The sequence below is a fragment of the Salvelinus namaycush genome, chromosome 12 (assembly GCF_016432855.1).
Source record: "Salvelinus namaycush isolate Seneca chromosome 12, SaNama_1.0, whole genome shotgun sequence".
Classification (NCBI taxonomy): Eukaryota; Metazoa; Chordata; class Actinopteri; order Salmoniformes; family Salmonidae; genus Salvelinus; species Salvelinus namaycush.
This window is the reverse complement of record NC_052318.1, coordinates 16820780-16882696: the sequence shown is the minus strand read 5'-3', so window position 1 is coordinate 16882696 and position 61917 is coordinate 16820780. Positions and strand designations below refer to the sequence as shown.

The 61917-nt window shown below is 41.7% G+C and overlaps 2 protein-coding genes across 3 annotated transcripts; one reads left to right on the top strand and one right to left on the bottom strand.

The window, feature by feature from the left end:
- The first annotated feature begins 8136 nt into the window (after nucleotides 1–8136).
- LOC120056959 (protein c-ets-1-B-like) lies at nucleotides 8137–29479 on the top strand. Of its 2 annotated transcripts, XM_039005270.1 has the most exons (8): nucleotides 8137–8441; nucleotides 15899–16018; nucleotides 21084–21284; nucleotides 24938–25012; nucleotides 25160–25390; nucleotides 26779–27039; nucleotides 27188–27306; nucleotides 27540–29479. In XM_039005270.1, the coding sequence occupies exons 1-8, from the start codon at nucleotides 8381–8383 to the stop codon at nucleotides 27750–27752; spliced, it is 1281 nt and encodes a 426-aa protein (XP_038861198.1). In that variant the 5' UTR covers nucleotides 8137–8380; the 3' UTR covers nucleotides 27753–29479. The 2 variants fall into 2 exon arrangements, with proteins under 2 accessions (XP_038861198.1, XP_038861199.1); XM_039005271.1 differs by lacking the exon at nucleotides 24938–25012.
- Nucleotides 29480–53361: 23882 nt separating this feature from the next.
- On the bottom strand, nucleotides 53362–56036 carry LOC120056470 (somatolactin-like). Its single transcript, XM_039004639.1, has 5 exons — nucleotides 55982–56036; nucleotides 55479–55657; nucleotides 54652–54765; nucleotides 54290–54469; nucleotides 53362–54080 (listed from the first exon to the last, which is right to left on the bottom strand). Exons 1-5 carry the CDS (start codon nucleotides 55995–55997, stop codon nucleotides 53880–53882), a joined length of 690 nt encoding a protein of 229 aa, XP_038860567.1. The 5' UTR covers nucleotides 55998–56036; the 3' UTR covers nucleotides 53362–53879.
- Nucleotides 56037–61917: the final 5881 nt, after the last annotated feature.

The following is a 61917-nucleotide window of genomic DNA, read 5'->3' as shown; positions in this document are numbered from 1 at the left end:
GAGGGTGTGAGGGGCATCGACACACAATTTGATACGATGTAGGAGGAACGCTTGGATGATCAAGGGAGGCTGCGTTGAGAGCTGAGTAGAGTGCGCTCCTGTTCGTCCTTACAAATGGCTTTCAATAACTAGGTGAATCCAGTTATTTCTAATGTTAACAGCATGCTGGGACATATGATATGTTCACATGGGTAGACACCAGTTAGGAGGTATTCACCCGTGCTTGGACACAGTTCCTAATAGCAGAGCCTTTCCTATTTTTGTCAGGTGTGTGTGTGTTTGAAAGTTTGGATGAGGCATTGATTTTCAGTGCCTGTACATATTCAGAGAAACTTCTGTTTCTCTCTGCTGCTCTGAAGACTCCAGCAGCAGCACAAACAGAGAAGGCTGAGGCTCGCCTGGCCTGCTTCACATGGCCCCCTGCGTTTAATAAAGTGAATGCCTTAATCACTTCTAAGGCAGTCTTCACGCGGCGCCGACACACATTACTAAAAACCCACTTTCAACATCACCCCTTATCCCCGCACTGATTACATCACATTCCAAACGTCTTAAACATAAGGTTCTCATTCCAGTATGAATCGTGGGAGAAGCTAAAAACAAAAATACTAGCCCACTACTTGTAAATGTGCCCCAAAAACACTAGCAACCAACATCAGAGATGAAGAAAGAGAGAAAGAGAGAGGTATACCCAATAACTACCGTGGGATATGCATCAACAGCACCTTGGGAAAATACTCTGCATTATCATTACACAGCAGACTTGTATGATTTCTCCAGTGAAAACAATGTACTGACAAATGTCAAATTGGCTTTTTTACAAATTGCTATATGATAGAGAAGTATTCACCCTGTACACCATAATGACAAACAAACAAAACAAAACAAACCAAAACAAAGGCTAAGTCTTCTCATGCTTGTCGATTTCAAAAAAAGCTTTTGACTCAATTTGGCATGAGGTCGGCAATACAAATTGATGGAAAGTGGTGTTGGGACACAAACATACGACATTATAAAATCCATGTACACAAACACAAGTGTGCGGTTTAAAATTGGCAAAAACACACACGCAGAAACTGGCCCAAGCCCCCCCTCTTCTCCTTCGCGCCAAATCCAGACAGCTGATGTTCTGATAGAGCTGCAAATCCGATCCCTACAAATCAGCTGGGCTAGACAATCTGGACCCTCTCTTCCTAAAATTATCCGCCGCCATTGTTGCAACCCCTATTAAGTCCGTTGTCAACCTCTCTTTCGTATCGTCTGAGATTCCTAAAGATTGGAAAGCTGCTGCGGTCATCCCCCTCTTCAAAGGGGACACACTCTAGACCCAAACTGTTACAGACCTATATCAATCCTGCCCTGCCTTTCTAAAGTCTTCGAAAGCCAAGTGAACAAACAGATCACCGAACATTTCGAATCCCACCGTACCTTCTCCACTATGCAATCTGGTTTCCGAGCTGGTCATGGTGCACCTCAGCCACGCTCAGGTCCTAAACGATATCATAACCGCCATCAATAAAAGACAGTCCTGTGCAGCCGTATTCATCGACCTGGCCAAGGCTTTCGACTCTGTCAATCACCGTATTCTTATCGGCAGACTCAACAGCCTTGGTTTTCTCTAATGACCTCGCCTGGTTCACTAACTACTTCTCAGATAGAGTCAGTGTGTCAAAGGAGGGCCTGTTGTCCGACCTCTGGCAGTCTCTATGGGGGTGCCACAGGGTTCAATTCTCGGGCCGACTCTCTTCTCTGTATACATCAATGATGTCGCTCTTGCTACGGGGGATTCTTGGTACCATTTGAAAGGAAACACTTTGAAGTTTGTGGACATGTGAATCGAATGTAGGAGAATATATACATAGATCTGGTAGAAGAAAATACAAGAATACCTTTTTGAAATGCAACAAAGGTCCCACTTCTAACCATCAACTCTGGTGTTAATTCCGATGGTGTCCACAAGATGGCGGCAGTGTATGTGCAAAGTTTCAGACGGATAACTTGAAGTATGAGCGAACTACATGACATTTATTGTGAAATCAGCCAGGTACATTTAGGCAAATCGAGAGGAGACATTTGCATTTATATACAATTTTCTGCAAGAATATTGTCAAATCTGTATACTTGGACTTTGATTTAGCTTTTCCAGTATTAGTAGCCATATTATAAGCTCAACATTTGCAAAACAAACCAGTTTTCATAACCTCATAACTCTGATATTCTTATAATTTTTGTCCAAAAGGAAAAGGCATGCTGTTGCACAAGGTTAGCAGCTACATTTGCGACAGATACAGGGTTTCCGTAAATACTCCAGTAAAGCCCAGCTCATTGGCTATCTAGCTAGCTTTGTTTGACCCGATTGGTGCTATTTGACAAATTTAGTGTCGATCAAGTGAAGACTTGCCCACGTCATCGGTGTGCCATGAAGGCATTGCTGTCTGACCAAATTTGGTGTCCTATCGATATACTACACCCCTAATGATATAGTGAAGTCTGGTTACGTTCTGGGATCACTGAGGTAAACTACGAACATGATTTGACTGGTTGAAACACGTTTAGGGTAGATTTTTCACAGATTCCTTTCTTTGCAAATTGAACGAGTGGAAATACAAATCGATCGTGCATGCTATATGGACCTCTTTAGGATATGAAGGATTTTATCTAACAAAACGACAACTTCATGTTATCTCTGGGATCCTTTGGATGATAAATCAGAGCAAGATTTCAGAATGTATGTACAAATTTCACCTTCAGACGTGAATTAACAAACTTATCGAGGTGAAAAAGTGTTTTGTTGTTAGGGAGCTCTCCTCAAACAATAGCATGGCATTTTTTTCACAGTAATATGCTACTGTAAATTGGAGAGTGCAGTCATATTAACAAGAATTTAAGCTTTCAGCCGATATAAGACACTTATATGTACCAACATTGTTTGTTCCTCTAAAATCTGCGATGGTGACAGAAGGCACTGCATGATTTACAACTGTCCCGTTGACGGACGCCTATCCCTGCATCTCCAATTCAAAATTAAATCTAGAATCGGCTTCCTATTTCGCAACAAAGCCTCCTTCACTCATGCTGCCAAACATACCCTCGTAAAACTGACTATCCTACCGATCCTTGACTTTGGCGATGTCATTTACAAAATAGCCTAAACACTCTCAAAATAGCCTCAAACACCTGTATGCTCTCGTAGGCTGGTCCTCGCTTCATATTTGTTGCTAGGTAAAGCTCTGCCTTATCTCAGCTCACTGGTCACCATAGCAACACCCACCTGTAGCACACGCTCCAGTAGGATATTTCACTGGTCATCCCAAAGCCAACACCTCCTTTGGCCGCCTTTCCTTCCAGTTCTCTGTTGCCAATACTGGAACGAATTGCAAAAATCACGGAAGTTGGAGAATTATATCTCCCTCACTAACTTTAAGCGTCAGCTGTCAGAGCAGCTTACCGATCGCTGCAGCTGTACACAAGCCCATCTGTAATAGCCATCAACCACTACCTACCTATCCCATATTGTTTTTGTTTCTGCTCTTTGCACACCAGTATTTCTATTGCACATCCTCATCTGCACATCTGTCACTCCAGTGTTAATTGCTAAATTGTAATTACTTCGCCACTATGGCCTATTTATTGCCTTACCTCCTTACTTCATTTGCACACACTGTATACAGATTTTTTATTGTTATTGACTGGACGTTTGTTTATCCCATGTGTAACTCTGTGTGTTGTTTTTGTCGCACTGCTTTGCTTATATTGGCCAGGTCGCAGTTGTAAATGACAACTTGTTCTCACTGGCCTACCTGGTTAAATAAAGGTAAATAAAATAAAATAGAAATGTCTTTCCACAGGGCCGTGGGTGAGACAAGGATGCAGCTTAAGCCCCACCCTCTTCCACATATATATCAACGAATTGGCGAGGGCACTAGAAAGAGCGCCAGCCCCCGGCTTCAACCTACTAGAATCTGAAGTCAAATGTCTACTGTTTGCTGATGATCTGGTGCGTCTGTCCCCAACAAGGAGGGCCTACAGAAGCACCTAGATCTTCTGCACAGATTCTGTCAGACCTGGACCCTGACAGGAAATCTCAGTAAGAAAAAATAATGGTCCAGTTGCCAGGACAACAAATACAAATTCCATCTAGAACATGTTGCCCTAGAGACACACAAAAAACTATACATACCTCGGCCTAAACATCGGCGCCAAGTTAACTTCCACAAAGCTGTGAGAAATCAGAGAGATAAGGCCAGAAGGGCTTCTATGCCATCAAAGAACATAGAATTCGACATACCAATTAAGATCTGGCTAAAAATACTTGAATCAGTTATAGAACCCATTGCCCTTTATGGTTGTGAGGTCTGGGTCCGCTCACCAACAAGAATTCACAAAATGGGACAGACACCAAATTGAGACTCTGCATGCAGAATTCTGCAAAAAACCTCTGTGCAAAAACCTCTGTGTACATCCTCTGTGTACAAGGATAAACACCAATAAATGCATGCAGAACAGAATTAGGCCGATACCCACTAATTATCAAAATCCAGAAAAGAGCAGTTAAATTCTACAACCACCTAAAAGGAAGCGATTCCCAACCTTCCTTAACAAAGCCATCACCTACAGAGTCCCCTAAGGAAGCTGGTTCTGGGGCTCTGTTCAAAACACAAACGACCCCACAGAGCCCCAGGACAGCAACACAATTAGACCCAACCAAAATCATGAGAAAAACATAAAGATAATTACTTGACACATTGAAAGAAATGAACAAAAAACTGCGCAAACTAGAATGCTATTCAGTAGGGAGAAAACAGTAGGGAGAAAAAAGGGTGGAGAAAACAGCAGGGAGAAAAAAGGGTGGAGAAAACAGCAGGGAGAAAATAGGGTGGAGAAAATAGCAGGGAGAAAAAAGGGTGGAGAAAACAGTAGGGAGAAAACAGCAGGGAGAAACAGCAGGGAGAAAACAGGGTGGAGAAAACAGCAGGGAGGAAAAAGGGTGGAGATAACAGCAGGGAGGAAACAGCAGGGAGTAAAAAGGGTGGAGAAAACAGTAGGGAGAAAACTGCAGGGAGAAAAAAGGGTGGAGAAAACAGTAGGGAGAAAACAGCGGGGAGAAAAAAGGGTGGAGAAAACAGCAGGGAGAAAAAGGGTGGAGAAAACAGTAGGGAGAAAACAGCAGGGAGAAAAAAGGGTGGAGAAAACAGTAGGGAGAAACAGCAGGGAGAAAAAGGGTGGAAAAACAGCAGGGAGAAACAGCAGGGAGAAAAACGGTGGAGAAAACAGCAGGGAGGAAAAAGGGTGGAGAAAACAGCAGGGAGAAAACAGCAGGGAGAAAAAAGGGTGGAGAAAACAGTAGTGGAGTGAAACTGGGAGCTACTTCTTAAACCTGTCCAATAAGAACACTAAATGTCCAAGGATGTTGCAAAGCGTTTAACTAATATGTGCTCTACGCAACACATCCCAGGCCTAGTGTGAGAGGATGTCAGAAGGACACTTTGTGGATTGGGTGTGGGGTACAGCCATGTTTCCTTTGCTCTTCTATGTAAACAGATGTGAACAAGGTGGGGCATTGGGAAAAGAGGAAACTAATCAGCTTCATAACACATTTATTCCTGTCATAAACCACTGAGATAGAAGACCTCACTCTCTCAATTAGCCAAGTTAACATTGGCAAAGCGCCATCTCTTCCATTTAATCTGAATGCATCATAAATGTGTATGTTGTATTGAGCCCAAAGACTTGCTAACTTAGGGGTGAATCCTAACTTCCACTTAAATGGAATGTTCCCTTAGTAATGCATTGATGTCAATGTAATGCATTGATGTCAATAAGTGAACATTTTACTAAAGTGGATGTTAGGATTCACCCCTTAACGGGAAAGGGGGATACCTAGTCAGTTGTACAACTGAACGCATTCAACTGAAATGTGTCTTCCGCATTTAACCCAACCCCTCTGAATCAGTAAAATACATAGGGAATAGGGTGCCATTTGGGATGCAACCTATGTGATTGAGTGGGGGAGACAATGTTATTAAGAGAGGCCCTATGAGCCCTGGTCAAAAGTAGTGCACTATATAGGGAATAAGTTGCCATTTGGTACGCACTATACCATATGTGATTGAGTTGGGGAGACAGCGCTAAGAGAGGCTGGGGGGAGAGATAATGGACTTACGACCACTATGATTTGATGGAGGGCACATGATGGCAGTAACGGGATGAGCTGACTCTTTGACTGAGCTAATTGGTCGGAATGAGCCAAGGCTTTGTTCCCTCTGACCCCTTGTCTGTCCCTCCTTCCCCACAGGAAGACCCTGTGATCTCTGCTGGACCCTTGCCCCACAGACCACACTACACTGTCCCCTCTGCCTCTCCAAAGAGTCCCCACAGACCACACTACACTGTCTCCTCTGCCTCTCCACAGAGTCCCCACAGACCACACTACACTGTCTCCTCTGCCTCTCCACCGTCCCCACAGACCACACTACACCGTCTCCTCTGCCTCTCCACAGAGTCCCAACAGACCACACTGTCTCCTCTGCCTCTCCACAGAGTCCCCACAGACCACACTACACTGTCCCCTCTGCCTCTCCACAGAGTCCCCACAGACCACACTGTCTCCTCTGCCTCTCCACAGAGTCCCCACAGACCACACTACACTGTCTCTTCTGCCTCTCCACAGAGTCCCCACAGACCACACTACACTGTCTCCTCTGCCTCTCCACAGAGTCCCCACAGACCACACTACACTGTCCCCTCTGCCTCTCCACAGAGTCCCCACAGACCACACTACACTGTCTCCTCTGCCTCTCCACAGAGTCCCCACAGACCACACTACACTGTCTCCTCTGTCTCTCCACAGAGTCCCCACAGACCACACTACACTGTCTCCTCTGCCTCTCCACAGAGTCCCCACAGACCACACTACACTGTCTCCTCTGCCTCTCCACAGAGTCCCCACAGACCACACTACACTGTCTTCTCTGCCTCTCCAGAGTCCCCACAGACCACACTACACTGTCTCCTCTGCCTCTCCAGAGTCCCCACAGACCACACTACACTGTCTCCTCTGCCTCTCCACAGTCCCCACAGACCACACTACACTGTCTCCTCTGCCTCTCCAGAGTCCCCACAGACCACACTACACTGTCCACTCTGCCTCTCCACAGAGTCCCCACAGCCTCTCCACAGAGTCCCCACAGACCACAAGGAGAGGAGACTGGGATAGGCAAAGTACTGAGGACACAAGATGCATTGTGTGTGACAGGGTGTGTGTCTGTCTGTCTGCGTGCGTGTGAGTGTGTGCGAACGAGCAGGCATGTGTGCGTCCTTGAGTGAATGAGTGAGTCAATGAGCAAGCGAGTGACAAGGTGTATGTGTGTGTTTGTGCTTTGTGGTTAGAATCAGTCACCAAAGGAAACATTCCAATCAATGTGACTTGGTGTCTCTCCACTGACTGGAAATGCTAACTGGGTCTCATTAATATGGAACAATCAATCAGGCTTCAGAGTTAAGTTTCCCCTAGGTACAGATGTAGGACCAGCTTCCTTTCCCCCAATCCTATTACTTAACCATTAGTGGGGAAAATGCAAAACTGACCCAATATCAGAGCTTAGGGGCACATTCAAGCTACTCATAGAAGGATGCCATTAACAGCAAAAAAAAAAAAAATTCTACACACGTTGCCTCATTCCTTGACTGGATGATGGACAAGTTGAATTTGACTGACTCCCAGAATAAATGAATTATTAGATCATCTGTCTGCCTTCATTCAGGCTATGGAACCCACATTGAAGTTTTCACACGGGGATATTCCATCTATTTCATGTTATCAATCAGTCATAAACCAAACCAACTACTATGAAGTTCAACTAATGTGTCCTTCTTTTTCAAGCTTGAGAAGGGAAATTAAAATTCATGTAATGCTATTTGTAGAACACATATAGTTATTGATGCATGACTCACCTTGGCATGGACTCACACTCGTTGTAAATCATTTAACGGTTTTATTTACCTAAAATTGCTCTGTTTATGATTAGTAATCTGACAGGCATCTGTAGAGTTTGTGGCCTCGCCTCTAATACGCGTCATGTGTCAAATCCTGCCTCTTTCAGCGAAGAGCGTACAACTAAATCATTATGAGTGTTTGTTGTAGCTTTCAGTGGCGTACACGTCGTTTCAGAGGGACTTATTACACACTTTTATGTCTAGAAATGTTTTAAGAAAAATAATGGGGAATAATACCATTCGAAGTTGACAATAAAGGGATCGCAATCAAGATTCGCCCAGAGCTCGAATAGCCTACAAATCAATCAATTGAATAACTCATCAATCGGCAGCGGCTGGTACTCAAAAGTGATATTTGGATCAACGTTGTGAAGAAGCTGCCGAGATGACGGCCGTTCTTGATATCAAACCAGCGTTAACTTTGATGAAGTCCGAAAAATTCGATTGTAAGTAGCTTTTTCTATTATTTGTATTATTGATATGACATCTAGGCATACTTTGAGTTCACACAGTCAGACAACCACCAATATTAACCCTATTGCAGACTATTTATGTTGAGTGCCATAAATATGTGTAGCATCAAAATGCCGTTTCATTTGATAGCTTTTATTCCATTTAGCCTAAGTCTATGTAAATTATGGAGAACACGACTTTGTGTTATCATACATGCATAAAAAAATTTTAAACCCAAAATTGTATTTTCGCTATGCAGATAAGTGATGATTTCGGTGCGCATCAGTAATTGTGTACACCTTTTGTCAACATTGTGAGAAAAAAATACATTAATTACTGGCAGCATTCGATTAAGATTGATCGGTGCACCGGTCTATCCCTGTGACAGTGACCTTCTCAAATCGAACAGTATAATCTGCGCTGTTCGGTCAGGTTGTCAACAAGGCATCATGGTGCATCGTTCAGAAATATAACTATTTTCCATAAAATGTTTTCAAATTAGTTTTAATTGGGAATGCAGATAAAGCGTTTTTATCAAAAGCAATCATTTTTGCATGTGAAAACACAGAATCCTACTCATTACTCCACGTGCTTAACCTATGTCACTTTTGTTTTGAGCCGACTGTGCTGTCGGCCAGAGCTCACCTTGCTCACGCGCGGGAGGCAGCCCGGTTCCAAAACGGATGCTATCACTTGTCAGACGACATAAACTCCTTCCACCGGGGCAACTCGGGTTGGATAATCGAATCCCCTCACTAGCTAAAATCGACGGATTGGCTTGCCTATTGGCTCAGATACCCTTTTTTAGCATAGGTTACTGACTAGTCTACACGTTCTTACCTGTTTTTAGATGTTCTTGTTAGTTTTGTCTCATCAGTGTTATGATCTCTCACATTGCCATAGTTGCCCTATTTATCACCCATAGACTCAGTTGTCAGTAGGTTGCCAATGCTTAAATATCAGATTATGTAGCTTGCTCCCTTTTTATATTTTTCATATTCTACTTTCATTGATATGATTCAAACTATATGATTTCTCAGATGTTTTTGCTCAAGACTGTTGCTCTGTCAATGCAGACGACATAAAACGTCATGGCAACTAGGCTATTCACACATTCGTCAACCACATTAAATTAAGATCCAAGTGCGAAAACAGAGTACCACACACACACACACACACACACACACACACACACACACACACACACACACACACACACACACACACACACACACACACACACACACACAATGTTCATGTGATCAGCAGAGCGTGAAAGTGCTGATAGTTGCAGCATTGTCTGCACAAGCTTGCACCATCCTGCCAACTCTCCCAACAACCAGCCTCTTCACTCAAGGGGGAGAGCTCCCACACTGAGTAACACAACCATGATACTTTGGTCGTACACTTGTTTTATTACACTTGTGCTCAGTGACAATGGTATTGTAAAAAAGCGCAATAAAATAAGCTGGGAGAAATGAGTTGGAGGTTGAATGTTATGTCTATAAGCCCTAAATGTCTAATGACGTTTGTTGTGATGGGTTTAGTCTGTCACATCTTTCAAATACGTGTCGGGCTGGTGAGGTTCTGGCAGGTGTTGGACATCTAGAGAGCAGCCTTTTCCACCATTTGGCATTGAAGTGACACACGTTACCTCTCCGGTCCTGGAGATGTCTCACTTAGGATATGTACACTAGTCACTGATAGGAATCTGTGTCCCCGTCTGATCACTGCCCGTGATCACTAGACTTCTGGAGAAGTCTTTGCTTGAAGTAAGCCGATCAGCCAGGTACATGATGACTGAAACATTAGCTGTCAAAATAAAGCCAGCTACTGTGGATAGGTGCCAGGCCACACCTGCGGAGGCCGTGTTTACCTTACAGATACTTTTTTGGGCAGGATGCCCCTGAATCAACATGCATAAATGATTAGAATGTTATGTTACAATTGTTTAAATAAGGGGTTCATGCTGAGACCAAGGTCTCTTTCACAGATGACCCTGTATACACATCAATATACACTATACTAATCAACATACACCATTATTCACATCAATACATGAAAAGAAAAACAAAATAACAGAAAAACAAACACATTCTTCTCCAGAAAGTTCCTTAATCAGCCTTTTGAATTGCCCTAGAGGCACCAGTTAATTCAACGTTAGAGAGCCTTTGATATCATTCCACAAGTAAGGTACAGAAAAACTAAAAGCAGATTTACCTAACTCGGTGCAGATCGAAGGGCTAACTCGGTGCAGATCGAAGGGATCTACAAAGTTAGCCATCCCTGAGACTGGGTCTGGAATCTTGTACATCTGTAAGTAAACAATTAAGTAAGTTACAGCGGAAGTTTATGCAGGAGGGCTTTATAGACAAAAATAATGCAATGCGTCGATCTACGAGACTTCAGAGAACCAGCCTACTTTTCAAAACAGTGGCAGCTGCATTCATATAGATAATATTGCCATAGTTTACAGCTCTAGGATCTTAATTTGATCACTTTTGTTGCTGAGAATTTGTGCAGGAAATCCAAACTTGTATTTTATTCAAGCTTTAAAAAGGATTCTACATTTTATTTCCACTTTAAAATGTTAGACTTGATTTGAACTAATGAAAAATGTATCAACCCCTACAAAAAAATGTCCATTAATTATAATTCACATTTCCTGTTGCTGCAAGATTATCTTCCTGCTGTAGTAAACTAGCTCAAATTAAGATACTACATCTGTATAACGCTTATGAATGTTGACTGAATATTTTTGTTTCTGCTATTTAATGAAAGGTATGACTTATTCCTGTAAAAGAAGCCCCTTTTAATTAGGGCTGGGACAACAAGGTGCTGTAGGTAGCCTAGTGGTTAGAGCGTTGGGCCAGTAACCGAAAGGTTGCTGGATCGAACCCCCGAGCTGACAAGGTAAAAATGTCGTCCTGCCCTCCTAACCCCCCTTCCCCGGTAGGCCGTCATTGTAAATAAGAATTTGTTCTTAACTGACTTGCCTAGTTAAGTAAATAAAAATACCAGTATCGCAATATTTGTTTCCATGGCAAAAATGAAAACACTTGGTCCTTTTAAAATCTTGCTGTATGTAAAATATTATTTACTATATCTTGGAAAATAAATAAATGTGACTTTGGATGACAACATAATGTTTGTTTCCAACATTAGGGATATTTTCCTAAGGAAGTTAAATCTGCTTCGTGTTTTGTTTCCTTGCCACGATACTAATGAGTATCGCGATACTGGTATCGGCCCTAATGACATTTTCTTAAGTAACTCATCAACATGCTTTTTGTCAATCCAAATAACCGGATATTTATAAGCGGGGACACGATCAATGAGGGCACCATCCAATGTACATATGGATAAATGATCAGATACTTTTTTACATGATTTGGAAACTGTTTAATTCAAAGTCAAACACAGATTTTCTTGAGTGATATTATTGCAAGATGATTTGAATTGAAGTGAGCTATTTAAGGTTGTTTTTAGGCTTTCCTAAGTGCGTTCCATGTATTGTTTACTTCATGGGGCTTTCCGTAGTGCTTGTATAGCAATTCTAGGACAGCCGCGTAACTCCTCTTGTGGTAAGAACACGTAAGGCGTCTGTTATACTGTGAAAGGTGGCAGTTAAATATGAAATGGCCATGCCTCTACAGCTTTGGGTATCGTAATGAATGACAGAGTCAAAAGGTTTGGGGGGGCTGGCAATGTTTTTTTATTTTGATATTTTTAGGACTTCGTCATGTGACCTAGTTAATTATACTGATAAAGTGACTTGATTTAAAAAAAAAAATAACTTCACACTTTGATGTGGAGTTCCAGGAGAGGAGGTAGAGGCATTGTCCGGCAAGGGTGGCTAGGTGAGCCATTCACGTGTCATGCGTGGAAGAGCGGGGCCGCATTCCATTCCTGCTTGCTTGGCCCTCTTACACCCTGGCCTTGGTGTACTCTCTCTAAACAGTTTAGCTCTCTTGGCATGCCAGTGGACTGACTGGGACTGCCTCATCCCGCCTTGTAACGCTTAGTCATAAAACACAGGGTGCGTCCCAAATTGGCACCCAAATCTCTATAAAGTGCACTACTTTTGACTGAAGCCCTATGGGTTCTTTGCAATGTATAGGGTACCATTTGGGATGTAGCCACACTCCTAATCTGAGATATATTATCAGCTCTGAATGACAGCCATGCTATAGAATAATAAGGGTTTAGAATGATCACAGAAACCCAAGCTGACTGGTAACTGGCATAATGGTTCTGTGTGATCTTTTAACCAGACCACCGGGGTAACATGGCTGTGTGCGTGGTGGAGGGTGTCTCCTCAAGCAATACTCTCAATGGGAGATCATTGCTCAGCCCATATATTGTGTGAGGGTGTGTTCTCGTTTCCCTCTCCCAGCACATGACACACGCGTGAGTCATGCTTAGTGGTCCACAAAATCCAGCAATGTCATAGAGGGGGTCAAACTAATTCAGTGATTTTTCCATCTCCATAACCACTTATTCATGCTCTTTTGGATCTGTTTCATTTGAGTTTTTCCCCCCAGAACGTTCTGAGGAAAAGGTGGATATCTTTAGAAACTAGATTTTGACCCCAAGTAATGTTATTATATGAAAGGTTGAATCAAAATGTGTTGCCTATGTTGATTGATGCCCCTGACTCAAAAAAATCTGTGACTCTTATGTCTTCATCAGTATCCAAACAGACATCGGTATTTTTAAACAGAAATGATGTTTCTCGGCTAAATAATCTAAAACTGGCGATATCGCCCAACTTCTTTGACACATACAAAGAGAACAAAAGTCACAAGCTTTAGGCTAGTTGGCAATTCAAATTAACAGCATGTTTGAATGTGTCAGTAGTGAGACAAACTTATATAAACTAGGGCTGTGACAATGCCAGTATCCCAATTATTTTGTCAATAAAAAAAAGAAATATACAATTTAGGGCAAAAAAGAAAACACGAAGCAGACCTAACTCTTTGGTCCTTTAAAAACCTGTATGTAAAATATTGTGTGCAATAGCTTGGTAAATAAATGTGACTCTGGATGACAATATAATGAAGTTTGTTTCCAACATGAAGGCTGTTTTCTAAAGAAGTTAAATCTGCTTCTTGATTTGTCTCCTTGCCACGATACTAACTAGTGTCATGATACTGGTATGGTCCCGCGCCCTAATATGAACCTACATGTTTTTAGCAGTAACCATCTCTGGTAGCATTCAAAATGAAAAGTACACACTAACTAAATGAAGTTAGCAACTTTTTTGGTAATTTAAACTATCTGCTTATTAGGTCATTGTTAATGATTTCCGGGCTAGTGCAGACAGTGCAGTGGGAATGTTCCAACAACTCTGACCTGGACTGTGTTGTACACCATGACTTGAGATTCCCACTTGGGCCCTTGTGACTTCCTGTGTCGCTGTTGGCAGACAGGGGCAGCCAGACTATCCCAGAGACATCATAGCAGGATATCCAACATGTGGTTCCCATTCCCTTGCCACAGATTCCAGGAAATTTCCACAACTCTCTGAAAGAATATCGTAGGCTAGATTAGAGTGTTTGCCAGTGACATGTCTGGCTTTGTGATGGCTGCCCTTTTTTAAAATCATGTTGTAGAACAGGAAGTTATTAAGGGAAGGATTGGATGGTGGGTGTTTTAGCAGTATGCGCTTTGATTGATATTTTCTGTATCAGGCAGGACAATAAAGTGTGCTGAGAGTACGATGAAACAAATCAACCTCATCACAAACTTGATACTGAGGGGAAAAAACAGAAGTTCTCAGTGTAATTCTTCTCCTCTCCTCAACCCTACCCCCTCAGGAACCAACCATGTGCTCTTCTGTTGGCAAGCTTCAGATTTCACACCCCCTGACCCCTGGTATGTTCAAAATGGAAACTGTTAATTATGTTCATGTTTTCTCTTGATGACTCTAGATAGACTGGCCATAGCCAGTGAGTCTGACACTCATCAGTCTGACTGGTTTTAAGGAGGGTCTCTGGTGCATTTCTATCTTTACTGACATTAGTTTCAATGGCACCGGAGGAGATGGCTGCTGTTTTACGGGCTCCTAACCAATTGTGCTATTGTGTTTTTTTTCGCATTATTTGTAACTTATTTTGTATGTGGTATTTCTGCCACCATCTCTTATGACCGAAAATAGCTTCTGGATATCAGGACAGTAATTACTCACCTCGTACTGGGCAAAAATACTTTTTTATTTATTTATTCGGACGCAAAGGATTTACTTCAGACACCGGACAAGGTCCAAATCCCCGTCATTCGCATGAAGAAGAGACAGAGATATCGCGGAAGTAGGTCGGGGTGCCTTGTAAGGATCCGATGGCGAGTGGGTAATCCGCCTCTACCATCAGTCCTATTAGCCAACGTGCAATCATTGGATAATAAACTGGATGACCTCCAATCAAGACTCCTAACGGGACATTAAAAACTGATATCTTATATTTCAGAGTTGTTGCTGAACAACGATATGGATAACCTACAGCTGGGTGGGTTTTCCGTGCATCGGCAAGATAGAACAGCTGCCTCTGGTAAGACAAGGAGTGGCGGTCTGTCTATAACAGCTGGTCCTCGAAATCTAATATTAAGGAACTCTCTAGGTTTTGCTTGCCTGAGGTAGAGTATCTCATGATAAGCTGTAGACCACACTATTTACCAAGAGTTTATCTATATTTTTCGTAGCTGTCTACTTACCACCACAAACCGATGTTGGCACTAAGACCGTACTCAACGAGCTGTATAAGGCCGTAAGCAAACAAGAAAATGCTCATCCAGAGGTGCGCTCCTAGTGGCTGGGGACTTGAATGCAGGGAAACTTAAATCAGTTTTACCTAATTTCTACCAGCATGTTACATGTGCAACCAGAGTATTAAAAAAAAAACTTTCCTCCACACACTGACGTGTACAAAGCTCTCCCTCGTCCTCCATTTGGCTAATCTGACCATAACTCTATCCTCCTGATTCCTGCTTGCTACTCTGTTTATTGTCTATGCATAGTCACTTTACCTACATGTACATATTACCTTAATTACCTCAACATTAAATATATCCAAGATGGTGCCTCTGTCTATCTGGTTTCGGGGGGGGGACGTCGACAGGCACAGTGCTTCTGTCTCTCTGGTTTGGGGGGGGGACGACGACGACAGGCGCAGTGGTGCTCTCAAGCATCAGGGCAAGGCCCCTTTTCATGCTGTTTGTGGTATAAACCACTGTGTTTGGGCCACGACAAGTCGCTGGAGCGGACAGGAGACTCGGGAAGTTGTGTGACATACTAAACAAGTAGAACCGTCAATGCATATTTTTAACAATGTTTTGTTATTGTCTACTCTACTACTAATGTTGCCTGGAACCCAGTTTACAGTATAGTATCAGATTGGTGTACTAGCATTGAGGCTGTGTGGGGCTGAGCTGTCTTTTTTGTTCGTATTGGCAGATGTGGACTTCAGCGACGTGCCCCTGCTCACCCCGGGGAGCAGGGAGATGATGTCACAGGCCCTGAGGGCCACGTTTAGCGGCTTCACCAAGGAGCAACAGAGACTGGGCATGCCCAGAGGTAAGTCCACCCACCTGCACAGCATTCAGAAACACACTGCCTGTGGCAACCCAAAAAACAGGGCCCTGTTTAGGAGAGCACTACAATGTTAAATATTCAGGGCCCAAATTCAAAAAGCATCTGTTAGATTGCTTATCTAGGATCAATTTGCATCTAAAATCACTGCTATTCTGAGAAGCTTTATGAATATGGGCCCAGATAAAAATGTATTGTGTAGAATAGATGTCTGTACATGAAGTACAGTGCCTTTGGAAAGTATTCAGACCCCTTGACCTTTTCCACATTTTGTTACAGCCTTATTCTAAAGTTGATTATGTTGTTTTTTTCCTCATCATTCTACACACAATACTCCATAATGCCAAAGCAAAAACAGGTTTATAAATGTTTGCTATTTTATTACAAATAAAAAACGGAAACATCACATTTACATAAGTATTCAGGCCCTTTACTCAGTACTTTGGCAGTGATTATAGCATCGAGTCTTCTTGGGTATGACACTACAAGCTTGGCACACCTGCATTTGGGGAGTTTCTCCCATTCTTTGCAGATCCTCAAGCTCTGTCAGGTTGGATGGGGAGCGTCGCTGCACAGCTATTTTCAAGTCTCTCCAGAGATGTTCGATCACTCCTGCGTTGTCTTGGTTATGTGGCTTAGGGTCGTTGTCCTGTTGGATGGTGGAACTTTGCCCCAGTCTGAGGTTCTGGGCACTTTGGAGCAGGTTTTCATCAATGATCTCTCCTTGATCTGTTCATCTTTGCCTCGATCCTGACTAGTCTCCCAGTACCTGCTGCTGAAAAACATCCCCAACGCATGATACTGCCACCATGCTTCACTGTAGGGATGGTATCAGGTTTCCTCCAGACGTGACGCTTTGCATTCAGGACAAAGTTCAATCTTGGTTTCATCAGACCAGAGAATCTTGTTTCTCATGGTCTGCGAGCAAACTCCAAGTGGGCTGTCATGTGCCTTTTACTGAGGAGTGGCTTTCGTCTGGCCACTACCGTAAAGGCCTGATTGGTGGAGTGCTGCAGAGATGGTTGTCCTTCTGGAAGGTTCTCCCATCTCCACAGAGGGACTCTAGCGCTCTGTCAGTGACCATCTGGTACTTGGTCACCTCCCTGACCAAGGCCCTTCACCCACGATTGCTCAGTTTGGCCGGGCGGCCAGCTCTAGGATGAGTCTTGGTGGTTCCACACTTCTTCCATTTAAGATTGATAGAGACCACTGTGTTCTTGGGGACCTTCAATGCTGCAGACACTTTTTGGTACCCTTCCTCAGATCTGTGCCTCCACACAATCCTGTTTCGGAGCTCTACGGACAATTCCTCTGACCTCATGGCTTTGTTTTTGCTCTGACATACACTGTCAACTGTGGGACCTTATATAGATTGGTGTGTGCGGTTCCAAATCATGTCCAACCAATTGAATTTACCCCAGGTGGACTCCAAGTTGTAGAAACATCTCAAGGATGATCAATGGAAACAGGATGCACCTGTGCTCAATTTCGAATCTCATAGCAAAGGGTCTAAATACCAATGTAAATAAGGTATTTCTGTTATTTATTTTGTATAAATTTGCAGACATTTCTAAATGTGTTTTCTTTGTCATTATGGGGTATTCTGTGTAGATTGAGTTTTTGAATAATAAAAAAAAAATCATGTTTAGAGTAAGGTTAACGTAACAAAATGTGGAAAGTCAAGGAGTCTGAATACTTTCTGAAGGGACTGTATATGAATCGTAGAAATGATAACATTTACATCTGAAATGTTTTGCACATTTTACACACACACACACAGGTCAATCCACGTTTTGGATTGATGAAACAGAGCAATACCTGCCATTTTCTTTTCTCTGAGGCAAATTCTTTGACTCAGCAGGAATGTGCTGCCTCAACAGTGTTTACAACATGCCGGTGGGAGCTGTCTGTCAAAGCAAAGTTGGTTGCAGTGGTGTAAAGTACTTAAGTAAAAATACACTGCTCAAAAAAATAAAGGGAACACTAAAATAACACATCCTAGATCTGAATGAATGAAATATTCTTATTAAATACTTTTTTCTTTACATAGTTGAATGTGCTGACAACAAAATCACCCAAGAATTATCAATGGAAATCAAATTTATCAACCCATGGAGGTCTGGATTTGGAGTCACACTCAAAATTAAAGTGGAAAACCACACTACAGGCTGATCCAACTTTGATGTAATGTCCTTAAAACAAGTCAAAATGAGGCTCAGTAGTGTGTGTGGCCTCCACGTGCCTGTATGACCTCCCTACAACGCCTGGGCATGCTCCTGATGAGGTGGCGGATGGTCTCCTGAGGGATCTCCTCCCAGACCTGGACTAAAGCATCCGCCAACTCCTGGACAGTCTGTGGTGCAACGTGGGGTTGGTGGATGGAGCGAGACATGATGTCCCAGATGTGCTCAATTGGAATCAGGTCTGGAGAACGGGCGGGCCAGTCCATAGCATCAATGCCTTCCTCTTGCAGGAACTGCTGACACACTCCAGCCACATGAGGTCTAGCATTGTCTTGCATTAGGAGGAACCCAGGGCCAACCGCACCAGCATATGGTCTCACAAGGGGTCTGAGGATCTCATCTCGGTACCTAATGGCAGTCAGGCTACCTCTGGCAAGCACATGGAGGGCTGTGCAGCCCCCCAAAGAAATGCCACCCCACACCATGACTGACCCACCGCCAAACCGGTCATGCTGGAGGATGTTGCAGGCAGCAGAACGTTCTCCACGGAGTCTCCAGACTCTGTCACGTCTGTCACATGTGCTCAGTGTGAACCTGCTTTCATCTGTGAAGAGCACAGGGCGCCAGTGGCGAATTTGCCAATCTTGGTGTTCTCTGGCAAATGCCAAACGTCCTGCACGGTGTTGGGCTGTAAGCACAACCCCCACCTGTGGACGTCGGGCCCTCATACCACCCTCATGGAGTCTGTTTCTGACCGTTTGAGCAGACACATGCACATTTGTGGCCTGCTGGAGGTCATTTTGCAGGGCTCTGGCAGTGCTCCTCCTGCTCCTCCTTGCACAAAGGCGGAGGTAGCGGTCCTGCTGCTGGGTTGTTGCCCTCCTACGGCCTCCTCCACGTCTCCTGATGTACTGGCCTGTCTCCTGGTAGCGCCTCCATGCTCTGGACACTACGCTGACAGACACAGCAAACCTTCTTGCCACAGCTCGCATTGATGTGCCATCCTGGATGAGCTGCACTACCTGAGCCACTTGTGTGGGTTGTAGTCTCCGTCTCATGCTACCACTAGAGTGAAAGCACCGCCAGCATTCAAAAGTGACCTAAACATCAGCCAGGAAGCATAGGAATTGAGAAGTGGTCTGTGGTCACCACCTGCAGAACCACTCCTTTATTGGGGGTGTCTTGCTAATTGCCTATCATTTCCACCTGTTGTCTATTCCATTTGCACAACAGCATGTGAAATTTATTGTCAATCAGTGTTGCTTCCTAAGTGGACAGTTTGATTTCACAGAAGTGTGATTGACTTGGAGTTACATTGTGTTGTTTAAGTGTTCCCTTTATTTTTTTGAGCAGTGTACTTTCAAGTACTACTTAAGTTTTTTTGCTGTCTGTACTTTACTATTTATTTTTGACAACTTTTACTTCACTACATTCCTAAAGAAAATGATCTACTTTTTATTCCATACATTTTCCCTGACACCCAAAAGTTACATTTTGAATGCTTAGCAGGACAGGAAAATTGTCTAATTAACAAACTTATCAAGAGAACATCCCTGGTCATCCCTACTGCCTCTGATCTGGTGGACTCACTAAACACATGTTTCATTTATAAAGGATGTCTTAGTATTGGATTTAAAATAAACTAGAAAATGTCTGTCTGCATTGCTTAATGTAAGGAATTTTAAATTATTTATACTTGTATATTTTAGCAATTACATTTACTTTTGATACTTCAGTATATTTAAAACCAAGACTTTTACTCAAGTAGTATTTTACTGGGTGACTCATGTTTACTTGAGTCATTTTCTATTAAGGTATCTTTACTTTTACTCAAGTAGGACAATTGGGTACTTTTTCCACCACTGGTTGGTTGTTAAACCAACTTGCAATATACCTCGACATGACAACCCATTCACTCCCTTCAGAGTAGGCATGAGACCATGTGACCTGGTGGGAGAGTTGGAGGAGCAGCCTGTTAAGAGTAAACAAACGTGTGTGGCGTGGATAGACAGTGAGTCACTCCGTCTAGGGGGTGTCTGTTAATAAGCGCCTATGAGTCTCGGCAGTTGCTGAGGAATTTTGGTGCAGGGAGTTTGAACTTTATCTGCCAAAAAGTCTAAGGATTGGGATTCGGTGCGAGAGGGTTATAACATCTGCTAAACACCACACTATACACAAGTGTATATGATGCTCCTCAAACAGTTTTGAGAATACATTTTATTTTTGGATAAGGTCCCACTGACTTAAAGCCGGAATCCGTATTTGTGAAACGGCTACATGCGTTTTAGGATATTACAGCAACAAAGTTAGTTCAAACAAAACAGTTTTTTCCCCATTGGACAGCATTGCACACGCGCTAGAACAGCAGAGTATTTTAATTTAACCTTTATTTAACCAGGTATGTACTGCGAATAGTTTTTTCCACAATGCTGGATGCCTGTTTTGCCAACAAAAACATGTGCTGGCACTGTTTCACTTATGCGGATTTCAGATTAAGGTTGACCTGCTCCCGGTGTCAAACCGTTGCTGTCAGTGTTTTGTGGTGTTCTGTACAAAAAAATTGTTATTTCAAGTCTAAAGCTGGATGTACAGTATTGCTCCACAGATAATGCATTGTCATGAATGATGCACAATTTATCATGAATAATAGCAAAATACATTATCTTATTTTGTGACTCCCAGCCTCTTGCTCTGTTTTGGCACTTGGCAGAAATACTGTATTGATCCAACACTGTAGAGGGTCACTGTTAAGTAATCAACGTATCTGCATACACAGCGACATATGATCCAGATAGTCAGTGAACTCACAGGGATCACACTAAGGAAGACCATTTTTGATGTTACACCCCTTCCTCCTCTGTGTCCAGACCCCAGGCACTGGTCAGAGAGCCAGGTGGGCCAGTGGCTGGTGTGGACAGTGAACGAGTTCAGCCTGAAGAGCGTGGACCTGCACTGCTTCCGTATGGCCGGGGTAAGTCTCTGTGCCCTGGGGAAGGAGTGCTTCTTGGACCTGGCGCCTGACTTTGTGGGGGACATCCTGTGGGAACACCTGGAGATGATGCAGAGAGGTAGGTAGCACCTGTGTCATCGCTAGGATAACAACAATGGCTTTTTACGTTTCTATTAGCATCATTACTAGGCCAGCAACATATAGTAGCCTATGGCTATTCACATCATGGCTAGGCCAGCAACATTTAGTTAGGCTATTAGCATAATTGCTAGGCCAGCAGCATACAGTAGTAGCTGTACAGTAGTAGCCTATGGCTTTTAGTATCAATGTTAGGCCAACAACGTCCATTAAGGCTATTCACTTCATTGCTAACCCAGCAACTTCTAGTAAGGCTATTAAAGAGGCTATTAAAGAGAAGAGGACTGGCCACCCCTCATAGCCTGGTTCCTCTCTAGGTTTCTTCCTAGGTTTTGGCCTTTCTAGGGAGTTTTTCCTAGCCACCGTGCTTCTACACCTGCATTGCTTGCTGTTTGGGGTTTTAGGCTGGGTTTCTGTACAGCACTTCGAGATATTAGCTGATGTACGAAGGGCTATATAAAATAAAATAAACTTGATATTAGCATCATTGCTGGAGTTATTCGCATCACTGCTAACCCAGCAACATCTAGTAAGGTTATGGGCACCATTACTATTTATTAAGGGTCAAAAACTGAAGAACATATGCACATCCAGGTACTTCCCGCAGGTGCTGGAGCAAACTCATGGAAAACACCTGCTGCTCCACGCCGCACACTGCTGCTCCATGCCTAATGAAGACCTAAGGGTTGAAATGTTATAAATAAATATCACCGGAGCAGCAGCTTAACTTCCTGGTGTCCAGCAACATTAGGGTGGCTAAATACAATTTAAAATATTAGATGACATTCATCGCCATTTACCCATTGTTGTCTTAGCTCTCCCGATCAACACCTGTGATTGCTTTATGCCTATAATGTCAATATGCCTTGTCTACTGCTGTCTCGGCTTGTTCTTATTGTTTTATTTCACTGTGGAGCCCTCAGTCCCGCTCAACATGTCTTAGATAGCTCTTTTGTCCCACCCCACACACATGCGGAGACCTCACCTGGCTTAACTGGTGCCTCCAGAGACGAAACCTCTCATCGCCACTGTACTCAAATCCTACCATACCATTGTCTGTACATTATGCCCTGAATCTATTCTACCACGCCCAAAAATCTGCTCCTTTTATTCTCTGTTCCCAACGCACTAGACGACCAGTTCTTACAGCCTTTAGCCGTACCCTTATCCTACTCCTCCTCTGTTCCTCTGGTGATGTAGAGGTTAACCCAGGCCCTGTAGCCCCCCAGTTCCATTCCCATTCCCCAGGTGCTATCATTTGTTGACTTCTGTAACCGTAAAAGCCTTGGTTTCATGCATGTTAACATCAGAAGCCTCCTCCCTAAGTTTGTTTTATTCACTGCTTTAGCACACTCCGCCAACCCTGATGTCCTAGCCGTGTCTGAATCCTGGCTTAGGAAGGCCACCAAAAATTCTGAAATTTCCATCCCCAAGTACAACATTTTCCACCAGGATAGAACTGCCAAAGGGGGTGGAGTTAGTCTGCAGAGTTCTGTCATGCTATCCAGGTCTGTGCCCAAACAGTTTGAGCTTCTACTTTTAAAAATCCACCTTTCCAGAAATAAGTCTCTCACTGTTGCCGCGTGTTATAGACCCCCCTCAGCCGTGAATTAATTGTTCCCCACTTATCTTCAGAGTTTGTACTGTCAGGTGACCTAAACTGGGATATGCTTCTTACCCTGGCCATCCTACAATCTAAGCTAGATGCCTTCAATCTCACACAAATTATCAAGGAACCTACCAGATACAACCCTAAATCTGTAAATACAGGCACCCTCCTAGATATCATCCTGACCAACCTGCCCTCTAAAATACACCTCTGCTGTCCTCATCGACTTCGGCGATGTCATTTACAAAATAGCCTCCAACACTCTACTCAGCAAATTGGATGCTAGGTCTATGCTAGGTAAAGCCCCGCCTTATCTCAGCTCACTGGTCACCATAGCAACACCCACCCGTAGCACGCACTCCAGCAGGTATATTTCACTGGTCACCCCCAAAGCCAACCCTTCCTTTGGCCGCCTTTGCTTCCAGTTCTCTGCTGCCAATGACTGGAACGAATTGCAAAAATCTATGAAGCTGGAGTCTTATCTCCCTCTAACTTTAAGCATCAGCTGTCAGAGCAGCTTACCGATCACTGTACCTGTACACAGCCAATCTTTAAATAGCCCACCCAACTACCTCATCCCAATGTTATTTATTTTTGCTCTTTTGCACCCCAGTATCTCTACTTGCACATCTCACTCCAGTGTTAATGCTAAACTGTAATTATTTCACCACTATGGCCTATTATGGCCTTACCTCCCTAATCTTACTACATTTGCACACACTGTATATAGATTTTTTTTCTATTGTGGTGACTTTGTTTGTTTATCCCATGTGTAGCTCTGTTGTTTTTGTCGCACTGCTTTGGTTTATCTTGGCCACAGTTGTAAATGAGAACTTGTTCTCAACTGGCCTACCTGGTGAAATAATAAAATATAATAAACATTACATTTCAGTGCACTTTTCACAACCCATTGCGTTCCCTCAGGCCACTACTCTATTACTGCATGTCTACAATACAAAATCTGTGTGTCTTGTCATGTGTATATGTGTGTGCCTGTGTCTTCACAGTCCCCGCTGTTCCATAAGGTGTATTTTTATCAGTTTCTTTTTGTTAAATATGATTCTACTGCTTGCATCAGTTACCTGATGTGGTACTGTGCACCTCTATAGCCTGTTCTGGACTTCGGGATTGTGAAGAGACCTCTGGTGACATGTCTTGTGGGGTATGCATGGGTGTCCGAGCTGTGTGCTAGTAGGTTAACCTGACAGCTTGGTGCATTCAGCATGTCAATACCTCTTACAAAAACAAGTAGTGATGAAGCCAATCTCTCTACTTTGAGCCATGAGAGATTGACATGCATATTATTCATGTTATCTCTTTGTGTATATTTAAGGGCCAGCTGTGCTGCCCTGTTCTGAGCCAATTCAAATTTTCCTAAGTCCCTCTTTCTGGCACCTGACCACACAACTGGACAGTAGCCCAGGTGCGATAAAACTAGGGCCTGTAGGACCTGCCTTGTTGATAGTGTTAAGGCAGAGCAGCACTTTATTATGAACAGACTCCTAGCTACTGTTGCATCAACATGTTTTGACATGACAGTTTGCAATCCAGGGTTACTGCAAGCAGTTTAGTCTCCTCAATTTACTAAATTTCCACATTATTCATTACAATATTTGTCCCAAATACAATTCTTTTACCTTTAGAAATATTTAGGACTAACTTATTTCATGCCACCCATTCTGAAACTGACTGCAGCTCTTAAGTGTTGCTGTGATTTCACTCACTGTAGTAGCTGACGTTTAACTACTACGGCAGCAGCAACATTTATCGCCTACTTTGTCTATATTAATAATGGCTAGCTATATTAGCATAATTGCTAGGCTATCGAGAGACTACGGCTATTATCAGCGCAAAATAGTTTAACAGACATCAAAACCTATTGTTTAAAACGTGTTAGCATCCGATCCCACAAACATTGATATTTTACTGTGGCATTGTTTAGTTGGTATATATATTTTTGTGTTAAAGCAGAGATGGGGGGGAAAAAGGGTACCATCATAACTAACATGTCTTTCTTGGTAAAGATGTGAGGCATTTCCCCGTCAATGGCTTGATGCCCACATTCCAGGAGTCCCGGTTCACTTATGACTACTTTGCCAGTGAGTATAGCTTCTCTGCCTCTGCTCAAAACACAAGAGACAACTATTGTCCGAATCATACTGTCCATTTAATAATGGAGAGAAATATCATTATTCCCTTTTTTGGGAGAGAGATGTAATGTCTCTCCCCCCAATTCTTCTCCATAGACTATGGTACTGAACGTGCCCAGTGCATCCTTCCATCGGACAACTCGGAGCCAGGCTTCATCACAGAGTCCTATCAGACACTTCTACCAACCACCTGTGAGGACCTGCTGTCAATCAAGATTGAGAACGGACATTCTACTGGCCCACTGGGTCCTAAGCAGGGGGACTACCTCACCATCAAACAGGAAGTGGTCTCCCATGACAACATGTGCATGGGGCATGTCATTCGAGGTAAGACCACAGTCATGTAATATAATAACATATGCCATTTAGCAGATGCTTTTGTCCAAAGATATTTATGTGCGTACATACATTATTTTTTTATTTCACCTTTATTTAACCAGGTAGGCTAGTTGAGAACAAGTTCTCATTTGCAACTGCGATCTGACCAAGATAAAGCAAAGCAGTTCGACACATACAACAACACAGAGTTACACATGGAATAAACAAACATACACTCAATAATACAGTAGAAGAATCTATATACAGCTTGTGCAAATGAGGTAGGATAAGAGAGGAAAGGCAATAAAATGATCCATGGTGACGAAGTAATTACAATATAGCAATTAAACACTGGAATGGTAGAATATGAATGTGCAAGTAGAGATACTGGGGAGCAAAGCAGCACGGTAAATAAATAAATACAGTATGGGGATGAGGTAGATTGGATGGGCTATTTACAGATGGTTTATGTGCAGTGATCTGTGAGCTGCTCTGACAACTGGTGCTTAAAGCTAGTGAGGGAGGTAAGAGTCTCCAGCTTTAGTGATTTTTGCAGTTCGTTCCAGTCATTGGCAGCAGAGAACTGGAAGGAGAGGCGGCCAAAGGAAGAATTGGCTTTGGGGGTGACCAGTGAGATATACCTGCTGGAGCGCGTGCTACGGGTTGATGCTGCTATGGTGACCAGTGAGCTGAGATAAGGCGGGGCTTTACCTAGCAGAGACTTGTAGATGACCTGGAGCCAGTGGGTTTGGCGACGAGTATGCAGCGAGGGCCAGCCAGCGAGAGCGTACAGGTCGCTGTGGTGGGTAGTATATGGGGCTTTGGTGAAAAAACGGATGGCACTGTGATAGACTGCATCCAATTTGTTGAGTAGAGTGTTGGAGGCTATTTTGTAAATAACATCGCCGAAGTCGAGGATTGGTAGGATGGTCAGTTTTACGAAAGTTATACATGCATACATACATATTTTATCTTTTTGACCTCAATCAACCCACGACCCTGATGTTGCAAATGCCGTGTTCTACCAATACATTCTCCTCCACCTTAAATGCTATAGAAGACATCATGGGAGAATGTTTGTGTGCTATATATAATATTCTCCCGTGCATTGAATGTATGACATTTTAGCCTGGTAGAATCAGATTTAGCAAGGAGATCATTAAGGAGCTCATTAAGGACATTGTGTGGATGGATATTCTTCACTGTGATGCAAATGAACATATTTAGTTTTATGATCCTCATTATAAATACCTGGTTGGTGTTCAGTATTGCACACGGTAGCAAATATTTTGCAGCAGAATATTTTCTTAAATTATTGGTTCCTCCATGCTTCACTTTGTTTCAAAATGTTTTCCCCCAAATTAACATGGCTGTGGTTTTCCACTCTTTCATCCCAGGTAAAATTGGGGGCCAAGAATCCTTTGAGAGTGTGGAGAGCCTAGAGGCTTGTGAGCGTCTCACCCAGTCCTGGGGCAGCCACTCCCACTTCTGCAGCCTGCAGCGTGTGGCCTCATACGACAGCTTTGACTCTGACGACTACCCGGCCACGCTGCGTGGCCACCCAGCCAAAGGCACCTTCAAAGACTATGTGAAGGAGCGCATGGACCTGACCAAAGACAAGTCTGTCATACCGGCAGCGGCTCTTGCGGGATACACAGGTGTGTGTGTGTTTATGTAACCCAAGAATGCAAAACAATTTCTGACTACCTGGTAGCAAAAGGTGACTATGGTATTTAATTGAATCTCAAAGAAACAAACAAGTAATTTAAGTAATAAACTGTATATTCCTTGGTTGTGCTTCCACAGGAAGTGGTCCGATCCAGCTGTGGCAATTTCTGTTGGAGCTCCTGACCGACACTTCCTGTCAGTCGGTCATCAGCTGGACGGGAGATGGCTGGGAATTCAAATTGACCAATCCCGATGAGGTGAGAACATCCCTTCCACTTAGGCAACCAGGGAAATGTCAAGCAACACTTGATTTGATCATCACTTCATTCTATATCCAGCTACTAATTCACATTGACAATACCTAATGGAATAGACAAAGTTAAAAGTATGTTTGCTTGATCTTGCCATAGGAGATTGGGGATGAGGTGGATCAAGATAATTGACCCTCTCCCGCTCTCTCCCACCTTTCATCCTCACTCCTCCCCTCCAGGTGGCTAGGCGCTGGGGCCAGAGGAAGAACAAGCCCAAGATGAACTATGAAAAGCTGAGCCGCGGCCTGCGATACTACTACGACAAGAACATAATCCACAAGACGTCTGGCAAGCGATATGTCTACCGCTTTGTCTGCGACCTGAACGGCCTTCTGGGATACAGCGCAGAGGAGATTCACGCCATGCTTGACATTACGCCGGACACAGAGTGATATGGGTGTGGTCTGGCACCACCAGGTAACATTCATACTTGTGTAGGACAGGGGTTGCCAACAGGTTGCTCGTGGGCCAAAACCAGCCCTCGAGTGTTTTTTTTTGGGGGGGGGGGGCTCCCCAAATTTGTTTTTAGAGGGATTTTAGTTTTTGGTCAAAAAGACAAATCACCAGGAATTCAGCAAAAAAGTCGACTTTAGGAAATCTGTTCCCAAGAATTCCATTTAAAAAAAGATGTGATTGTGTCTCAATGTAATCAAAGTAGGAAATTATTGTTATTTTCAATTACTCTTTTTATTATAATTATGTTCTGGCAAAAATCATCCCAAGGCTGAATCTAGTTGCCTACCTCTGTTGTAGGAGATCATGATGAAAGCAATTACAATCACAAAAAAAACAAGACATAATGCAAATACAATCAGACTCCTGTCAAGTTGCTGAAGACAATGGAAGCGAGTTACTTGGAAATGGACATGACCATCACCCAAGGAGGTTAGAGAATTTTATTCAAATGGAGCACATGGTAAAAAAATGTATGCTTTGGGACCACAGACTGGTGTTTTTCTGTGTTCAGTATTGTTCTCTGGAAACCACATTGACAATCCATAGCCATTTTAGCAGCCAAGCATTGGGCTTTTTGTGTCAGTCTCAAAGCAATGACTCTACTCTTACACAAGGGGCTACTGAAGTCCTTTTGAATGAATGATTTGTTTGAGGACTGCTACAGACATCCAGGGTATGAAGGGCAACACTAGTGCTCTATATATCTATCAAAGCCACCACTGTCATGTTTCCACCTGCCAAAAATATGTCCAATTTGTCATATTTCCCTGACCAAAGACATGTCTTTTTTTTATACTGCACAAGCCATAATTCACTGTCTCAACATGCTTTGTCGTGAGTTCCCCTAAATGTGTCAAGAGCTTTCACATTTCTATTGTTACCCTGGGTTGTATTCACTAGAAAATAAATTGAAGATAACAGACCAAAATGGGAGGGACTAGCTGAACTTGTCCAATAAGAAACTCATTTGTGTTGCAAAACTTTTTGCTACAGGTTGTTGCGGTGTGCCCTATTGAATACGAATATGGTTAGAAAGGTGTGAAGTACTCTCATATTTGAGGGAACCAAACCCTACAACCAAATGCTATCGCAAGGTCTAGATATAGAAGTTCAGAATTATTTTACAGCATTTGTGTATCTTTTTTTTAATGTAACTGCAAGTTTTATTTAACCTTTTTTTAAAGTTATATTTGATAAACTATGATTTTTTTTTTAAATGACAAAGATAGCTGGTCCTATGCGTGGGTCTGTATTCATAAAGCGTCCCAGAGTAGGAGTGCTGATCTAGGATCAGTTTTTCCCTTTTTTTAAAGTTATTATGAAGATTACATTGAAAGAGGGGCTGGCTGGCTGATCCTATATCAACACTCTTAGTCTGAGACACTTTGTGATTATAGGATAAAAAAAAGGCGGCAGTATCCTCTTTCTTGCTTTATACAAACACAAGATTTCTTGGCCTATCGCTGAACATTAAGAGCAGAGCTTTTATTATGATTGTACATAAGAATGTTGTATACCAAACAGTATAAACAAAACTAACTGTTGTGTGGGTCTCCTATTTTTACTCCTCGCTTACACACAAATGCCCATGCAACACACACACACACACAGAGCTATAAATAGCAATAGTTGAGTAGCGGCTAGACAGACATCACTGCCAAACGTGGAGCTGCTGGACAGGAAATTCCACCTGATCCATGTGTTTAACTTAGCTGTGAATGTTGTGAATAAAGAAGTGATGTATTGTCCATTGTTTTGCTCCTGTCCCTCTGGATTACATGCTTAGGCCTAGTATGTCACATGGGCTAAAACTAAGGTATAAAATTCTCCCAGGGTCAGCTCGATGACTTGAAACAGGAGAAAGGCAAGATGACAGCAATCTAAGTCATTGAGAGAGGACATCAGTTCTGTGTGTGAATCCATGATAACAATGACAGATAAATCTCGAGGGACAATCAAGGCGGAACATGGTTGTGGACGGAATTGCGGAATTTCCACCTGAGACCTGGACGGCATCTGAAGACAAAGTGAGGGAAATGGTCTCTGAGATGGACCACAGGAAGATCGAGGTGGAGCGCGCCCACAGGACTGGAAAACCCACCCCCGGCCCAGGGGATAGGCTGATAGTGGTCAAGTTTCTGAGGTTCATGGACAAGGTAGCTGTTCTGGAAAGAGCCAAGAACTTGAGAGAAACATATCTTCCTCAACGAGGACTATCCTGAAGCTGTGCACCAGAAGAGGAAAGAACTGATCCCAGCCATGAAAGCTGCCAGAGCCTGTGGGGACATTGCTTACATCTGCTATGACAGGCTCATTGTCCACCCTCCCTCCCAGAAGCCTGGAACGGATGAGAGAGCCAAGCCTATGGGTTTGTAGCTTCACACACACACCAATTGATTAATGGACTGCTGAATGTATATTTTATTTTCTTGCTTTGTTTGCTGTTTTCAGTATTATGTCTATCTCTGATAAGCTACCCAGAAAAGGTCTGAAAATAGCACATATTAATATATGTAGCCTTAGAAATAAAGTTAATGAAATCAACTTGCCAAAATCAGATAACATTCATATATTAGCCATTTCTGAGACTCACTTTGTTTTCAAGGTGTATCTGTACCCATTGTATGCAGTGATCACAATATAGTGGCTATATCCAGGAAAGCCAAAGTTCTAACAGCTGGACCTAAAATAGTGTATAAGAGATCATACAAAGGATTTTTCTGTGACTAATGTGGATGATGTTAAAAATATTTTTTGGTCTGACGCTGCACTTGAATTTATGAAATTACTTCTTCCAATTATTGATAAACATGCACCTGTTAAGAAACTGACTGTTAGAACTGTTAGCCCTCCATGGCTTGATGAGGAATTGAATAACTGGTTGAAAGCGATGGGGCAAAAGGAGTGGCTAATAAGTCTGGCTGCACATCTGAATAGCTTACTTACTGCAAATTGAGAAATGATGTGACTAAACTCAACAAAAAGAAGAAGAAACTGTTATGAAGCCTTAAATGAAACTTTAAATGAAATTATGGGGAGAAAGACAAATACTCCATCTTTCATCGAATCAGATGGCTTATCACAAAACCATTTGATGTTGCCAATTATTTTACTGATTATTTCATTGGCAAAGTGGGCAAACTTAGGCAGCAAATGCCAACAACGAACAGTGAGCAGTTGTATTCATGCATAAAAAAACATATAATGAAAGGAAAGCATTGCAGGTTTGAATTTTGTAAAGTTCGTGTGGGAGAGGTGGAAAAATTATCAATCAATAATGACAAACCTCCTGGCATTGACAACTTAGATGGAAAGCTACTGAGGATGGTAGCTGACTCCATAGCCACTCCTATCTGTCTTATTTTTAATCTGAGCCTAGAGGAAAGTCTTTGTCCTCAGGCCTGGAGGGAAGCCAAAGTCTTTCCGCTATCCAAGAGTGGTAAAGCGGCCTTTACTGGTTCTAACAGCATACCTATAAGCTTGCTGCCAGCTCCTAGCAAACTGATGGAAAAAATGTTGTTTGACCAAATAGAATGCTAGTTCTCTATAAACAAATTAACAAAAGACTTTCAGCATGCTTATAGAGAAGGGCACTCAACATGTACTGCACTGACGATTGGTTGAAATAAATTATTAATAAGAAGATTGTGGGAGCTATACTCTTTGATTTCAGTGCAGCCTTTGATATTGACCATAACTTTTCAACCTCCGCTCTGAATCTATGATATGGCAATCTTTCTAATAAAATTCAAGAGTTTTCTTTAATGGTAGCTTCTCTAATGTCAAACATGTAAATTGTGGTGGATCGCAGGGTCCATGTATGCTGATTATTCAACCATATACGAATCAGCATCCACAGCTAATAAAGAGTTGCAGTCAGTTTTGGAATAGGTGGCCAGTAATAAACTGGTCCTGAACATCTCTAAAACTAAGACCATTGTATTTGGTACATATCATTGCCTAAGTTCTAGACCTCAGCTGAATCTGGTAATGAATGGTGTGGCTGTTGAACAAGTTGAGGAGACTAAATTAGGTTGTGTTACCTTTTATTGTTATCTGTCATGGTCAAAACATAGATTCAATGGTTGTAAATATGGAGAGAGGTCTGGCTGAAATAAAGAGATGCTCTGCTTTTTTTTCACCACACTGCACAAGCAAGTCCTGCAGGCTCTAGTTTGATATTTTCTTGATTATTGTACAGTCGTATTGTCAAGTGCTGCAAAGAAAGACAGTGCTGCAATGCAAGTGCTGCAAAGAAAGAAAAAGTTAAGCTGCAGCTGGTCCAGAACAGAGTGGCACGTATTGCTCTTCATTGTAATCAGAGGGCTAATATTAATACTATGCACGCCAGTCTCTCTTGGCTAAGTGTTGAGGAGAGACTCAGGATGTCAAATCTTGTTTTTATAAGAAACAATGTGTTGGAAATTTCAAATTGTTCACATAGTCAACTTACACACAACACTGACACACACTTACCCCACCAGAAATGCCACCAGGGGTCTTTTCAGTCCCCAGATCCAGAACAAATTCAAGGAAACTTAGTATTATACAGAGCCATGAGTGCATTGAATTCCCTTCCATCTTACATAACTCAAAGTGAACAGCAAACCTGGTTTCAAAATCAAAACCTAAAACACAAGGCCAAATCTAAACCGGAGTTGCTTACCAAGAAGATAGTTTTTTTTTATTCACGAGTACAATGGCAATGAGTATTCATCATTGTTGGCATTTCCTGCCTAAGTTTGCCCACTTTGCCAATAAAGTAATCATAATTGGCAACATAAAATGGTTCTGATTCGATGAAAGGAGTTGAATTGATCTTTCTGTCCATAATTTAATTTAAAGTACTCATTCTTTATATCATTGATCTTGGCAGTTTCTTCTTCTTTTTGTTGAGTTAGTCACATCATTTCTCAATTTGCAGATGTGCAGCCAGACTTACTGCCATTCCTTTTGCCCCTTCTCTTTCAACCATACAGTTTTTCAATTCCTGGATGTGGAGGTCCTGGGCTTGCATGGTTACATGTTTTCTGCGGTTGTGAGACAGGTTGGAAGTACTGCCAAATTCTCTAAAATGACGTTGGGGGCAGGTTATGGTAGAGAAATTAACTTTCAATTATCTGGCAACAGCTCTGGTGGACATTCCTGCAGTCAGCATGCAAATTGCACACTCCCTCAAAACTAAAGACATCTTTGGCATTGTGTTGTGTGACAAAACTGCGCATTTTAAAGTGGCCTTTTATTGTCCCAAGCACAAGGTGCACCTGTGTAATGATCAAGCTGTTTAATCAGCTTCTTGATATGCCACACTTTTTAGGTGGATGGATTATCTTGGCTAAGGAGAAATGTTCACTAACAGGAATTGAAACACATTTGTGCACATCATTTGAGAGAAATAAATATTTTTTGTGCATATAGAAAATTTTGAGAGATGTTTTATTTCAGCTCATGAAACATAGGACCAACACTTTACATGTTGCGTTTATATTTTTGTGTACAAAAGACAAAAAAGAGCCAATTCGAAATCAATTGATTTCTTCCACATGGATACTAACACAGAAAGCCCTTACGCTGTGACAACTTTTTCTCAGCTCTGCGCTTACTCATCAAACTAAAATGATGATAATTGCTTCCACTTTGCGTACTCCCTTTCCAGTAACCTTCGCATTGTTTGGGCTTGTTGCTAGGCAAGCGAAGGGTATGTGGTAAAATGCTGTCAGTATTACACCTTACTCTGAGGTAGTAGGTAGGTGGATGTTCTGCAATCACATGGCTTTTGATAAGTAAAAAATATACTATACTTTGAACCTCTCCTTTGTTTATACATACCAATGTCAATTAGATAATGGTAGGAGTTACAGCAGAATATCACAGTGGTGTCATAGGGTCATTGAGTTAATTAATTTCATATAACCTGCTAAAGGCACTTTTCTTTTCAAATAATCCCCAATGCTTCTGATGTACAGCTCCCCTGACATCTGGGGAGAAATCTGAGAGGCTGTTAAAACAAGATGTTTGAGTCTGATAAATATACATGGAGATTAGCGGCAGTTTTAGTTTCAATACTCCGCTTTAATAGATACAGATGGGTCAGTTACTTGGCTCTCTGTTACTGGGTCTGTCCTAATATGTACTATAACAGTGGCACACCTCCACATGGTGTGTTTCCTCCATACTCATTGTTTGGCTTGACAAGGACAGCAATGGAGTTAGCAAGAGCACAACAAGATCTGGGACCAGGCAAGGTCAGACCAGAAAGTATGATCTGTGCATATAAATGGTAACCTCGGATGCATTGGGCAGTAAGGATTAACTAAAATAATTGGTTGCATCAAATCATTATGACACCAAAAAACTATTTTATTTTTCTGTTCCACTCCACACCACAGTAAACAGCAATATAAAATGTATTATAAAAACTGAGGTTGTCCTAATATGGACACCATGCAGATGTCTGTTTTCCAAATGAGTGTGCGACACCACTATGTTAAATTATATACGATTGGCCAGTATTGTAGTACTCGAGACTGGTCTCGAGTCCGGTCTCAAGACCACATATTGAGTTTCTTAGTCTTCTCTCAGTTCTCAACTGGTTTTGCCATGGAACAGCTCACAGAAGAATGACATTGGTAGCCGATAAGGTATGAGAGACGTATCAACGTATGATATGTCATAAATGCTAACTAAGGCAACAATAGGTATGCAAACCAGCTATTGAAAGAGTTTGGTATGAAGTGTTGGTTAGTAAGCTATTTGTGAAGGGCAATTGTCGTCACACGCTGTTTGCATCAGGGGGGTAGACATGGAGGGGCCTGAGTGGATAGAGGCCCACCCACTGGGGAGCAAGGCCCTGATAGGCCCACCCACTGGGGAGCAAGGCCCTGATAGGCCCACCCACTGGGGAGCAAGGCCCTGATAGGCCCACCCAATCATATCGATAGGGTTTAAACATTGTTGTGGAATTAGACCATCACACAGGGTGCCTTTCCTTCGCTGGGCAGGCCGTTTGGGAACTTTTGGGAAAAATTATGACTTCCCATTCCAAAAAACATTTAATGTTTATTAGCACACAAAGTAACTGGTGACCTAAAGTTTAAAGTGGAACTGACAGAATTTTCACTACTTTGCAGATATGAAACAAACAGATAATCATAATATCAGTTAAAAATATCAAATTCCCAGTTCATGCTACAAAACCAACTTTACAAGAGGTTTTAAAAATAGATTCTATTTGACTCAACATTCCATGACATACACTAAATCATTGTTGGCAGAATATATGGATTCAGTTCAATGCATGATTAATATAATTCATCAATACATTTCTTGGTAGTCCAAAAAATATTGGGTGAGTGACTGACTTTTTCCCCTCATATCATTTTTTTCTTTGATTATACACAGCTAAGATGCAAGTGTCATTCGGTTAGCTAGCAAGAACTAGAACGACTGTTATACAGTTAGCATATCTCTTGGATTCACCTGATTAATTTACGAATGCGCAACACCTGCTGAATAAGACCGATGTCATTAAACTTAGGCAAAAAAATTCATAGTTAGTCAAGAACGCTCTAGATAATACGTAAACAGCCTAACCAGCTCTGCTACGGTGAGTAAAATGGTCAGAGTGAGGTTCTCTCATTTGTGTAGCTGAACTCAGCAAAAAAGAAACGTCCTCTCACTGTCAACTGCGTTTATTTTCAGCAAACTTAGCATGTGTAAATATTTGTATGAGCATAACAAGATTCAACAACTGAGACATAAACTGAACAAGTTCCACAGACATGTGACTAACAGAAAATTAATAATGTGTCCCTGAACAAAGGGGGTGGGGTCAAAATCAAAAGTAACAGTCAGTATCTGGTGTGGCCACCAGCTGCATTAAGCACTGCAGTGCATCTCCTCCTTCTGGACTGTACCAGATTTGCCAGTTCTTGCTATGAGATGTTACCCCACTCTTCCACCAAGGCACCTGCAAGTTCCTGAACATTTCTGGAGGGAATAGCCCTCACCCTCCGATCCAACAGGTCCCAGACGTGCTCAATGGGATTGAGATCCGGGCTCTTCGCTGGCCATGGCAGAACACTGACATTCCTGTCTTGCAGGAAATCACGCACAGAACGAGCAGTATGACATGTGGTCTGCCACTGCGAGGACGATCAGCTGTCCGTCCTGTCTCCCTGTAGCACTGTCTTAGGCGTTTCACAGTACGGACATTGCAATTTATTGCTCTGGCCACATCTGCAGTCCTCATGCCTATTTGCAGCATGCCTAAGGCACGTTCATGCAGATGAGCAGGGACCCTAGTTAAATAAAGGTTACTTCTTTTTTTTTGCATAACTGAGGTATAGAGAGCCTGGTTTTCCATGGTTGTTTGATCAATAAGACTGTAAAGTTCCCAAACGTAAGAGGACTCCTGTGGTGTTTACATATTTGCAGAAATTCATTCAGGTGTCTTTTGGCGAATGCGTTCTAATGATCTAAAGTCATGCTGTTGCAACTGCCTTTGAACTGGACTGTGTGTTTAAAGTCAATGATGGCAGGCCCGTGTGGCAAATGGCTTGTTTGTATAAAGGTCTACTGTAGCTCTGATTTGGCTATAGCATTCCGGTCTTTGTAGACTCCGGTCCTGGACAAGACAAATGTCTTTATTTGGTTTTATTTACTGCAGTGTCTATTAATTGTCCAAACGCATGGCCAATTTCCCACACTATATTGCTATAGTGTTTTCACAAATGCCTTAGTATAAATAATTCCCAAACATTCTAAGAATTTATGAAAAAGTGAAAATGACCAAGTGGTAGCTTGTCAGATTTTATATATTTTTTTTAAAGGGTCATTCTTCCTGGGTTGTATAGATACAGTTTTTAATAAGATTTAATGTTGCTAAAATGTTGTCAAATCCATTGTAAATAGAACAATGTTTTACAACAAAAGTTATTTTGAAAGAGATGGCTAAATAACACAATTGTATTTTATCTACGGCAATTTGAATGCACAGGGATACCGTGATTAGATCCTAAGGCCCATTGTCGTGCCATTTATCCGCCGCCATCACCTCATGTTTCATTATGATGATGCATGGCCCCATTTCGCAAGAATCTGTACACAATTCCTGGAAGCTGAAAATGTCACAGTTCTTCCATGGCCTGCATACTCACCAGACATGCCACCCATTGAGCATGTTTGGGATGCTCTGGATCTACAGCGTGTTCCAGTTCTTGCCAATATCCAGCAACTTCGCAAAGCAATTTAAGAGGAGTGGGACAACATTCCACAGGCCTCAATCAACAGCCTGATCAACGCTATGCAAAGGAGATGTGTTACTCTGCATGAGACAAATGGTGGTCACTTCAGATACTGACTGGTTTTCTGATCCACACCCCTATCTTTTTTGTTAAGGTGACCAACAGATGCATATCTGTATTCCCAGTCATGTGAAATCCATAGATTAGGGCCCAATGAATTTATTTTGAGAGACTGACATCCTTATATTAACTGTAATTCAGTAAAATCGTTGAAATTGTTGCATGTTGTGTTTGTATTCTTGTTCAGTGTATAAACAAGCGTACATTCCTAACTGCATTGTGGTAGACCTACGCTTACGTGTGGTAATGACATGGGTTTAGAATTGGATTGGAACTGGGAGTTCCCAGATTATGACAGCAATGAGTTATAATCTCATTAACCAAGTCCAGTCTGAGGACTCCTTAGGGAGATCAGATGCACGCACGCACGCACACACACACAGACACACGGTACAACCACAGACCACACAGTGAGACATGGCTGTGTGTGTGTGTGTGTGTGTGTGTGTGTGTGTACGTGTCTGCACTCTGTCATCTGCTCATTCCCACCATGCAACAGCAGTTTATCATTAGGCCCATAATCACTGTTCTCCATCATTTATTAGCAGGACTCTAACTGCAGGGTGAGATCAGAGATTTAGTGAGGAAGGAAGGGGCATAAATTGGCAGGAGACTGTGGTGCAACGTGCAAAACAAATATAGCATAAGCAGGTGTAATACTGATCTCACGTGCTTCTTTTATTATTCTAGACCTTTTACAAATTCGCCAAACTCTTGAAAGTTAAATTGTAAAAGGTACTGGTAAAAAGCCCTCCCTTTGCAACACTACACATGCTATAATGAGATTCTTCTTCTTTTGATTAATCTGGATTGGGGTACCATGCGAAAGAAAACATCTTGATCTACTCTCACTCGAAACACAGGTATGTGGCTGTGTGGTGACGTATAGATAGAGTTCTTGGTGTGGTTGATGTCTACTTTTTTGAGGAAGGTTTTACTTTCAATTACTGTGATATGTGGTTGTCTTACCTTGGTTGAATGCACCAACTATAAGTCACTCTGGATAAGAACATCTGTCAAATTACCAATTGTGGGTATGTTTTCTACCACAGGGCACAGTTTTGTTCAATCTGTTCAGTTGTAGATCAGGGTTCAGACTTCATGCTTTAATGAGGCTTTACTGCCACCTTGTGACAAAGTCATATCAGCATCTGCATTCCACACAATCATACATTTCAAATCAACATGTATTTGTCATATGCTGCGTAAACAGGTGTAGACTAACAGTGAAATGTTTACTTACGGGCCCTTTTCCAACAATGCAGAGAGAGAAGAAAATGAAAAATAATACTATGAGGAATAAATACACAATGAGTAATGATAACTTGGCTATATACACAGGGTACCAGTACTGAGTCGATGTGCAGGGGTACTAGGTAATTGAGGTAGATATTATTATTATATTTTTACCTAGGTACGTCAGTTAAGAACAAATTCTTATTTTCAATGACGGCCTAGGAACAGTGGGTTAACTGCCTTCTTCAGGGGCAGAACGACAGATTTTTACCTTGTCAGCTCAGGGACTCGATCTTGCAACCTTTCGGTTACAAGTCCAACGCTCCAACCACTACCTGGGGGCGGCTACCTGCCGTATATATAGGTAGGGATAAAGTGACTAGGCAAAAGGATACATAATGAATAGTACCAGCAGCATATGTGATGAGTCAAAAGAGTTAGTGCAAAAAGGTTTAATTCAGATAGTTAAACAGTTAACCAATAAATACTCAGAATAACTATTTGGTCCTGCTGTTTCCAGACTTGCTGCATCGGTACTGCTTACTGTGCGGTAGCAGATAGAACTTGGGTGGCTGGAGTCTTTGACAATTTTTAGAGTCTTCATCGGACGCCGTATGGTGTAGAGGTCATGGATTACAGGGAGCTCGGGCCCCAGTGATGTACTGGGCCGTACGCACAACTCTCTGAAGCGCCTTTGCGTCAGATGCCAAGCAGTTGCCATACCAAGCGGTGATGCAGCCAATCGTATTGCATCGTACAATCAAATCAAATTGTATTGGTGGCATACACATATTTTGATGATATTATCACGAGTGTACCAACAGTGCAGTAATACCTAACAATACAAGCAAATCCCAAAAACGAGCAATGTCAGAGTCCGGAATATAAATATACAGTACCAGTCAAAAGTTTGGACACACCTACTCATTCAAGGGCTTTTCTTTATTTTTCCTATTTTTTACATTGTAGAATAATAGCGAAGACATCAAAACTATGAAATAACACGTATGGAATCATGTAGTAACCAAAAAAGTGTTAAACAAATCAAAATATATTTAATATTTTAGATTCTTTAAAGTAGCTACCCTTTGCCCTGATGACAGCTTTGCACACTCTTGGCATTCTCTCAACCAGCTTCACCTGGAATGCTTTTCCAACAGTCTTGAAGGAGTTCCCACATATGCTGAGCACTTGTTGGCTGCTTTTCCTTCACTCTGCTGTCCAACTCATCCCAAACCATCTCAATTGGGTTCAGGTCGGGTGGTTGTGGAGGCCAGGTCATCTGATGCAGCACTCCATCACTCTCCTTCTTGATCAAATAGCCTTTACACAGCCTGGAGGTGTGTTGGGTCATTGTCCTGTTGAAAAACAAATGATAGTCCCACCAAACGCAAACCAGATGGGATGGCGTATTGCTGCAGAATGCTGTGGTAGCCATGCTGGTTAAGTGTGCCTTGAATTCTAAATAAATCACAGACAGTGTCACCAGCAAAGCACCATCACACCTCCTCCTCCATGCTTCACGGTGGGAACTACACATGCGGAGATCATCCATTCCCCTACTCTGCATCTCACAAAGACACGGTAGTTGGAACCAAAAATCTCCAATTTGGACTCATCAGACCAAAGGACAGATTTCCACCGGTCTAATGTCCCTTGCTAATGTTTCTTGGCCCAGGCAAGTCTCTTCTTCTTATTGGTGTCCTTTAGTAGTGGTTTCTTTGCAGCAATTTGACCATGAAGGCCTGATTTCACGCAGTCTCCTCTGAACATGTCACGCCCTGACCTTAGAGATCCTTTTTATGTCTCTATTTTGGTTTGGTTTGGGCGTGAGTTGGGGTGGGCATTCTATGTGTGGTGTTCTATGTTTTCTTTTCTGTGTGTTTGGCCAGGTGTGGTTCTCAATCAGAGGCAGCTGTCTATCATTGTCTCTGATTGAGAACCATAATTAAGTAGCCTTTTTCCACCTGTGTGTTGTGGGTAGTTGTTTTCTGTTTTGTGTTGTTGCACCAGACAGAACTGTTTTGTTTCGTTCACTCTCTTTGTTGTTTTTGTTGTTTCAGTGTTCAGGTTATTTTATGAAATTATAATGAACACTTACCACGCTGCGTTTTGGACACCTTCTTTCCAGGACCATCGTTACAGAACAGTTGATGTTGAGATGTGTCTGTTACTTGACCTCTGTGAAGCATTTACTTAGGCTGCAATTTCTGAGGATGGTAACTCTAATGAACTTATCCTCTGCAGCAGAGGTAACTCTGACTCTGTTTCGGACAGTGAGGACTCGTAATTTCTTCCCGAGACCAGCGGAGTAAAAAACATATCGTTATCGTCTTCCATTCAATCAGGGCATAAAACCGCTTCGCCAGGCTGAATATATACACTCCTTTCTTGAAACATTATTTTAACAGCCTTTATATCTGTTACAGACATGTTTGCGCAGTGGCGAACCTATAGGCCTTCAGTGTTTGACAGGTTTGTATATTCATATGTGTGCTGCAAATATAGCCTAGTTTCAGTGGAATATCATCTGCAGGCAGCAAGTGTGCAGCTCTCCACTGGTTTTGGCATGGAGTAGCTCACAGAAGAATGACATCGGTAGAAGGTAGAAAATACATTTCTACTTATGATACAGTATCTACAAGTAAATGCTAATAACTAAGGCAAAAATGGGCATGCAAATCAGGTATTGAAAACATTTAGTCTGAAGTGTTGGTTAGTAGGCTATTTGTGATGTGCAATATTGTCGTCATATGATGTTTGCATCAGGGGCGTAGACATGATGGTTGTGGGTGGACAGAGGCACACCAGGCCCTGACACGCCCACCCAATCAGATTGATGTGGTTTAAGCATTGTTGTGGACTTAGATCATGTGTGATTTTGAGAGTGAAAATCTGAAAAATCATAGGATTTTTTCACACAGGATGACTTTTCTTCGCTGGCCGGACCGTTTGGGAAGTTTTGGGAAATATTACAGTATACCCACTTCTCCAGACACCACTACACACCACTGCATAGGGCTGATGAAAAAACTCTGACATAATAACCCAGTAGGTTCCAGTCATAAGAATACAAAAACACAACCATTAAGCATTTCCCAGTTGAAATGTACAACTATTACTTTCCCATTGCAAAAAAATAATCACTTTCAGCACAAAAAGTAACCGGTGACCTGAAGTTTAAAGTGGAACTGACATCATTTTCACTAATTTGCAGATATGAAACAAACAGACCATCATAATATCAGTAAAAAATATCAAATTCCCAGTTTATGCTACAAAACCAACTTCATAAGAGGTTTTAAAAATAGGTTATATTTGACTCAAAGTTCCATGACGTACACTAAGGCATTGTTGGCAGTATAGATGGATGCAGTTCAATGCATGAGAAATATAATTCACCAATACATTTCTTGGTAGTCCAAAGAATAATGCTATCAGGTTGTAATCACAGCTGGCCTGGTACATTATTTGCTGCCTACATTCGGGATGCACTGTTTTGGTTTCAATCACTCAATATTCTGGACAAAAACAGATGAATGTAACTAAGGCTTGGAATGTAAATACAATCAAACTAGCAAGGGTAATGATCACAAGTTAGTCATAATGTAGCTAATAGGCTAGCGTATCTATTTATGTAGCAAGCTAAAAACACGGAGTCTAACGTTAGCTAGATAGCTAGCTATGTAGCTGGTAGGAGGATGTCATGCCATTGGAGGTGTGGGGAAGTGACTGACTTTTCCCCCTCATATTGTTTTTCATTGGCTATACACAGCTAGAGATGCAGGGGTAATTTGGTTAGCTAGCAAGAACTTGAACGACTGTTATACAGTTAGCGTACAGTGCATTCGGAAAGTACTCAAACCCCTTGACATTTTCCATATTTTGTTACGTTACAGCCTTACTCTAAAATGGATTTGAAAAAATGTTGCTCATTAATCTACACACAATATCCCATAATGACAAAGCAAAAGCAGGTTTTAAGAAATTTGTGCAAAAAAAAAAGTATTCAGACCCTCTACTCAGTACTTTGTTGAAGCACATTTGGCAGCCATTACAGCCTCAAGTCTTCTTGGGTATGACGCTACAAGCTTGTCACACCTATATTTGAGGAGTTTCTGACATTCTTCTCTGCAGATCCTCTCAAGCTCTGTCAGGTTGGATGGGGAGCGTCGCTGCACAACTATTTTCAGGTCTCTCCAGAGATGTTCGAACGGTTTGAAGTCATGGCTCTGGCTGGGCCATTCAAGGACATTGAATGGCCCAGCCAGAGGAGGAGTCGCTTCCGTCTGACCACTCTACCATAAAGGCCTGATTGATGGAGTGCTGCAGTGTCACCTCCCTGACCAAAGCCCTTCTCCCCCAATTGCTCAGTTTGGCCAGACGGCTAGCTCTAGGAAGAGTCTTGGTGGTTCCAAACTTCTTCCATTTAAAAATTATGGAGGCCACTGTGTTCTTGGAGACCTTCAATGCTGCAGAAATCCTCAGATCTGTGCCTCAACACAATCCTGTCTCGGAGCTCTACGGACAATTCCTTCGACCCCATGGCTTGGTTTTTGCTCTGACATGCACAGTCAACTGTGGGACCTTATATAGACAGGTGTGTGTGCCTTTCCAAATCATGTCCAATCAATTGCATTTACCACAGGTGGATTCCAATAAAATTGTAGAAACATCTCAAGGATGATCAATGGAAATACGATGCACCTGAGCTCAATTATGAGTCTCATAGCAAAGGGTCTGAATACATATGCAAATAAGGTGTTTCTGTTTTTTATTTATAATACATTTGTAAAATTCTCTACAAACCTGTTTTCACTTTGTCATTATGGGGTATTGTGAGTAGATTGATGAGGAACATTTTTTATTGAATCCATTTTAAAATAATGCTGTTTTATAACAAAATGTGGGAAAAAGTCAAGGGGTCTGAATACTTCCCGGATGCACAGTATCGCTTGCGTTCGCAAATTCACTGGCCATCTACTCTGATTTCAGAGCACTCGCATCTGAATGTGCCAGAGTGCAGAACAACTAATGAATTTACGAACACACAACACCTGCTGAATATGACTAGTGTCAGTAAACATAGGCAAAAAAGTAATAGTTAGTCAAGAACGCTCTAGTTAACATGTAAACAGCCTAACCAACTCTGCTACAGCAAGTACAATAGTCAAAGTGATGTGTTCTCTCATTTGTGTCTAGAAGTATCTAGCTAGCAAGCTAGCCAACTTTAGCCAGTTTGCTTGTCCCAACCAAGCACCCAAGCTTTCATTGATAGGCAAGCTTTAGAAGGACGAGGAGGCTACAATTCCCCATCGTTTATCAGTGCAATTTTGATGGCCAACTAGCTGAACAAGTTTGAGGGTTTATCTAATGTTCCTTCGTTAGATTTTAGCTCATCTTGCCCTTGCTAGCATTCGTTGTTGATCTTGTTGTTGTTGATGTGCATAACTCAGGGAGAGAGAGAGACTACCTTTTTATGGTTGTTTGATCAATAGGACTGTACATTTCCTAAATGTAAGAGGACTCCTGTGGTGTTTACATATTTTCTTCAAATCCTTTCAGGTGTATTTTGTGGCTTTTGGCAAATGCGTTCTAATGACTTAAATTCACGCTGTTGCTACTGCCTGTAAACACACACAGTCCAGTTCAAAGTGAATGATGGCAGGCCTGTGTTAAATGTCAGTTCCATTTTAAATGCAATAATGCTTGAGACAAATAAGTTATTTTCAAAAGAGATGGCTAACAACAGCAAGCACACTGCAATAAAAAAACACAGTTCCACTCACCAGATGATGCTCATTTGAAACTTAGCTTCTTGTTGAAAGTTATTATTGAAAAGGGAGAAGCTCACAGATTAGCAACAACATTCTCTTTGATAAGACCTGCTGCAGCCGCTGCAAACTAGCCGACAACAAATGCTAGCTAGCTAGACTGTGGGAAAACTACTGCTCACTACTGCACAGTGACCTGTTGGCCTTCAAGAAGGCAGAAGTTCCCATTCGGTTTTGTAAAAACGGTCCCACTCATTAAGTCAAAATGTGATTGGTTGATTCCGCGTGCACTCCAACATGTTGCCTTAATACAGTTGAATGGCAGATACCTTTATCTAGCTTCTTATGGTCTAGCTAGCCAATGGCTGACTTAGCTAGCTAGATTGATTTCCTTAGAGACAGAAAAGAAAAAGCCTGATTGGATATTCTTTTCTCTTTAGTGTTAACCTGTTCCTTTCTAACAAAAACTGAAGAGATTGAATTAGAACATCATTGAAAATAATATAATTGTCATTATTATAATATTATAATAATCATTATTTAATAAATCCATAGCCCTTCTCTGAAGGTGTAGAAGGCCCATTGTTCCCCACTGTGTTTGGGTCACTAATAAATCATATAGTTGCTCTATTTTCCCTCAGAAGGCATTTTTTTCACTATTCTGAATGTCTAAAGAATCCATATGTTGTCCTGAAATATGAACACAGAAATACTGGACGTTTTGAACCCTTATTATGGTGGTGATTTGACAAAATTACAATCATGGTCTTAAATTGGACTCACATTCTTCTGGTCTCGGTCTTGACTCGGTCTCGGACTCTTTGTCTCCCTCCCGGTCTCGGTCTTGAATTGGTCTCGCCCCCCCTCCAGTCTTTGTCTTGACTCGGGCTCGATTTGCTCCGGTCTTGGTATTGAATCAGTCTCACTTTAGGTGGTCTCGAACAAATCACAGTGTAACTGACATGTAACTTTAGCTAATGTTTCATCCCCTCTCGACTGAAGTTCTGTCCGAAGAAAATGAACTAGCTAGCTAGTAGCTACCACAGCTAGTTCGGCTCTAGCCTTTAGCTATCTATCAGTTAGCAGTATCTAACAGCTGTTGTGTGTATGGAAATGTTTTGTAGCCTTTTTGTCCCATTTCAACAGAAGTAAATTAAGTTGGATGTTCCATGCAATTTGGGCTCTATTTAATACTGTACACTTTCTTTAATTTGTTCTGGATTTGGGGACTGTGAAAAGACCCCTGTTGGCATGTCTGGTGGGATAAGTTGTGTGTTAGAGCTGTGTGTAAGTTGACTATGCAAACAATTTGGGATTTAATCAAGACAATAATCAAGACTAGACTAAACTAGAGCCTGCAGAACTTTCTTTTTGGAGTGTGGTGTCAAAAAAGCACAGCATCTCTTTATTACGGCCAGACCTATCCCCATCTTTACAACCATTTAATCTATATATTTTGACCATGACAGTTTACAATCTAAAGTAACGCCAAGTAATTTAGTCTCCTCAACTTGTTCAACAGCCACACCATTCATTACCAGATTCGGCTGAGGTCTAGAACTTAAGGAATGATTTGTACCAAATACAATGCTCTTAGTTTTAGAGATGTTCAGGACACGTTTCTTACTGGCCACCCATTCCAAAACAGGCTGCAACTCTTTGTTAAGGGTTTTAGTGACTTCATTAGCTGTGTTTGCTGATGCGTATATGGTTGAATCATCAGCATACATGGACACACATGCTGTGTTTAATGCCAGTGGCAGGTCATTGGTAAAAATACAAAAGAGTGGAGGGCCTAGAGAGCTGCCCTGCGGTGCACCACACTTTACATGTTTGACATTAGAGAAGCTTCCATTAAAGAAAACCCTTTGAGTTCTATTAGATAGATAGCTCTGAATCCACGATATGGCAGAGGTTGAAAAGCCATAACACATACATTTTTCAACAACAGGTTATGGTCAATAATCTCAAAGGCTGCACTGAAATCTAACAGTGCAGCTCCCACAATCTTCTTATTATCAATTTCTTTCAACCAATCATCAGTCATTTGTGTCAGTGCAGTACACGTTGAGTGCCCTTCTCTATAAGCATGCTGAAAGTCTGTTGTTAATTTGTTTACAGAGAAATAGCATTGTATTAGGTCAAACACAATTTTTTCCAACAGTTTGCTAAGAGCTGGCAGCAAGCTTATAGGTCTGCTGTTAGAACCAGTAAAGGCCACTTTACCACTCTTGGATAGCGGAATTACTTTGGCTTCCCTCCAGGCCTGAGTACAAAGACCTTCCTCTAGGCTCAGATTGCAAATAAGACAGATAGGAGTGGCTATAGAGTCAGCTACCATCCTCAGTAGCTTTCCATATTTTTTAAACATTTATTTAACTAGGGAAGTCAGTTAAGAACAAATTCTTATTTACAATGACAGCCTACCAGGGAACAGTGGGTTAACTGCCTTGTTCAGGGGCAGAACGACAGATTTTTACCTTGTCAACACAGGGAATCAATCTAGCAACCTTTCGGTTACTGTCCCAACACTCTAACCACTAGGCTACTTGCCGCCCCAAATCTAAGTTGTCAATGCCAGGAAGTTTGTCATTATTGATCGATAACAATCATTTTTCCACTTCTCCCACACGAACTTTACAAAATTCAAACTTGCAATGCTTTTCTTTCATTATTAGTTTTTTTATGCATGAATACAATTGCTCACTGTTTGTTGTTGACATTTGCTACCTAAGTTTGCCCACTTTGCCAATGAAATAATCATTAAAATAATTGGCAACATCAAATGGTTTCGTGATGAATAAGCCATCTGATTCAATGAAAAATGTAGTTGTATTCATCTTTCTACCCATAATTTCATTTAAAGTACTCAACAACAAAAAAATCCATTATTCTTTATATCATTGATATTGGCTTCATAATACAGTTTCTTCTTCTTTTTGTTGAGTTTAGTCACATAATTTCTCAATTTACAGTAAGTAAGCCAGTCAGATGTGCAGCCAGACTTATTAGCCACTCCTTTTGCCCCATCTCTTTCAACCATACAGTTTTTCAATTGCTCATCAATCCATGACGCATTAACAGTTCTAACAGTCAGTTTCTTAACAGGTGCATGTGTATCAATAATTGGAAGGAGCTATTTCATAAATTCATCAAGTGCAGCATCTGGATTCTCCTCATTAATCACATCAGACCAACAAATATTTTTAGCATCATCCACAATAGTCAAAGCAAAATCTCTTATTCACTATTTTAGGCCCAGCTTTTGGAATATTTGGCTTTCTGTAACGTCTGCTTCCAACTCACACTCTCAAACACGTAGATCCCCTGAATGAAGCTCACTTTCCAGCCCACTTTCCAGCTCACACTCTCAAACACATAGATCCCCTGAACACAGCTCACTCTCCAGATCCCAATCACCTGAATTCTGATCACCTGTTCAGACACCTGTATGTCATTATCACACACTATTTAGTTTAATTCTTTCCAATACCCCATCATTGTGAGGTATTGTTACTTTTGTGACACACTTCTATTCGGGGCGCTGGGATTCCAGTGATTTAATCCTCCCGTGTATGATAGTTTTGGCCTGCCTCACTAACGACGCCTATTACCTGCCTGTACTTTAGCCTATCGGATTTCCTGTTATCAACCTATTGCCTTATCTCTCGGACGACGTTACTAGCCTTTTCCCTGCCTGTACTGTTGCCTTTTTGTACCCCCTGTGTATGACCTTCTGCCTGCCCCTGGACCCAGCTACCTGCCTCCTCCTGTGGTCCTTTACAAATAAACACCTGCTGCGCACTGTGCTTGAAACCAGCTCTATCTCTCCCATCGTGTTCAATACACTTTCCTGGATATAGCCACTATATTGTGATCACTGCATCCAATGGGTATGGATATAGCTTTAGAACAAAGTTCTACAGTATTAGTAAAAATGTGATCAATACATGTGGATGATCTTGTTCCTGTAATGTTTGTTAACACCCTGGTAGGTTGATTAATAATCTGAACCAGATTACAGGCACTGGTTATAGTGAGAAGCTTCCTCTTGAGTGGACAGCTTGTTGAAAACCAGTCAATATTCAGGTCCCCAAGAAAGTAGACCTCTCTGTTTACATCACGTACACTATCAAGCATTTCACACATATTAGTTAGGTACTGACTGTTAGCACTTGGTGGCCTATAGCATCAGAAAAGGCTTTAGATGTGCCAAGTGAACCTGCAACCACAACACTTCAATAACACTTGACATAAGATCTTCTCTAAGCATTACAGGGATATGGCTCTGAATATATACAGCAACACCTCCCCCATAAGCATTTCTGTCTCTTCCATAGATGTTATATCTGTGTATTGCTACTGCTGTATCATCAAATGAATTATCTAATTGAGTCTCAGAAATGGCTAATATATGAATGTTATCTGATGTTAGCAAGTTATTGATTTCATGAACCTTATTTCTAAGGCTACATATATTAATATGGGCTATTTTCAGCCCTTTTGCGGTATATTATAACAATCAGTGAATGGATACAAAGTTCCATCTTGAGTTGATGGGTAGTCTACAGTCTGGGATATGGGAATAATGGTCATTTCAATTGTTGAACCATTGATTCTGTTATTGGATAATATAATGTACACCAAGGTAATTATTTGTCATGCCTCATCTATGCAGGATCACATGGTGACAGGGGTCTCAGCAGGATCAGGCATCCAATGAAGACCAGTCTGTGACGGTGCCGTGGTGAACTTTTGCAGATACAACAGCAGTTATTCTCTCTGTGCAGCAAACTCTGGATAAGCCAGAAGCTTCAAAGATTGAAACTATTTGAAGGCAGTCTGACAAACCTTTAAAGTTGATTTCCAAACTGAATCAAGGGTTGATTTTCCCCGATGATATAAAACATGTCAAACAAAAAGACGTGGGACACTATATTGATGATGATGATGGTGAATAGATACAGATATGTTTGAATGCCCAGTCATGTTCATATATTTTCAGATATAAAATACTGTAGTTTAAGATCATCTGTAGAACATACTATATGCCAGTGAAACGGAATGTCATGCGCTCAAATGTCATTCCTCTGCTGGAAGTGTAAAACACAAAACGGACATATTTGCATATGTTATGATCTTGTGAAGGCTGGCTGAATTCTGGCAGAGTATGTTCTTTTATCGCTGCATGTATACAGATTCTCCCTTCTCCCTGTTTTTGTTTCCTTGGAAATGTTGATGTTGGAGACTGGTATCAGAAGAAAATGTGTAACCTAGTATTTATAGCGGCTAAGAAATGCATAGCGATTCATTGGAAGGTTGGTTATAATCCCACAATGTTACAATGGTGGCATAAATGTAAAGTTATGAATCACTATATTTGATTTATTACAAGATGAAGGTATACTGTGCAACTTTCATAAGGTCAGGGTGCCTTACATGGAATACTGTATGACAAAAGGGGTCTCTATTGAGCAGTTGCAAATAGATACAACATATTCATGGCACACTAGACACCCAAGGCCATAAGCAAACAAGAAAATGCTCATCCAGAAGCAGTGCTCCTAGTGGCCGGGGACATTAATGCAGGCAAACTAATCCATTTTACCTAATTTCTACCAGCATGTCACATGTGCAACCAGAGGGGAACATACTATATGCCAGTGAAACGGAATGTCATGCGCTCAAATGTCATTCCTCTGCTGGAAGTGTAAAACACAAAACGGACATATTTGCATATGTTATGATCTTGTGAAGGCTGGCTGAATTCTGGCAGAGTATGTTCTTTTATCGCTGCATGTATACAGATTCTCCCTTCTCCCTGTTTTTGTTTCCTTGGAAATGTTGATGTTGGAGACTGGTATCAGAAGAAAATGTGTAACCTAGTATTTATAGCGGCTAAGAAATGCATAGCGATTCATTGGAAGGTTGGTTATAATCCCACAATGTTACAATGGTGGCATAAATGTAAAGTTATGAATCACTATATTTGATTTATTACAAGATGAAGGTATACTGTGCAACTTTCATAAGGTCAGGGTGCCTTACATGGAATACTGTATGACAAAAGGGGTCTCTATTGAGCAGTTGCAAATAGATACAACATATTCATGGCACACTAGACACCCAAGGCCATAAGCAAACAAGAAAATGCTCATCCAGAAGCAGTGCTCCTAGTGGCCGGGGACATTAATGCAGGCAAACTAATCCATTTTACCTAATTTCTACCAGCATGTCACATGTGCAACCAGAGGGGAAAAAAACTCTAGACCACCTTTACTCCACACACAGAGACGCATACAAAGCTCTCCCTCACCCTCTATTTGACAAATCTGACCATAATTATGTCCTGATTCCTGCTTACAAGCAAAAACTAAAGCAGGAAGTACCAGTGACTCGCTCAATATGGAAGTGGTCAGATGAGTCGGATGCTACACTAGAGGAATGTTTTGCTAGCACGGACAGGAATATGTTCCGTGATTCATCCAATGGCATTGAAGTGCATACCACCTCAGTCACCAGCATCATCAATAAGTACATCGACGACGTCTTCCCCACAGTGACCATACGTACATATCCCAAACAGAAGCCATGTATTACAGGCAACAACCGCAGCAAGCTAAATGCTAGAGCTGGCGCTTTTAAGGGGGGGGGGGGGGGGGGGGCAAGTAACACTGAAACATGCATGAGAGCATCAGCTGTTCCGGATGACTGTGTGATCACGCTCTTCGCAACCGATGTGAGTAAGACCTTTAAACAGGTCAACATTCACAAGGCCGCATGGCCAGACGGATAACCAGGTTGTGTACTCCGAGCATGCGCTGACCAACTGGCAAGTGTCTTCACTGACATTTTCAACCCCTCCCTGTCTGAGTCTGTAATACCAACATGTTTCAAGCAGACCACCATAGTCCCTGTGCCCAAGAACACTAAGGTAACCTGCCTAAATGACTACCAACCCGTAGCACTCATGTCTGTAGCTATGTAATGCTTTAAAAGGTTGGTCATGGCTCACATCAACACCATTATCCCAGAAACGCTAGACCCACTCCAATTTGCATACCACACCAACAGATCCACAGATGATGCAATCTCTATTGCACTCCACACTGCCCTTTCACATCTGGACTACTAAGAATGCTATTCATTGACTACAGCTCAGCGTTCAACACCATAGTGCCCTCAAAGACTCCAGCCACACTAGCCAAAGGCTCCTTAACAGCTTCTACCCCCAATCCATAAGACTGCTGAACAATTAATCAAATGGCCACCCAGACTATTTACATTGACAGCCACCCCCCCACCCCTTTGTTTTTACACTTTCATGTGACTTAATAACAAACTTGTATGCCATCTGTAAATACAAATCAAATTGTTAAATTATGAGCCTAGTTGGTTTAGCCACGGAAAAAGAGAGCAACCTTCCCACTAGCCATGATTGGCTGAGATAATGAGTGGGCTGGACATGCCGAGAGATGAGTTCGGATTGGTCTGACATGTAGCAAGGTTCTGTCTATAACATGAGCTGGTTGGCTCGCTAGCTAACGTTACATGTATGATCTGTGTAGTAATATTATTTGTAGCTCAGAGCCATTTCCATTGCTAGCTATAGCCTAATTTTAGCTAGCTAACATTGATCTGGTTGGTTAGCTACCTGCAGATTCATGCAGGGTAGTAACATTATGAGTTGGGATTATGGTTCATTGTTTAGCTATCTAGCTAGACTCCACTATGCAAGTAACAATTTCAATAGAATTTTCATTATGTCACTGCGACAACTGTCAATAAATGTAGCTGGATAATTCACTCTGGCTATCTACTCCGATAAGAGCGCAGAATAACTGACAAATTTACGAACGCTCAACACCCGTTGAATATGGCCGTGTCAGTAAATGTTGGCAAAAAAGTGTAATCAAATTGTTGCCAACAGCACAGTTGCAGTCACCAACACTCTGGATAACATAAAAACAGCATAACCAGCTCTGCTAGAACAAGTAAAATGGTCAAAGTGAGCTATTCTCTCATTTGTGTCTGGAAGTAGCTAGCAATCTAGCCAATGTTAGCCAGTTAGCTTGTGTCCTTGACTGCTCTTATTAGGTCAGAACGCTAGAATCAACCCTACTCCGAGAGTGAAACACTCGAACGGATAATCTGACAACGCTCTGAGTTTACAAATGCCCAGAAAACACTCTGGCGCTCCAAATAAAATTTACGAACACACCCAAAGTATAAACCAACCTTTTGTCTTGAAATCTTTGGTTGTTTAGTACATGGCCTCACATGTGAATCCTTAAAGAGATGGGTGGGGCTAAAGCTTAAGAGGGTGTGAATGATGCTGAATGGGTGTTGACAAAGAATAGCTCTCCAGTATATGTACCAAAACATTCAAGGGCCATTTTCTCAAAAGAGATTTTACAAGTTTATCAACTTTCAAAGCAGAATTACTTTCCCATTGTACCTCAACTGTGGTGTATGATATACCATTTTCTAGCTCTGAGTCTCTACTTTTATCCAATGTAAGAAACATAATTTCAAATTTTGCTACGTAAGACTGAATCTAGCCGGTCGGTCACAAATTGGAAAGTTTGTGACTGCTGGTATAGCCTATTACTGGCAACTTCAGAAGCGTAAGGGCAGAATCTGCGAAGGCCAGCAGCAGTGGGAGAAGGAGTGTAGGAAACTTTTTTTTTTAAATATTCTGGCTAGGCTATCTTGATCTCTGGCTCCCTCTTGAGTCATTTGTGTGTCTTAATTTAATCAAACAGCATCAGACAAGTTCAGGACACATAGTTGATTTTATTAAAACACATAAGGTGTGTCTATATACGGAAAAATACACTTTTTAAAATGTAGACCCATCGATTGGTCCAAAGAAAAGACTACTCTTGGTGGACTAATATTTTTGTTATTGTTGGGGACAGCCCTAGTAGAAATGCAGGAAATAAGCTTTTGATGCCCCCCAAAAAATCTGAGGGAAGACCCCCTGACAATTTATGTCCCCCCCATTTCTAAAACCAAAGTTGTGGCCCTGTCTATATTATTCTATTCTAACATGAGGAGGATTGCGATGAGTCATACCTCCCCCTCTGTACAAAGATGTCGGTCGGCTGTTCTTATATTTGCTGTTCTAATCTCTTCTCTCTTGCCTTCTTAAAAAGGCAACATGTTTTTTAAACATGGAGACATATTGTAGACATATCTTCTGCAGCTCCTATGCTGAATGCTATGTCAACATATTGTGTATAAAATACTAAATGCTATGTTAGCATAGATTGTATAAGCACATGTTAGAATTGCTTAAAGTAAAAATTTGAAATAGACATGTATTCACATACCATTTCATTTTACCCCTACCTAACTATATAGCTACCATTACAGGTATTCAAGCAAGCTTGATAGGGCAGCAAGAACATACATGGCATATTTAACTTTAGCATGTTGATAGGTACTACAGAAAGCAGCTGAAGTTGTTGGAGGAAGAGTGGAATAATGCTTGTGTTCATTTCAGGTAGTCGGTTGAAAGGACAGATTGTATCTACTGGAGGCTCCGAGGAGAAGTTCCCCCTGGGTACAGATCTAGGATCTCCTCCCCCAATCCTAACCTTAGCCATTAGTGGGGAAATTCAAAACTGACCCGAGGTCAGCATCTAGGAGCAACTTCACGCTACTCCATACTGGAGTGTCTCTGCTATAAAAGAGAGCAGCCCAGGCCACCTTTCCGCCGGCACTTGAGCAGCTTGAGGAAGGTCTCCATCTTGTGGGTGTCTTTTTTGAAGCAGGCCAGTAAGGTATAGTCCCTGAGCACCGATTCTAACATGTCAAAATTCACAGGGTAGTCTGCCAGGCTCTTGTTGTTCTCCTCCAGCATCACAGCACCCTCACCCAGCATCTGCAAGAAAAGATAAAGAACGTTCATTAGCTTTAATAAAACAAACCAAAACAGCTATATTTGGAGAGAGAGAAAATACTGTACTGTACTGCTGTATTTTGTCAAAAATACTTCCAAAAGTGTTTGAGACACTATATGTTAGGATATCTCATGAAAGCAGTGTATTGTATGCACATCTGTTTGCAACAGTGATATGACCTATGACTCGCCTTTTGGATGAGGATGGTCACTCCTTGCGCCAGGTTCATCAGCTTGTCTGATATCCACTTGGTTTTGTTGATCAGTGCCATGGGGGCATTGTCATAGCGATCCAACGAAGTCTGCAGCTTGACCAGGGGATCAATCCAGAACTTGATTAGGAACAGAATGGAGTGCAAAAGCCACTTGTCCTGAAACAAGAGAGGACCAAATAGAGAAACAATGGCATCAAGCTCTTTCAGTCAACACAAAAACCCATCATATGCAGAGGATATTATGAGCAATAGGCATTGATTTTTTTTTATTTTGAAGTAAAAACAGCTAGCAATATAAACACAGCCTTTGCCTCTCTGTCAGTTCCACGCCTGCTTACAGAGTTTTCTTGGACCTCACTTCTGGAAGTGGGGATGGATAAGGTGCTGGTGGTGCACGTGTTCCCTGTTTGAGTCAACGGAATTCGAACATGGAAGGGAATAAACATCTCCTCCTACACGGAGCCAGAGAGGGAGAAATGGAACAAAGTAAGAAGAAAACACTAACAGAGACTGGCGCATAGCAAGACCCTTCCAGCATAAGCCATCTGTTGACAAGAAACGTATTTGTGTTCTGATCTGTTTTCATCTAGGGAGTTCACAAACCTCACTTCCCTACCGCACAAACCATACTGAGCTTTCCAAACAGGACGTTTTAAAGGATATTTTAACAGCAACAACATATGTTAGTCTTTTTTTTATAAGTGCACACACTTCATATCATTCTACACCGGATAAAACAGTTTTTCAAGTTCTCACTGGTAATAGTAATAGTAATAGGTTTATACATCTAGCACTTCTCGTAAAATACTACAGTTATGAACATTCAAGTTTGAATAAAGTTATGAAGACATTTGGCATGAGCTCCGTCTCTGCATGCTCGATCCATATACAAAGGAGTGATCCAATCGATCAAAATCAAGAGAAGGTTTGAATGAAAGAAGACAGACCACGACAGATGTGAAATGACTTGATCATCTGTTTACAATACATTTTAAATGTATTTAGAAACAAAAAATGCACTCCAAACTAGCTTTTCATGTGTTTTTGAAAGCAAAGGTAGAATACATTTTTTACGTCTTACAATTACATTTGTGCTACAATAAAAAACATAATTATTGTATTTCCAACCCATGTTTAACATACATTTCTGGTAGGGTGTACTCACAAACAAGGTGAGAGACTCCTCTGAGACCAGGTAGATGAGCTCAGCGTGTTGGATGGCCCGGTCCAGGAGTTTCTCCAGGGAGATGGTGCAGTGAGTGCTACCAGGATCCTGACACTCCGCCATAGACCCCGTAGTGCCTTGGAAGGGCCAGAGTAGTAGCAACACACAGCCATGCAGAGCTGGGGAGCACACGGCAGACAAAAGGTACACAAACACAGGTCATGGTTAGCATACAGGATGTTCTCTTTTTTAACAAATGTTTTCTCATTCTCAAGGACTACAAGGTGACACATCTATAAACTCTCCAGCGGTGTCTGTGTTTTGATGTTGTGGCTAGGGTTAACAGACAACAACACTTTAAAGCGCAGGTGAGTCATATTTTTGGGCTAATTTAGCAGAGAGTCCTTCAAAGTACTTCAGGAGGATGTGCAATCACATTTGTGTGATTCGGAGGTCACTTTGGGTTTGTTGTCATTTCTGTAGCATTTCAGAGGATAGACTACCTTTGTTGTTGTTCATTTTGCTGGTGTTGAGGTGAAAACTACACTCTGGATAACCTACCTTGTTTTGACTGAAGGTTTCAATGGTCTTCTTATACTATTCAGGTGTTATGAATGGCCATGAGGGGTCGTGTGGTTCCAACGTAAGAGGGGCCGAGTTGATCTTTAAAGACCATTTCCCTTTCTTGTTTTTATGCATCGTCTTCTCCTGGAAGGAAAAAGAGAACCATGAATACCAATTTTACTGAGCAGGAATACATAAATGAAAAAGAAAGATTCTTGCTTTAATGTATGGTTTGTGGTTGGAAAAAACACTTTGAAGGGAATAAACATGAACCAGTTCTCCACCATGAGATAAAATACGATACTTTATTAGTCCATCAGAGATGTGTATTCTGATTTTATCCAATCCCCCACCCTGATACACACACCCTGATACACACACACACACACACACACACACACACACACACACACACACACACACACACACACACACACACACACACACACACACACACACACACACACACACACACACACACACACACACACACTGGCCATCAGATGGACAAGTGTGGTTCACAGGTGATGCTAAGCTGTCCCCAGCTAGCAGATTTGGTTCCTTGGAAGTTGTGGGAAAGTACATCTTTAGTTTTCCATTGGTTCTGGGAACAAAGCCATACGTTCTGAGAACAGAAATGAAAAATCTGTCTGTTCTGGGAATGTTTATTTTTAGGTTGTAGGGTAGTTCTGAGAACGTTTTACTTTGGTTCCTTGAAAGTTTTACTGGGAGGTTTTATTAACACTCTGAGAATGTAAACTATAGGTTATTTTGAGGTTTTTGAATAACTTCTTTAACTTTCACTGAATGTTTTTGGGGGGTATTTTCTTTCTTCTGTTGCAAAAGCAGCAGCTACAGTGGTTCCTCCTTTAAAAGTTGTGTCAGACTGCGGCAGCACGCATGGTGTGCGCATTCTGTGGCACGTCATTTAATTGTCAGACATTTTTTCTGTTACTGCAAGTTAGTGCTAGTGTGACCACCAGAGGGCATCTTTTAGAAGCATTTGATATTCTTCCATATTGGCATTACCAGAGATGGGGAGGGCATGCGGGAGACCGGGTTCAATTCCCCAACAGGGAGGAATGAGTAGGCTATCCTTGTAAATAAGAATTTGTTCTTAACTGATTCCATATGTGTTATTTCATAGTTTTGATGTCTTCACTACTATTCTACAATGTAGAAAATAGTACAAATAAAGAAAATTCCTGGAATGAGTTGGTGTGTCCAGACTTTTGACTGGTACTTGCTTAATTCATTTGATTAATATTATGGTGTTCCTTTTCCATGAAAAACAAAAAACCCTCTGAGTTTCTCTTAGGATGGAACGGAAAATATGGCACTGTACAACGTGACGCTCATAAATTCAGAACGTTGTCAGATTGTCAGTTTGTCAGTTTGTAAATTCAGACCGTTTCGCTCCCATGTTGTAGGGTTGATTTGAGCGTTCTGGCCCTACAACGGCAGTCAAGCACCCAAGCTAACATTGGCTAGCTTGCTAGCTACTTCCAGACACAAATGAGACCACTCTGACCATTTTACTCACCCTAGCAGAGCTGGTTAGGCAGTTTTCGTGTTAACCAGAGTGTTGATGACTGTAACTGTGCTGCTGGAAACAATTTATTTGTGTTTTTTTGATGATGTTTACTGACACCGGCCATGTTCAACGGGTATTGAGCGCTCGTAAATTAATTATTCTGCGCTCTGGTACTCAGATGAGAGTGATATGAAATCGGTGTAGATAGCCAGAGCAAATTTACGAAAGCACCGGAATGTCCATTGAGAATGCACAACGACTATACCATTTAGCTAAGCTAAGAATGACAGGAATATTCAAGTCAATAAACGTTGGGTAGTTAGATTGCCTATAGTTAATATACTGTCAAGTTTGATGTATAACTACTAACGTTAGGTAGATAACTAACATACCGGTACATACTGCTGTAATGATATACTATGTGGTTTGTAAGGACAGCGTAGCTAACAAATTGTCAGCCAACATAACGTGTAAGGTAACTTATTTGAAAAGTCATTACTTTATTACATTGAGTAGCAAGCTACCGCGAGGACGCACTCTATCGACTCTGCGGCTTGAGCATGCTTTTGGTGCACAGTCGATAGCGCGCTGGACTTCAGGCAAGAAGGTTGAGGGATCGAAACCTGCTTGTTTCATTTGAAGTCGTGCACAATTATCAGTTTATTATTTGGTTTATATTGCCCAGTCATTGTCAGTTAGAGACACAGTAGTGCATTGGGACCCAAATGCATAGTCAGTGCTCTAACTCCCCCTTGGTTGTTAGTTCAAATCTGGTCTGTGATAGGAGGGGGGGTTTTCACGCCTAGCTCGGCTATTAGACTGTTCTTTAGTAAAGGTTGACTGGTCTATTGTTCAGCTATTAGCCCCCCTCCCCAACTTGCAACAAATGGATGTATTTTTGTCGAGAGCAAAACGTTTTTTATTTTCAATCAAAAATAATTTTTCTGAAAGCAAAAACGAGGCTTCAAAGTTAAAAAAAACATTTTTGCAATTAAATATTTTGTAATAGAACGCAAAACTTTATGCATTTTGTTCCCCAAAAATATTTAGAGAACAAAAAAAGTATTTGAAAACAAAACTCCATTTCATTTCGCTATCAATCACCCTCCATTTTTGCCATTTTTGGAGTGTCAGTTTGGCTACAACCAATACTGTTCTGCCTTTCTTTCCGACACACCTACGAAGAAGGACTGTGTGATGATGGCATCCCAGGTAAGCAGCACTGGCCGTTCTTCCGTCCAACTTTTACATAGCTAGCAGTTAGCTCCTACGATTCAGTGTCAGTTCATAACATATTACATACATACCGTAGAATGATAAATCATGCAATTATTATTCTCAAGCTAACCAAAAGCATTTAGCTACGAATGCCTGTACTCGCCATTTTCAGTTGAATTAATCTAACTTTCTTTCATGGCAACTCATAAGCAGGCAATGTCCTATTTGTTTCATAGTCGATATATAATCATATTTAATGACAGTGTAACGGTTAGCTTTTTTTTACAGAAGGATGTATGTCAATATGTCTATCAGGGAAGGCTATTCTGATATGTCAGATGAAGAGTTAGACCAGAAAGTCAGTGCCATTAAGGCAAGGATGCCCCATGCGGGCTTTAGAATGGTCAAAGGAAGTCTCAGAGCAATGGGCCATCGTGTACAATGGCGAAGAGTTAGGGAGTCTTTGTAGCGTGTAGATGGTGCAGGTATCATTGCCAGAATGATACAGCTTTGTTGCATTGCCCGACAAAAATACTCTGTTCCTGCTCCCCTGTCTCTCAACCACATTGATACAAATCACAAATTGATAAGGTACTAAGATGTGTAATGTCTCCATCAAATCTAAGAAGTTGTTTTAACTTTTTATTCTTATTTATTCGTAGACAAATGTTGAATGATGTATGAAATTGGAGTTGTACTTCAATAACTGGTAATACATAAATAATAAAGCAGGTTAATAGGTTAAACATTTCACTTTTAATTCCAATGCTTTTTTTCGAGTACATTATTTTGTATACATATTGCATATTTCCCATCACCTAATGAACAACCACAAAACCAGTTTGGTGTTAAGTTTTCTGTGCTGTATTGACGTATCCTGAAAATGACATCTGCTGCTGTCACGCCCTGACCTTAGAGAGCCTTTTTATTCCTCTATTTGGTTAGGTGGGGGTGTGTTTGGGGTGGGCATTCTAGTTTTTATATTTCTTTGTTGGCCGGGTATGGTTCCCAATCAGAGGCAGCTGTCTATCGTTGTCTCTGATTGGGGATCTTACTTAGGCAGCCTTTTTATCCACCTTTAGTTTGTGGGATCTAGATTGTGTGTAGTTGCTTTCTGCACTGCATGTAGCTTCACGTTTGGTTGTAGGTTATTGTTTTTTCGTGTTCATCAAATAAAATGATGTACGCTTACCACGCTGCACCTTGGTCTGATTCTTCCATCAACGAGCGTGACAGAAGATCCCACCACAAACGGACCAAGCAGCGTGGCCAGGAGGAGCAGACATCCTGGACATGGGAGGATATCTTGGACGGTAAGGGATCCTGGACGTGGGAGGAGATCCAGGCCGGAAGGGATCGCCTTCCATGGGAGAAGACGGAGGCAGCGAGGGAGGAACAATGACAACACCGGGGTTCACGAAGGAAGGGGTGGTTTGCGGAGCCAGGTTTCAGACCAGAGCCAACTCCCCACACTCGCTTTAAGGGTCAAAAATGTAGATATTGCCAGATGTTCACTGTCCGAGGAACAGGCCGTAGAAGCTTTATTGCTGGCAAAGTGTCCATAACCAGAGGTAATTAACTTCTTTGTGATAGGGGGCAGCATTTTCACTTTTGGATGAATTGCGTGCCCATAGTGAACTGCCTCCTACTCTGTCCCAGATGCTAATATATGCATATGATTATTACTATTGGATATAAAACACTCAGAAGTTTCTAAAACTGTTTGAATGATGTCTGTGAGTATAACAGAACTCATATGGCAGGCAAAAACCTTAGAAAAAATCCAAACAGGAAGTGAGAATTCTGAGGCTGGTCGATGTTCAACTCATCGCCTATTCAATTCCCTGTAAGATATGGATCTGTTTGCACTTCCTACGCCTTCCACTAGATGTCAACAGTCTGTAGAACATGGAATGAAGCCTCTACTGTGATGTTGAGCCGGATGGGAGGTGTTTCAGTCATTGGTCTGGCAGAATGCCAGTTCCTGGTCATGCGCGTTCCAAACGATATCGTCTTGCTTTCCATAACTTCTAGAGACACAAAGGAATTCTCCGGTTGGAACGTTATTGGATATATATGATAACAACATCCTGAAGATTGATTCTCTACTTAGTTTGACCAGTTTATTCGACCTGTTATATAACTTTTTGAAGTTTTCATCCGAGTTCGCCTGCATCTGCGCGAGCGTTTGGACATGTGCACAAACATGCTAGCAAAAGTAGCTACTTAGACATAAGTCATGGACATTATCGAACAAAACAACGATTTATTGTGGAAGTAGGATTCCTGGGAGTGCATTCTGATGAAGATTATTATGATGTAATTTCGTATTTCTGTTGACTCCAACATGGCGGAGAAATGTTGTTATATCTGAGCGCCGTCTCAGATTATTGCATGGTGTGCTTTTTCCGTAAAGTTTTTTTGAAATCTGACACAGCGGTTGCATTAAGAACAAGTGTATCTTTAATTCTATGTAAAAAATGTATCTTTCATCAAAGTTTATGATGAGTATTTCTGTTATTTGACGTGGCTTTCGGCAATTTCTCTGGATATTTTGGAGGCATTTCTGAACATGGCACCAATGTAAACCGAGATTTGTGGATATAAATATGCACATTATCGAACAAAACATAAATGTATTGTGTAACATGATGTCCTATGAGTGTCATCTGATGAAGATCATCAAAGGTTAGTGATTAATTTTATCTCTATTTCTGCTTTTTGTGACTCCTATCTTTGGCTGGGAAAATGGCTGTGTTTTTCTGTGGCTATGTATTGAGCTAACATAATCATTTGGTGTGCTTTCGCCGTAAATCCTTTTTGAAATCAGACATGTTGGCTGGATTCACAACATGTGTAGCTTTAATTTGGTGTCTTTCATGTGTGATTTCATGAAAGATTGATTTTTACAGTAATATATTTGAATTTGGCGCGCTACATTTTTTTCTGGCTTTTGGCCAAGTGGGACGCTAACGTCCCACATATCCCAGAGAAGTTAAACTGTTCTGTGTTATTTTTCTCTCTTCCCCTTTGCCTGTCTTATTGTACATGGAACCTGTCTCACATGCACAGTTTGGAGGAAGAAGAATACCTTGTCCTGTCGAATTCTATCCAACTCTTCTG

Coding starts and splice junctions, on each gene's coding strand:
- LOC120056959 (XM_039005270.1), top strand. CDS start 8,381: ATGACGGCCGTTCTTGATATCAAACCAGCGTTAACTTTGATGAAGTCC. Junction 25,013..25,159: donor CACTTATGACTACTTTGCCA/GTGAGTATAGCT, acceptor TCTTCTCCATAG/ACTATGGTACTGAACGTGCC. Junction 25,391..26,778: donor CATGGGGCATGTCATTCGAG/GTAAGACCACAG, acceptor CTTTCATCCCAG/GTAAAATTGGGGGCCAAGAA.
- LOC120056470 (XM_039004639.1), bottom strand. Junction 54,470..54,651: donor GTGAGGTCCAAGAAAACTCT/GTAAGCAGGCGT, acceptor CTCTTGTTTCAG/GACAAGTGGCTTTTGCACTC. Junction 54,081..54,289: donor TGACCATCCTCATCCAAAAG/GCGAGTCATAGG, acceptor CTTTTCTTGCAG/ATGCTGGGTGAGGGTGCTGT.